Source organism: Triticum aestivum, chromosome 1A (assembly GCF_018294505.1).
Source record: "Triticum aestivum cultivar Chinese Spring chromosome 1A, IWGSC CS RefSeq v2.1, whole genome shotgun sequence".
NCBI classification, from domain to species: domain Eukaryota; kingdom Viridiplantae; phylum Streptophyta; class Magnoliopsida; order Poales; family Poaceae; genus Triticum; species Triticum aestivum.
This window is the reverse complement of record NC_057794.1, coordinates 246242435-246314251: the sequence shown is the minus strand read 5'-3', so window position 1 is coordinate 246314251 and position 71817 is coordinate 246242435. Positions and strand designations below refer to the sequence as shown.

The 71817-nt window shown below is 44.4% G+C and overlaps 2 protein-coding genes and 2 long non-coding RNA genes across 38 annotated transcripts in view; 2 read left to right on the top strand and 2 right to left on the bottom strand.

The window, feature by feature from the left end:
* The window catches only part of LOC123044488 (tubulin beta-1 chain), an 11844-nt gene extending 10980 nt beyond the window's left edge, over positions 1-864 (top strand). For all 18 annotated transcript variants that reach the window (XM_044467252.1, XM_044467249.1, XM_044467319.1 and 15 more), the window contains one exon: positions 272-864. Coding sequence is in view for 5 of the 18 variants with exons in the window: in XM_044467231.1 (XP_044323166.1) it covers positions 272-562 (291 nt within the window). In the remaining 13 variants the exon portion in view is untranslated. The remainder of the gene's footprint in view (positions 1-271) is intronic.
* Positions 865-32313: 31449 nt separating this feature from the next.
* Positions 32314-39304, top strand: LOC123044443 (uncharacterized). 14 transcript variants are annotated; one of them, XR_006420107.1, is made up of 8 exons: positions 32314-32530; positions 32601-32701; positions 33833-33908; positions 34021-34140; positions 34236-34315; positions 34791-34898; positions 34994-35582; positions 37690-39303. It is a non-coding gene; the product is annotated as an uncharacterized lncRNA (long non-coding RNA). The 14 variants fall into 14 exon arrangements; XR_006420106.1 differs by having other exon boundaries at positions 32601-33908; positions 37690-39304; XR_006420104.1 differs by having other exon boundaries at positions 32314-32701.
* An 870-nt stretch (positions 39305-40174) lies between these two features.
* Positions 40175-41972, bottom strand: LOC123044411 (transcriptional regulator ATRX homolog). Of its 3 annotated transcripts, XM_044467152.1 has the most exons (6): positions 41892-41972; positions 41678-41813; positions 41452-41608; positions 41083-41377; positions 40712-40975; positions 40175-40637 (listed from the first exon to the last, which is right to left on the bottom strand). In XM_044467152.1, exons 4-6 carry the CDS (start codon positions 41323-41325, stop codon positions 40299-40301), a joined length of 846 nt encoding a protein of 281 aa, XP_044323087.1. In that variant the 5' UTR covers positions 41326-41377; positions 41452-41608; positions 41678-41813; positions 41892-41972; the 3' UTR covers positions 40175-40298. The 3 variants fall into 3 exon arrangements, with proteins under 3 accessions (XP_044323087.1, XP_044323079.1, XP_044323095.1); XM_044467144.1 differs by having other exon boundaries at positions 41083-41608; XM_044467160.1 differs by lacking the exon at positions 41083-41377.
* Positions 41973-44469: 2497 nt separating this feature from the next.
* Positions 44470-46269, bottom strand: LOC123044429 (uncharacterized). 3 transcript variants are annotated; one of them, XR_006420101.1, is made up of 4 exons: positions 45872-46269; positions 45633-45762; positions 45272-45441; positions 44470-45177 (listed from the first exon to the last, which is right to left on the bottom strand). It is a non-coding gene; the product is annotated as an uncharacterized lncRNA (long non-coding RNA). The 3 variants fall into 3 exon arrangements; XR_006420095.1 differs by having other exon boundaries at positions 45633-45839; positions 45909-46268; XR_006420100.1 differs by having other exon boundaries at positions 45909-46268.
* Positions 46270-71817: the final 25548 nt, after the last annotated feature.

Below are 71817 nucleotides of genomic sequence, written 5' to 3'. Positions count from 1 at the left end.
ATTTGAATTGTATACAACAAGATACAAAAGCAGTAGGTCTCCAGCTGGCACAAAAATGCAGACTTGATTTGTTTTAGTTCCTTAATACATCTACTACAACCTACAAGAGACCCTATCTAAGAAAACAAAATCAAGGACCAATGCACTTCTGACATTATTTCTCATTAATATCAAATTAGAATAACATTGATGGAACATATTCTTTTTCTCTCCTTGTTTGAGTTAATGGAGTACAGTATTGCATTTTGCTGAGATGTTCTGCTCAATGCAGGTTTGGAGTCGACCAAGGAAGTCACAGTTTAAGAGCTCGAGGAGGAGGGGCGTGTGGAGGTTCCCGCCGCCAGTGGCTGCACTGCTGGTCTTCGTCGCCTGCTCCTGTCAGATCCAGCATGACCTACCCTATCGATTCTCCGTCGCTTCACTCTGCTTCATGTGCATATGTGCAGAGAAGATGACGACCCTGCCCCTGTTCTTCGCCAGCCACACTCTCCCTTATGCGGTAATAAATCTCAAGAAATGCCCTTTTCGTTTACATGAACATCAAACCTACTTTTTTGTTTGATGTTGGTGCATGTCCAGCCTGATATGTGTGTTTGGCTGCTGCTGTGCGATTGCTGGCTGTGTTGCTACTTGTGGCAATAGTTATTTTGTTTAAGTATGTGGGACGACAATGCTTCTGTCTTTTGGTGGAATCATTTTCCTTTTAATTTAATTACCTAAGAAAAAATTCTATATTTTCTTACTTCCCTTTCTTTGTTGTTTTCATGGCTGACTATTTGAAGTTATCTGTTCACTTAAGCAGTTCTTGCCTGCGGGCAAGTTTTTGTATGTTCATCTAATAATGGAAAAGATTCAAACCTTCAATTTTGTAGGAACGATTTTATTGCTCGAGTAAGATATGTATTTACCAAAGAACATGAGAAGGGCAAGTTTTTATACATTGGAACTTTCATTACCCCCAGTATTTTAGTCATTTTCCTTGCATCTTGCTCCCAGGAATCCTTGAGTGTATAGGTTCTCTCCATTGAAACCGTTTAGGTAGAATATACTTATGGTGGTATAGTTGTTTTACCAGTATTATAATTCAGCTGTGCAAAATTTAATTGCGGCTGTAAGGATTCAGGTTTGTCTCATGGTAAACCTTATCAGTTAGACCTGGTAAAAGTTGAATACTGCATCCATTTATATTATATTCTGCTGAATAATATATCAAATTATTCGTCTCTTTTACGGCGGTTTGCTAACTTATTTTGCATAGCATTTCTAATAGCATCAAATGTGTTCTTCGATGAATCCTAAACAGATATAGACGTACATCTTTGATTAGGCCGCCTAATTAGTTTACTTTATCTAATAGATTGAAAGTTTTTTGGTTTCTATTTATGGTGAAACAAATGGGTTCCTCACAATTTAGTTGATGGTAAAGAGTTAGTGAAGCCGACATTCCAAATTACTTTACTAGATTAATCGTATTGCACTTACCTTTCATAGAATATGAATATTTACTTTGTTTTTCATATCACATCTTTAAGATATTTAGTTGAATCTGCTTCTATTGGCACCCAAAAGTTTATCAAACTATTTTACTTTTCCTTTATGCAGCATTGATTTACAAAAAATACTCAACCTTATTTCTGACGTTTACAAAATTATATTAAAAAATATTGCATAGTGGCACTGGAGCAGGTTATATTTCATTTTTTGCCCGGTGCAACGCACGGGCATTTGTACTAGTATAAATATATAAAACATCCTCGCATAATTAATTTACGCAAAGAGATGTGGCCTGGCGTCGAAGCCAATGTCGATGCGGGGCGTCGGCATGACAAAGCCTGAATTCGCAGGGCGGTCCAAGTCCCCAATGCGGCGTTCGCCGAACTGTAGACGGGAAACTCACCGAAGCAACCATCGTTAATGCGGCCATCATTTGACAGACCTCTATGTACAGATGATGGAACAAACTGGAGTAATAATTCCTCGGGAAAATAAACCTAAGCAAGCAAAAATTATTAAGATTAATAGCACTTAATTTATTTGTTGTAGCAATCCGAAGAGAGACATGTGGATGTTCACGAATTTGCTTCTGTTAGGCGGACGCAGGCTAAGCTAGCAATAGTAGTAGCACGTGAGAAGTGCACGAGAGAGATGATTCACAAAAAGCATATACTGTCTTAATTATATAATGAGGAAAAGAGACAACGATTGGATCTGCCCTGTATGATGTCAGCGACCGACGAGATAGCCAATTTTATGGTCCTTGTGCGACAGTGTGAGGTATTGAATTAAAAAAGGGGAAGAAACGAATCTCCTTGTGGTGTGCTGCCATCCATCGAGCCGAGCTTTGATCGGTGCATTGCTTCGCCCTATCTCTTCAGCTAGATTGCGCGTGGGCCAAATTGAATCCGGATTCGATGTATCGCCAAGAAGCGGACGCGAACTTAAGCCATACTGTGATTTGTATACATACAACAGTACAAACTGATGTGTGCTTGTCGGCCGAATTTTGATCGGTCCTGCGCACTGCTCCTCGGTTGGATCACCGCCGGTCAGACTGATTTTTGTTCCTCCAGGCTGCCGCCGGATGCGCGTGCTCCTTTGGGAATTTCCACGACGCGTAGGGTACTGTGTATTCCCAAGTTGGATGTGCTCATAATAACCACATCAGAGGCCGGATCCAATGTACTACGAGGCGGCGGTACGACCACCATCGTTGAAATTTTCTGGATCATGAATCCTGACCAAACTACAAACAATATAGCACGACATGAAAGCAATGACCTGCGAAAAAGATGATATAGAGTGCATAGTACAGATCTAATTGAAAAAAATATCACCTAATTATCCCATCGATCCGTGATGATCGTCCAGCGGGCTCTCAATGAAAGCACCAATGCCGGTTCTATATCTGGCATATCTCGTAGTAGGTATCCTAAGCTAGGTGTCTTGGAGCGATGGTAACATGGACACGAGATTTTACCTAGGTTCGGACCCTCTTGATGGAGGTAAAACCCTACGTCCTGCTTTTGATTGTATTTATATGGGTGTAGTACAGAGTACATGTATCTACCATGAGATTGTTCTAATGAATATTAGATGTTGTCTATTGACTAGCCTGACCTTGGTTTATATAACACACCAGAGGCCTAGGGTTTAGGAGAGTCCTCGTCTTGTGAGCCAAGTCTTGTGGGATCTCTCTTGTATGCGGCATGGACTGCCCGAAGTGTCCCATGAGTGAACCGCCATGGGGGTCCTTGGCCCGATCCAGCTGGTCGGAAGATGACGTGGTGAGTACCCCCTAATCCAGGACACCATCAGCCGGGCTGGAGATGGCCAGGACTGCCCACATGCATGCATGGTTCAACTTCATTCAATCAGTATAATTTGATTATAAAGTATATTGTCTTGCTTTCTATTCTGCACAATTCCTTCCATTCAACGCCAAACAATGTTCCATATTTTTATTTTCCATGCACAATATCTGAGGTTATTTTGTGAATGGACCGCCCACATCTAAAATAAAATATGGGATAAGAAAATTCGATCAGACGACATAAGAACTGTAAAAACATGATATCTATCAGTTTTGTACAGATCGATGATCTATCTCAGTGGTTCATCATGTTTCTTATAGAATTTCATATTCAACCAAAGGAGGTGCATGACAACTGCATTTGATTTTGATCCAATTATCAAAACAGGTTGTACTTTCTACAATACTAAGTGACATGTGATGACTTGCGAAAGTGTAAGCCGTTTAGGCAGCAGATAAATTATACACCAATATCCCCGACAGGGAAGAAAATTAGAGGCAACCGAACAACCATTAGGTAGGCATATATTGGTTCAAAGAAGTAGCAAAACATCCACACTAATAACGAAGCAGATAAGGAATTATAACGAAGGATATTCATAGCCGTAGCAATTACATCTTAGTAATTTGCTCCACTAACTTAGTACTTCCACTAGAATCATGGACCCCTTTATTAAGAGACATATAGTAAAAAAGCCTATGAATGAAGAGAAACACAACTGATGCAGAGTAGTGAAATGAAAAGATTAAAAATGTGTGATGGGCTCCAATTATAGCTTGTTTAAAGAGAAAATTTAGGGGTATCCACCGCTGCCGAATCCGATGGCAAACCCACCATTGTTGCTCCCGCCACCGCCACCACCCGCTCCGTCACCAGTTCCGACGGCATAGCCTTGACCATAGGAGCCAGTGCTACTAGTTTGTCCGCCCCCAGAGCCAGAGCCAGAACCAACTCCCATGCTTGGACCTTGAGCAACACCTCCAGTTTGGCCACCACCATTGCCGCTACCCCCTCCACTAGCATTGCCTCCAGAAGTGTCATCGCTGGCAGCCTGTCCACCTCCAACGCCATCACCACCTCCATTTCCACCATCACCGCCACCACCACCGTTACCACCACTGCCAGCATCAGAGTAGCCGACACCACCAGTAGAAGGAGTCGGTGCGGTTGCTATGCCATTGGCACCATATCCTTTGCCAACACCACTTCTGGCTCCAGACCCGCTTGACCCATCTGAACCACCACCTACACCACCGCCCCACCCTGACCAACAGCTTTGGCATACCCATTGCCACTAGGGGCTGATGGCGAGCCACTCGCACCAGCACCGATGCCATAGCCACCTCCAGAACCGGATGAAGCTCCGCCTTGAGAACCACCACCAACACAATTTCCCGCTCCTCCACCAGTTCCCTTGGCAGTGTTATACTTGTTTGTGCCATTTCCACTACTCTCACGTATCCCAAGTCACCGCCTGCTCCAGATCCTTCACCCCATCCACTCCCGGTCCCACCCGACGAGCTGCCACCACCTCCTCCTCCCACGCCCCCCCCTGCAGCACTAGAGCTAGTTAGCATCCTTGAAGCATTGGTGAACCCAAGGCTCACGAGGACAACAAAGCCAAGGGCTACAAGCTTAGTGCTAGTAGCCATTGTGAGTCAGCTGTGGAGTGTGAGATGAGTTGGGTCTGGAAAGCAGAGAGGGTTGTGCGGATATATATAGTGGTGGAAGCCGCTCATGGTTGATGGGTGTTGGATCTTACACACAAAAGGCGCACTTTGGGCTGTGAATTGACTGAGTGATTCGATGACACAAGTTCTTAATCACGGTAGCATGCGGTACTGTTGACTGCACTGCATGCATGCATCGATCAAGCAGCTTGTAGACGGCATTAACTTCTCATGCAAATCCATTCATATCTTTATTTGATCCGTAATTAATTGATGAGAACTGGTAAAAAAATTAGCTACCGAGACTAGTCACAGTGGAGAGTAACTTAGAGTAGTAACATGCATATGTTACGACTCTATGTTACTACCTCCACAGTGGGTAGTAACATATATATTGTGTTAAGCATCACTTCATTTATTAGGCTATAGACTCGTCTTTTCTTGATATATGTGATGTTACAGTAACTAGCTATGTTACTACATGCCTCTCTTTTTTCATTAATTACATGCCACATCATCTATTTTACCTAGATAAGTGTGATGTTATCAGTCTGATGCTTGATTTCCCTCAAAGAGATTCCATCTCCTGACAGACTAGTTATTTAATTCTTCTCTCTCCGCCACATGAAAACGTGACTTCTGCTCGATATTACGACCTCGTGATAAATGATTGATCACACAGTAGCGCCTATATATAGATCGTTCTAGGCGATGTACTTAGATCACAACATTATTTTGCACTTATATTAATGCCACTTAACCAGTATCGACCATGCATGCACACCGCGGATGTATTAAAAAAGACAAGATACATACCGTCGGTATATCGTACGTAAGGCATATCTTACTGCTAATCTCTATATCTCTATATACTACTTAAAAAATGTAAGGTTTCCATTTCATCTTTCTTCACACCGCCTCTTCGTTCAACCTTTCATGTATATGATATTCAATCACCTTAATTTACTTACCTTCTAAAATAATTTTACTTTAATTTACTTACCAGACTTCTAATCAAAATATAGGGTAATTCACGGTCAGGATTTGATGAACATTTATTTATAAAATCGCATTATTATTAACAAGTAAATCACAAGCTAACCTACTAGAATACTTATATCTCGTTGCAACGCACTGACATTATTATTCTAGTTACCAACAAAATCTTGTATGTTTTGCTTAAATAGTGACTAACTTAACGATTTCGATAAATAAACGCACCCTCACCGAAATGCATTACATAAACACTATGTACTTCCTCTGTAAACTAATATAAAAGCGTTTAGATTACTACTTTAATGTTCTAAATGCTCTTATATTAATTTACGGAGGGAGTATGTATTAACACTAGTACATGAGTCCCTACATATTAGTTCCTAGAAGTACATGAGCTCCTACGTAAGGTGGACATGTGCTCTGACCGTGTGGCGTCGCTCTTCGTCGTCGGTGCATGCAGTTTAATTAAGTTCCTCAAAAAAACTCCAGCTAGCTCCTAGCTATAGCTAGTAGGCGAGAAGAGTTAATCTTCTGGTAAACCACGGAGAGTGTTGACTTAGCTTAATTGCATACAACGGCCACCCAAGGTTTAACGCGTCGTCGAGGTCAACAAATTTGATCACTTAGGAAACAAGGATAATACTAGTCAGTTGTTGGCTATCACATATGATTACACTTGGCTGAGGTAGATGAAACGTGTCCCAAAAGATGTTGGCTATGCTACTAGGGTTAAGATGTTGGCTATGCTACTAGGGTTCTACTAGGGTTTTGGGAATCCTCCTGGTTCAGAGCTCTAAAGATTTGTTAAATGTTGAACATGCCAATCTCATGGACATTGTTAAGATTAAGTCTGGTATTATTAATGAAACCCAGTTCTTGCAGGATTTCAAAATATGACCAATTAGAATTGGACGCGGAGGCGTAAGAGCCATGAAAGAAATAGATATTTGATGAAGTTCCCAAATGAAGCTAAGCTAGTGGAGCTGTCCAAATTTTATGATTTCAACCTCCAAGGAACTGGTGTTTTTATCAATGTGAAGAGCTGAACATTTGATATTCAAGCTATTGGCAAGTTGCATCAGTCTGGGTGAAGTTTGGCAGGGTACCTGAATGTTTTAGGCACTTTTTTGCAATGTGTGAGACTGCTGCTTCCATTAGACTCGTGTTAAAAAATGATATGGGTATTATCACTTCAGAAATGGTCAGAGCTGAGGTGGGAGTTAGAGATATCGACAAGATTCCTCGCTACACTGAGATCACTGCAAAAGATTTGATGATATACCGGGTTACTATAAACTGGAATCAGTTATTGAGCATGGCCGGTACACCGAGTACAAAAGAAAGAACATGGAAGAAGTTGGACAAGGAGATATGGGGAAAAACAAAAGAACTCCATTGGGAATGTGACCGGGAGAGAGACAATTTCTTTGAGTAGTTTGAGCTTAACCCAATTTGAAGATAACTGGAAAATAAGACTAAGGAAAGCCTGATACAACAAAACCAAATAATGGTGGGGCTACATGATAAAGGAAAAAAATGAAAATTGTGCTAGATAATGTGTTGCCTAAGATTCAAGAGATAGAGGAGGACAAAGCTAGGGTTGCTGCTTTCAGAGTTGTTGAACATGAGAATATTTTGGATCTTGGAGCTAATAAGAAGAAGTTGAAAATGATGGTTAGCAAAGAACAAAAAATTCTAGATGATTGAATTCAGAAGATGGACCAGAGAGATCCCATGGATAAAGAACTTGCTGGTATGGTGGATGAGGATCTATACTTGGACCTGAGTCAGGAGGGAGGAAAAAACCATGATCCTTATGTAGAGTATGGGGATTACAGTAGAAGTTAGGATACTAGAGATTCTGTAGGAAACAGAATGGACATGATCCGTGGAAGTCAGAGTGATGGATCCAATACAAAAGAGAGAAGTGTCCCTCAAAGAAGATACAATAGACTTACAGATAGGGAGGATGTAAGGATTGAAGATCTGGCTAAGGAGAGAGCTATTGATCCTGAACTCTCTTCTTACATATGTCTGATCTTGCAGGAATTGATCTAGGTTGCTCTATTGATATGGTAGAGCCCAACCTACACATTATTGAAAAAATGGAACAATCTAGAGAGGATATTTTACAAAATATTAATAATAGAAAATGTTGGAGAGCCTAATATCTTAGGTCCTATGGAGACTGGTGGTACTGAATTATCTGAACTTTGCTCTGGTAATGATAATTCTGAGGTTGATGTAGAAGAGGGCTACTATGACCACTTGAAAAACATTTTTTTCAATGGTAGAAAACCTTAAAGATGCTCAACAATTATCAGTTGTGCGAAGCATTATGTTCCTATTAGGGGTTTGAAAAGGCCCAAAAAGAAAATAAAATAAGTTTTTTCACCTGTTTTGTATTCATCATGATAGGAACGCTCTGGAATGTGAGAGGGATTAGACAAGACATTTAAAAAGATATGTATTTGTGATAGAAAAATGGATTTTGTTGGGATACATGAGACAATTAAATCTGATTTTTCTAACTCTGAATTGCATAACATTTGTGTGTGTGTGTGTGTGGTGGTTGGGGGGGGCTTTGTCTGGAATTGGGCCCCATGGGGAAACATGGGGGAATAATAGTTGGAGCTAATAATGATGTTTTGGATGTGATTCAAGTAGATATTTGTGTCTATTTTGTTAGAATTTTGGTTTTTGATGAAATATCTAAATTCCATTAGAATCTGATTACTATGTATGGAGATGTTGAGTTAGATGGGAAGGCTGCTTTCATGGCAGAACTTTACATACTTTACCAAGATAACCCACTCCCCTGTGTGGTGGGTGGTGATTTTAATATGATTAGAAATAGTTCTAAGAAAAACAAACCTAGTAACCCTAATCACTGGAGCTTTGCTTTTAATGCAATTATTGAGCATTCGACTAAGAGAATTACCCCTTAATGATAGGAACTTTACTTGGACCAACAATCAGGTTGGCCCTACTTATGAGAAACTGGATAGGGTCCTTATTTGTCCCGAGTCGGAAGAGCACTATCCACTCTCCTTTCTCTAGGCCTTGGAAAGATAGGTGATAGATCATACTTCTTTGATCCTTGATACTGGCTCTCATAATGCTTATTAGACCATCTTTAGGTTTGAAAACTCCTGGATATTGAGAGTGGGTTTCAAATCCAAAACTTGGGTTGACCAATATGAAGGCTCTAATATAGAGAAATGGCAATAAAGACTAAGAGTATTAATGAAGAAAAATAGAGGATGGATGAGGAATGTTGATGCTACCTATAGAAAACTCAAAACTGACTCACTACTACAGCGAGGTGGTATACAAACAGTTTTTAATCCCTTTCTGCGACGGTATTTGGAACCGTCGCCTAGTGAGTGTGGGTGATAAGGAGGTCCTTCCCACATGTCCCAGAAACCGTCGGGGATATGCCCTCCTGGCACACACGCTCGACCAAATGAGGTCATGTGCTACCGGTGAGCGACCAAATACGGTTATACGTATAGTAGTGCTCAAAAATACAATTATACAGGCGAAATTATTTTCGGTCGTAAGTACACCCCACACAGTCAGTCCCCGCAAAATGTTTCTGTTTCATATATACATCCCACACAGTCACTCCAAGGAAAATATTTCTGTTCGCAGGTAAATCACGTACAATTTTCCCTGTTAAATCGTATGTGATAGCATTCCCATTGCACACGGTATTAACAATTTTATCGTTTGCGTTATTGAATGCATTACACACGATGCATAGAAGAAATTGTGTGGCAAAGGCTGTCCATCACACACAGTTTTTATGTGGTAAACATTTGCACCAGGTGGTCTAACGTAACCTCTTTTCAAGAGGATGTCATGTGTGATTGTTCATTAATCTAACATGATTTATTCCTAGCAACTGTGTGCGTTGCTTGAGGTCATCGCCCACGGTGTTTTCTCAATAACTGTTCGCAATAGAAAAACCCAATTTGCAGGCTAATTATCCTATTATTAATAATCCATTTATTAATCTGATTGACTTTTCATATTAAGCACACAATATATTTCATTTTCATAATTGAAATACATCAGATGTAACATCCCAAATTTTCTATTTGGAATGTTATACATTAGATCATCACTGCATATCATATTTTATTGCGTTTGGCCTGATCCAGAAATTCTACGCCACTCAAGGACCCACGGAGAGAGTTGGGGATTTTGTTATTTTCATATTTGAGTCTTCTCAAATTTTAAAAATAGGATCATTTGATTTTATTTATTTTATCTTCAATTATTTCTATTATAAAAATATGAGAGAGGGAATAAAATGACTTTCCCAAAACAAATAAATATTGAGGATTTAATAAAAAATTCAAATAAGATTTTATTTCAGAGTTATTGGCTAGTTTTATTTGAATTTAGGAAAAATTGCACGTTTTTCAAAACTGCATTTTAGGGCAAAGAAAATGTTCATCTTGTTCTAATTTGTTTATTTAGGCCGTGAAAATTTATTTTGGCATTTTTAGAATTTTATTTTATTTTGTAGAATTTTTTTAGTTTCAGCGAAATTGTTTAAAAAAATCTGTTCGCGCGCCCGACTGGGCCAAAGGCCCAGCCGAGCCGGGCCAAGCCCGTGCCGTCGCCGTCTCCCGCACCGGCTCGGGACCGGAGTCCCGAGCGAAGCCGCCGCCGCCACCCGAGTCCAGGAGGAGCACGCCTCCCGAGACGGCCCCTTCCCCAAGCCACCTCGCCCCCTCTCTTAAATAGCCGTCGTCGCAACCCCGCCACCTTGCCCCGCCCCGCCCCGCCTCCCGTCGCCGCCGCACGCTACCGTTTGCCGTGCCGCTCGCCGCCGCCTGCCACGCCCGCCGCCGCCGATGCCGCCCCACCCCGCCGGAGCCCTGAGCAGCTGGAGTCCGACAAGGTAGCCGTGCCGTTCGCCGTCGGTTTTTCGAAGAAAATCAATGCGTTTTTTTGAAAACCCTAAGTTTTTTATTAGATCGGTATTATCGGTTCTTTTACCTAGTGAGCGTTCGCTCGTTCGTTCGTTTTAATGGATGAGTTCACCGTTTAGTTTCAGATAACGAACGTTCGTTCGTTGATCTGTTCGTCAGTTTTTCTTTTTCTCGGATTTTCCGCGATTATTTCTGATCGTGATTTCTGATCCGATTTTCGTTTTAGTTTAACTTTTCGCTCGTTTATCGGAATCAGGCGATTCAAGCGCCTAGAGTTTTGTCTCGAAACCCTCTTTCCGTTTAACCAACTCAAACAAGTTTTTGCTTCTGTAAAATTTGACTTAGATCCAGATTAGTAAACGAATCTTGTTTCTTTCGCCATTTGACTTTCCTTGCTTCGTTTGATTTGATTCTTTTTGCAAACCGGAGTTCTTAAGTTGAACTTTCTGGTTAGAGCTCTTATTCGAGTTTTACCTATGATTTATATGAGTGCTGATTGTGTGCTTGTTTGTTTGCGATAGAGTACCCGGAGTGCGTCGCTTGCTACTTCGAATCTCTAGGTTTCACGGATCATCAGCAAGGCAAGTAACACTTTGATCATATCCCTTTCATACCCAGTTTTTATGCATTAGTTTCAACCCTCAAGCATTGCATGGTTAGGACTTGATAACATGTGGGTATTGGGAAGTAGTTGATGAGGTAGGAACCTATTGCCCTGTTACTATCAAACCCTTGGGAGTTACTTCTACGTTTGCTTATATTGCCATGCTATGCTAGTAGACGTGGATTGGGTGAGTGTATCCATGACAGATGTGAGATTGTTAATTAATGGTTTATTTAAGGTGGCAACTTTAATACACATCTGGGTGGATTGAGGCACCTCGGTATTCCAGCGATTGCCTGTTTTTCTTTATGGACCGCCACCCAGGCTCAAAGGGATCATGAGATTATTCATACTAGAAACTTCCATGTGCAGCCACAAGCTACTATGGGCTCTAGCATAGTTGATTAAGTCGTGCGAACTCTTACAATGGTAGACTAGCAGATGTAGGAGAAAGTAGGTGTAACGGTCTACCCGATCGTAAGGTGCTAGCGCTTCTGAAAGACTTTGTCTCGGTCATCCATTTCTGAAACACCATGTAGTGCGAGAATCCCAACGGAGGAGATCAAGTCTTGTGGGGAAAAGTGCACAAACCTCTACAGAGTATATAAAATAATCATGATTAGCCGTGTCCCTGATTATGGACGTCTTGAGTATCTAGTACTTGGATTATCATGTGAATCTCATCATGTGACTTCATTTAATTTTGTTGGGTTTTAATGATGATGTTTAATTGGGATTGAGAGGGTGTCAACGCTCTCAATGTTTAACAACTACCATGATAGTTAAATAAAATTTATTCCTTTGCAGTAGGGAAAAACTGGCTTTACACAAAACTGTAACCATAGAGCTATCCACCAGCCAAATATGCATGTAGTGATAGCATTATTCTGTTCTTGCTCTACTGTGTTACATTGCTAGGATATTCCATGTGCTGACCCGTTTTCGGGCTGCAACGTTCATGTTCCAGACTTTTCAGACGACGAGTAAGGTGCCTTTAGGTCGTGGTTCTATACTCAGTGATGTTGTTGGAGTTGATGGACTCACTTATCTTCCAAGCCTTCCGTTGTTATCGTTAATAGATGGCCTTAAGCCATATTTTTTTTGTAATAAGTTCTCTTTTGAGACACTCGTTGTAATAAGTGTGTGATTGCTACTCTATTATAAATCCTTCAAGTACTGTGCGTATCAGCATTACTGATCCAGGGATGACACTGAAGCACAGAGATCAGACTGTTTGAGGTCTGGTCGCTACAAGATGGTATCAGAGCACACGCTGACTGTAGGACACGATCACTAAGCTAAAGCCCTAGATCACTACTCACTCTTCTCATTTCTGACTCCTCATCTTTTCTACTCTTTTAGGATGGCGGGTGCAAGGAACAAGTTCACGCAACCAGATGAAGATACACCCTTTGGATGCCACCTGAAGGAGGTCACTAAGTACCTGAACATCGGAGTACTAAGCTTCACCGGGACCTACAACGCCACTTTACCCGAGGAGGAGCGCTGGATGATTTAAGTTCAAGTTCCGGGAAGGACGTTCGCGCCAGTCACCGAGGCCATAGAGTTTTCCTTTGATGCACCAACCTGGAGTCTAGGAAAGAGCATGGCGGCCCACATCACCATGGGACATATTGGAGAAGTTTACCGCAATGATCTCAAGGATACTATCTACCAGATTTGTGGGCGCCGAGATGAGCACTGGGAAATGATCAACACCAAGAAGGATAGATCAATCGCATCTTTTATCCAGGAGTTAAACCAGCACATTCGACATCAGGAGAACTAGATGTGCGCAGACATGATAGATCTGAAGAAGATGACAAGAATCACGGAACTGGAGGAAGAACTCAAGGCTACACGTGAAGATTATGAGGAGGAAATCATCGTACTAGTGGAGAAGAATGACGACCTGATTAAGAAGATCGGAATATTCATGGGAGACCCCACACCAGTAGAAGAAGACGAAGAACCCAAGCAGATTCGCCCGGAAGACTACATCATCATTGACGACACCAACTCTCACCTGAGCGATGATGACTATGAAGACGAAGCTGGAGCAGATATCATGGAGTCTGCAACCGAGGAATATTTCTAGTAGACCACCACATCAGTAGTAGTATTCCACCATGTAAATAGAATAGTCCAAGGACTTTTGCGATAGTTAGACCGATTGTATGCCCTTGTTTGATTGATTGAGTTAAATGTTTGTGTTTGTCTCATGTGCATATGGGTAGTGCTTTCTCATTAGATCTCATTCTATTCTAATCTCTCCCCTCTAAACCCATCAGATGCCTCCGAGACGTGACAATGGATTTGCCTTCCCATCGGAGCTCACTCAGTTGATCCAGCAGCAGAATACATTGATGCAGTTGCTAGTCCAGAATCAAAATCATGGGAACAACAACAACAACCTACCACCACCACATGTTGATCACTTAACCCATTTCCTTAGACTGAATCCGCCGGTGTTCTCCAGTAGCACCGAGCCTATAGTAGTAGATGATTGGCTCTGCAAGATTGGAAGGGAGTTAACCACTACAGGATGTACTGACACTGAGAAGGTGAGTTTTGCCGCACATCAGTTGGATGGACCAGCAACATCATGGTGGGAGAATTACACTGTCACCTACCCTATAGCCACGGTGACATGGGACCAATTTCAGCAGGCTTTCCGTACAGCCCATGTTTCAGCAGGAGCTATGGCCATGAAGAAGTGTCAGTTTCGCAACTTGTGCCAAGGAGGACGGACAGTTGGCCAATACGTGTATGACTTTAGTAAGTTAGCATGTTATGCCCCGGATGACGTTGCTATGGATGCAGCTAAGCAGGAGAAGTTTCTGGAAGGACTAAATGATGAGTTGAGCATGCAGTTGATGGTAGCAACTTTCAACAACTACCAGGAACTGGTAGATCGTGCTCTTATGATTGAAGGGAAGCAGCAGCAGATTGAGAACCGCAAGAGGAAGTATGGACAAGGGAAGTACAACTCAGGAGCTCAGCAGAAGCCACGTTTTACCCCGAAAACGGGAGGACATTTTCAGCATACCCATGGAGGAGGGAGTTCGCATAATCATAATGGCCCCAAGAACGGTAATGGGAATGGGGGAAGCAATGGTCAGAACCGTACCAACCCATCAACCCCAGCTAAGAGAGACCTGAGCCAAGTCACTTGTTATAAGTGTCAGAAGATCGGACATTATGCCAATGAATGTCCTTAAACCCAGAATGGAAATGGCAATGGAAGCTCTGGGAAGAAGCCAAACCCTTTCAACAGGGGACAGGTGAACCACGTTAACGTGGAGGAGGTTGAAGCTCAGCCAGATGCAGTAATAGATAAGTTCTTGGTTAAGTCATTTACTGCAATCGTTCTTTTTGACACTGGTGGATCGCATTCATACATATCAAGAGGATTCGTGGATAAGTATAAACTGCCCACCAAGGTTCTTAGAACACCTATGTTAGTAAGCTCACCAGGAGCGGAGTATATGGCCAGTAAAGGATGTTTTCAAGTGCCATTGAGTATAGGTAGGAATGTGTTTCCCTCGGATTTAATCATTTTGGAATCGTAAGGTTTGGATGTAATTCTAGGTATGGGAGGAAACATCGATTGCGCCAATAAGTCAATTTTGCTTACCACCCCAGAAGGAAGAAGGATCCAATATGTGTCACGGCATGAGCCGAAGAGGACACAAGTAAATTCCCTACCAGGAGTTGTACATGAGGAAGTACCAGTGGTAAAGGATTTTCCGTATGTATTTCCAGAAGAATTGCCCGGCATGCCACCGGATAGAGACATTGAGTTTTTTATTGAGCTTTTGCCAGGCACATGACCAATATCTAAGAGACTGTATAGAATGCCTACAAAGGATTTGGAGGAGATTAAGAAGCAGAATAAGGAGTTACTAGATAAGGGATATATTCGCCCAAGTTCGTCACCTTGGGGATCACCAGTACTTCTAGTGGAAAAGAAGGATGGACTGTTAAGGATGGTTGTTGATTATCGAGGATTAAATGAAGTGACGATCAAGAATAAGTACCCACTATCGATGATCAATGATTTGTTTCACCAATTGCAAGGAGCTAAGGTATCTTCCAAGATCGATTTGCGATCAGGATACCACCAGTTGAAGATTCGAGAGCATGACATACCTAAGATAGCTTTTACCACAAGGTATGGGTTGTATGAGTATATTGTTATGTCATTTGGTCTGACTAACGCACCTGCTTATTTTATGAACATGATGAACAAAGTGTTTATGGAGTTTTTGGATAAGTTCGTCGTAGTATTCATTGATGATATTCTGGTTTACTCGAAGAATGAAGAGGAACATAAAGAACATTTGCGTTTGGTACTTGGTAAGCTCAGAGAACATCAGTTATACGCCAAGTTCAGCAAATGTGAGTTTTGGTTGAAGGAAGTTGGATTCCTCGGACATGTTATATCCGGAGAAGGAATAGCAGTAGATCCCACCAAAGTTGTCACTGTGACAAATTGGGAAGCTCCAACAACAGTTGGAGAGATCCGAAGTTTTCTTGGACTTGCAGGATACTACCGGAGATTCATTGAAAATTTCTCAAAGATTGCAAAACCTATGACGGAGTTGTTGAAGAAGGATACCAAGTTCAATTGGACTGAGGAATGTGAGGCCAGTTTCCAGGAGTTGAAGAAACGTTTGGTTACCTCGCCAGTGTTGATTCTGCCAGATCAGCGCAAGTATTATGAGGTATATTGCAACGCTTCATGTCAAGGACTTGGAGCAGTGCTTATGCAGGAGGGAAGAGTTTTTTCGTATGCTTCACGACAGCTTAAGCCCCATGAGTTGAATTATGCTACACATGATATGGAGTTAGCAGCCGTAGTGCACGCATTGAAGACTTGGAGACATTTTCTCATTGGAAACCATTGTGAGGTGTACATGGATCACAAGAGTTTGAAGTACATCTTCACGCAGAAGGAGTTGAATCTCAGGCAAAGAAAATGGTTGGAGCTCATCAAGGATTATGACATGAGATTGCATTATCACCCTGGAAAGGCTAACGTAGTAGCCGATGCATTGAGCAGCAAGAGCCATGTCAACACACTAATGGCCGGAGAGTTACAAAAGAAGTTAGCCGAGGATCTTCGTGAGCTATGTTTGGAGATAGTTCCGAGAGGCTATGTAGCAGCATTGGAGATTCAGTCTACTCTGGTGGATAAGATCAGAGAAGCTTAGAAGACCGACAAGGAGATTGCCTCTATTAAAGAGAAAATGAGCAGGGGGAAAGCTAAAGGATTTCATGAGGATGAACACGATACCTTATGGTTTGAGGACCGCGTTTATGTGCCCAATGACCCGGAGATCAGGAAGTTAATTTTGCAAGAGGCCCATGATTCGCCGTACTCGATTCACCCAGGAAATACCAAGATGTATTTGGATTTGAAAGACACTTTTTGGTGGACCGGAATGAAGAAGGATATTGCAGAGTATGTAGCAGTTTGTGATGTATGTCAGAAAGTAAAGGCAGAGCATCAGAAGCCAGCAGGATTGCTACAGCCATTGCCGATACCCGAATGGAAGTGGGATAAGCTAGGCATGGATTTTATCACGGGATTACCCAGGATCCGCTCAGGCTATGACTCGATATGGGTTGTAGTCGATCACTTGACGAAGGTAGCTCATTTCATCCCAGTAAAGACCACTTACACCAGTGCTAAGTTGGCAAAGATATACATGACCAGGATCGTATGTCTGCATGGAGTTCCGAGGAGCATTGTATCAGATAGAGGAACCCAGTTTACCTCAAAGTTCTGGAATCAGTTACATGAAACTTTGGTTACCAGGCTAGAGTTCAGTATAGCTTTTCATCCGCAGACCAATGGACAGACCGAGAGAGTCAATCATATTTTGGAGGATATGCTGAGAGCTTGTGCGCTAGATTATGGATCTAGATGGGATGACAACTTGCCATATGCGGAGTTCTCTTACAACAATAGTTATCAATCCAGTCTAAAGATGGCCCCCTTTTGAAGCCTTGTACGGAAGAAGGTGCAGAACACCATTGTCGTGGGACGAAGTTGGAGACCGCCAGTTGTTTGGACCAGATTTGATTAAGGAGTCTGAACAAAAGGTGAAATTGATTCACGATAGGCTCAAGGTAGCCCAGTCCAGGCAGAAGAGCTATGCAGATTCTAAATGCAAGGAGATAGTTTACGAAGCCGGAGATAGAGTTTATCTTTGTGTATCTCCACTTCGAGGAGTTAAGCGCTTTGGAGTTAAGGGAAAGTTAGCGCCACGCTTTGTGGGACCATACAGAGTTTTGGAACACATGGGAGAAGTTGCCTATAAGTTAGAATTACCTGAAGGATTTTCAGGAGTTCACGACGTGTTCCATGTTTCCCAGTTGAAAAAGTACCATGCAGAGATGGCTGATATACCGCTGAGAGATACAGTGCCGCTGGAAGCGATTCAGTTGGATAGTGATTTAACCTACGAGGAGAAACCAGTCAAGATTCTTGAATATGCCAGCCGAGTCACCTGCAGCAAGGTTATCAGGTTTTGTAAAGTTCAGTGGAGCCACCACACCGAGAATGAAGCCACCTGGGAGCGAGAGGAAGATCTGCTGAAGGATCACCCTCACCTATTTTCTAGCCAACCCGAATCTCGAGGGCGAGATTCATCTTAAGGGGGGTAGGTTTGTAACATCCCAAATTTTCAATTTGGAATGTTATACATTAGATCATCACTGCATATCATATTTTATTGCGTTTGGCCTGATCTAGAAATTCTACGCCACTCAAGGACCCACGGAGAGAGTTGGGGATTTCGTTATTTTCATATTTGAGTCTTCTCAAATTTTGAAAATAGGATCATTTGATTTTGCTTATTTTATCTTCAATTATTTTATTATAAAAATATGGGAGAGAGAATAAAATGACTTTCCCAAAACAAAGAAATATTGAGGATTTAATAAAAAAATCAAATAAGATTTTATTTCGGAGTTTTTGGCTAGTTTTATTCGAATTCAGGAAAAAATGCATGTTTTTCAAAACTGCATTTTAGGGCCAAGAAAATGTTCATCTCATTCTAAATATTTTATTTAGGCGGTGAAAATTTATTTTGGCATTTTTAGAAGTTTATTTCATTTTCTAGAATTTTTTTAGTTTTGGCAAAATTATTTTAAAAAAAAATCGGTTCGCGCGCCCCGTCGCCGTCTCCCGCAGCGGCTCGGGACCGGAGTCCCGAGCGAAGCCACCGCCGCCCGAGTCCGGGAGGAGCACGCCTCCCGTGACGGCCCCTTCCCGAAGCCACCTTGCCCCCCTCTCTTAAATAGCCGCTGCCGCCACCTCGCCCCGCCCCGCCTCCCGCAGCCGCCGCACGCTGCCGCCTGCCGCACCCACCGCCGACGCCGCCCCACTCCATCGGAGCCCCGAGCCGCCGGAGTTCGACGAGGTAGCCGCATCGTTCACCACCGGTTTTCTGAAGAAAACCGATCCGGTTTTTTTGAAAACCCTAAGTTTTTTTATTAGATCAGTTTTATCGGTTCTTTTACCTTGCGAGCGGTCGCTCGTTCGTTTGTTTTAACGGACGAGTTCACCGTTTAGTTTCAGATAACGAACATTCGTTCATTAATCTGTTCGTCAGTTTTTCTTTTTCTCGGATTTTCCGCGATTATTTCTGATCGTGATTTCTGATCCGATTTTCATTTTAGTTTAACTTTTCGCTCGTTTATCAGAATCAGGCGATTCAAGCGCCTAGAGTTTCGTATCGGAACCCTCTTTCCGTTTAGCCAACTCAAACAAGTTTTTGGTTCTACAAAATTTGACTTAGATCCAGATTAGTAAATGAAGCTTGTTTCTTTCGCCGTTTGACTTTCGTTGCTTCGTTTGATTTGATTCTTTTTGCAAATCGGAGTTCTTAAGTTGAACTTTCTGGTTAGAGCTCTTATTCGAGTTTTACCTGTGCTTTAGATGAGTGCTTATTGTGTGCTTGTTTGTTTGCGATAGAGTACCCGGAGTGCGCCGCTTGCTACTTCGAATCTCTAGGTTTCACGGATCGTCGGCAAGGCAAGTAACACTTTGATCATATCCCTTTCATACCCAGTTTTTATGCATTAGTTTCAACCCTCAAACATTGCATGGTTAGGACTTGATAACATGTGGGTATTGGGAAGTAGTTGATGAGGTAGGAACCTATTGCCCTGTTATTATCAAACCCTTGGGAGTTACTTCTACGTTTGCTTATATTGCCATGCTATGCTAGTAGACGTGGATTAGGTGAGTGTATCCATGACAGATGTGAGATTGTTAATTAATGGTTTATTTAAGGTGGCAACTTTAATACACATCTGGGTGGATTGAGGCACCTCGGTATTCCAGCGATTGCCTGTTTTTCTTTATGGACCGCCACCCAGGCTCAAAGGGATCATGAGATTATTCATACTAGAAACTTCCGTGTGCAGCCACAAGCTACTATGGGCTCTAGCATAGTTGATTAAGTCGTGCAAACTCTTACAATGGTAGACTAGCAGATGTAGGGGAAAGTAGGTGTAACGGTCTACCCGATCGTAAGGTGCTAGCGCTTCTGAAAGACTATGTCTCGGTCATCCGTTTCTCAAACACCATGCAGTGTGAGAATCCCAACGGAGGAGATCGAGTCTTGTGGGGAAAAGTGCACAAACCTCTGCAGAGTGTATAAACTAATCATGATTAGCCGTGTCCCCGGTTATGGACGTCTTGAGTATCTAGTACTTGGATTATCATGTGAATCTCATCATGTGACTTCAATTAATTGTGTTGGGTTTTAATGATGATGTTTAATTGGGATTGAGAGGGTGTCAACGCTCTCAATGTTTAACAACTACCATGATAGTTAAAATTTTTTTATTCCTTTGCAGTAGTGAAAAACTGGCTTTACACAAAACTGTAACCATAGAGCTATCCACCAGCCAAATATGCATGTAGTGATAGCATTATTCTGTTCTTACTCTACCGTGTTACATTGCCAGGATATTCCATGTGCTGACCCGTTTTCGGGCTGCAACGTTCATGTTCCAGACTTTTCAGACGACGAGTAAGGTGCCTTTAGGTCGTGGTTCTATACTCAATGATGCCGTTGGAGTTGATGGACTCACTTATCTTCCAAGCCTTCCGCTGTTATCGTTAATAGATGGCCTTAAGCCATATTTATTTTGTAATAAGTTCTCTTTTGAGACACTCATTGTAATAAGTGTGTGATTGCTACTCTGTTATAAATCCTTTAAGTACTGTGCGTGTTAGCATTACTGATCCAGGGATGACACTGAAGCACAGAGATCAGACTGTTTGAGGTCTGGTCGCTACATCAGAGTACAACATCATATAGCTTCAGCACTCAACTACCAATTACACAACTGCACCAACACCAAGTTTCACATGCAACATCTATAACCTTTCAAAATTAGCATCATAGACGGTACATAGACAGATGTATCTCATCTGGAAAACTGCTAAAGCAGAAGGCGAATATTGAGCCTTCATTGATGTTGAAGGTCTTTAAAACTTTAGGCCAGTGCCTGTGGATGATTGACCGTCCATCCTTCGTCCTCTTCAGGAATACTTCAATACTGAACCGTGGGTGTTGTATGAATGCCTTCCTCGCCTCCTGACCATACAGGTGGTTTGGGAGGTAATCATCAGTGAACTGCTTTGGAAAGGCCTGAAAACAAGCATGTGCATAAATATCTTCTCTATATTGGAAATGGGCAAAGAAATAAAAAAGGCAAGGTATAATAGTTAGTACCAGCCTGTAGTGAGCTGATGTCTTCTTCATTGTGAAGACAAAGATCTTGTTGTTTTTTGTCGCTAATTTCTTTCTCCTAACAATCTTTTTGAGTTTCTTGACTTGAATGATATTCATGGACAACTCATTTCCCCATATGCAAAAAGGGTCGAATAGTGGGTCAAAACCTCTGACATCAGGACCTACATGTGCAAGAACAAAATGTTAAAACCCTAAATATTAGAATGGTTCCTACAATTGCACAATAATGTGCTATTAGACAAAGGACCATGCATGTGCAAACCTCGATTGTAAACCTTAGTGCTTCCCATTGTTTCCCTGCAACACATATAAGGTAGTTAGTCATCAGGTTAAGTGAGGGTTCACATGCTACCAGTAAAATATGTTGATGAAAAATAAGCACATTGCAGATTCATCAGATTAATACAAGCCACATGGAAAACCCATTTATCCAAACCAAGCATGACCAAGAACTAGGAAATATAGCACTTGTATATGTTTCTCATGTATTATGTGCAGCCAAATTCGATTTATTCCTCACATGCACAACAATACAAATTCTACCCACGACAATTGGACATCGCATTGCAGAACTGAACCAAGCAGTTAACTAAACACCACAACAAATGAACCAAACATTAACTGAGCACCACATTGCACAATATAACATACTCCTAATAGAAGATCAGACAGTTAACCAAACCAGGCATGCTTAATAACTTGGAAATATAGCAATTGTATTTGTTTCTCATGTATTTAGTACAGCCAATTTCAATTTATTCCCCACATGGTATACAATAACAGAATGCACCCACAACAACTGAATATCGCATTGCAGAATTGAACCAAAAAGTTAACTAAACACCACAACAAATCAACCAAACGTTAACTGAGCACCACATTGCACAATATAACATACTCCTAATAGAAGATCAGACAGTTAACCAAACCGAGCATGCTTAAGAACTTGGAAATATAGCAAATGTATTTGTATCTCATGTATTTAGTACAACCAAATTCGATTTATTTCTCACATGGTAAACAATAACATAATGCACCCACAACAATTGAACATCGCATTGCAAAATTGAACCAAACAGTTAACTAAACACCACAATAATTGAACCAAACATTAACTGAGCACGACATTATGCAATGTATAACATCCTAGAAGATCAGACAGTTAACCAAACCAAGCATGCTTGACAGCTTCGAAATATAGTAATTGTATTTGTTTCTCATGTATTTTGTAAAGAAAAATTCAATTTATTTCTCACATGGAAGACTATAAAAAATTGCACCCTGAAGAATTGAACATCGCATTTGCAGCATTGAACCAAATAGTTAACTGAACACGACAACTAATTAACCAAACAGTTAAAAGGGTGGGCTCGATAAAATGCCATGAACTGTCATTTAAAGCAGCCAACCGCGTCATGTCGTCGGTGCGTGAGGTGTTGACGGTGGCCTCGACGGCGAGGCACACCTCCAAGATCTGGGGGTCGGCACGAATGGCAGCCATCGCGACCTCATCCGCGGGTGCGACTGCGATTTGCTTCTCCGCTGCCAAATGCTCCTTGTGATCCTGGCTATACCGTGTGCACCATGGCTTAGGCTGGCGCTTATTTGGTGGAAGGGTTGGTCATCTGGGTGGAAGGTGTCGCACCTGCGGTCGGGGCATGTGCGATGTGGAAGGATGAGGAGGATGGGGGTCGGGTGAGGATTACCTACCTGGATAGACAAGGCCGAGCAGAGTGAAGGAGGGTCGCCGGCGAGGAGGCAGCACTGCAAGTAAGGAGTGAAGGTTTCAATTTGGAAAGGAAGGCGGAAACAGGGGAAATGTGGCTTTTGGTAAGGGGGAGAGGCAGGGAGGTAGATATTTCCGTGGAAGCCAAAAATTTGGAATCGCTTCAGCGAAAAAACTGGCTCGCATAGTGTCATCACACACGGTCCCCTATTCAAAACTATGTACGATATGTGAACATCACAAACGATTCAGATAGCTTAACCCGTGTGTGATAATTTTGAACGTCAAAATTTTTGGTTCTTATTTCCCTGGTTACAGTGGTCATCCACGTCATTGCATAATTTGGGTACACAAAGGAGACTACAGCACACCCACACTTCTTAATCGAGCAAGTTCATCAATTAAATAGAGCTAGCTGACCTAAACATTACTCTAACAAATTAAAGACCAGTGCTCTTAATTAAACAAAACAAAGAGTACTACTACGGCCGGTGCTCGTCGATCTCAGTCGCCGCCTAAATCTCCAGCTCACGCCCGATGGTCTCCTGGGGAAGGGGCTCCATGTCATCGATAGCACAATACCTGAGAAGCATCTCGCCATCCGCATCAGCCATCTCTTTGGAGTTCTTGGAGCACCGGGTGGGTCCACTCCAAGAACACTCGCTCCCGTTGTGGAGGCTTGGGGAAGCAGACACCGCCTTGCGCCTGAGCTCGGAGGCCCTGACCGACGAGAATCTGGTCGCGGCCCTCCATTCCTTGGTTGGGGGAGACGTGGCGAAGCCGGTGGGCGCCCCCGTCCCCCTGTTCCTTCGCGACGACTAGGATCAGGTGGTGAATGCCATGCCCACCTTCAACGGTGAGGGGCTGGTGCCCGCGGTAGCTCCCGAGGATCTTGCGGCGCTAGAGATGGTGGACGTGTCCTCCGGCAGCTCCAGCGAGAGTGAGGAGGAAGAAGAGGCGGAGGAGGAAGAGTCCGTCTTCGAGGCGACTGGCGAGGAGTCGGGGGAGTCCTTCCCTCAGCTCAGGTCTCGGGCCCTCCGTTCCATGCCGGATGACGACGATGCCAGCGCCGGGCGAGGAGGGGAGGACTCTCCCTTGGTCACAAGGAAGGGCAGGTCGGGGCTGGTTCCCCCAGGGTCTGCTCCGATCCCTAGGTGGTCTGAAGCCAACCCGAGCCCTCCCGACGTGGCTTCTGCTTCCGGGCCTCCCGAGGCTGACCCAAGCTGCAGGCTCTCGGGCTTCAAGTTCGGCCGGAAGTTGCTTGGGTCCGCGAGCGACGACCAGTAAGTGCTTGATTCCCGCTTTGCTTGGTTTCCGCCGCCGAGGCTTGACATCCATATTCTCTTGTCAGGTCGGTGCCTGCGGCGAAGAGGTTGAGAGGGGCTTCTGCGGCTCCGCTTGGGGCGAGTCCATCTGCCGGGGCGGTGCCTTCGTCCGCTGGGGAGGAAGATGGCGCAGCTCGCGCCTCCCTGGTCCGATCATCCTCGTGAGGCCGACTGGGACGCCTTGGCGAGGAGTCAGCCCCAGTGGCCCCGCTGACCCTGGAGTCGACTGCGCTCGATGCTGCAGCCGGGGCGACCAAGGCCCAGGGGGTTCCTTCCTGCCAAGCCATCACGCTGCCGTCTTCTTCGCCTGCTCCGCCGATTCCCGCTTCTTCTGCTTCCTCTGCCGCCGTCCTGGACCAGGTCGCTAGCGAACTGAGCCAGCTTCGGGAGGATCTTCTGAGCACGGACTCTCGCCTAGTGGCCGGACGCCTGGAGCTAGCTTCTGGCTAGGCCCGTTCTGCTGTCTCTGTCCGAGCAGCGCTGAGCCAGGCCGTGGCGACCTCCGATGGGGAGAAGCAGGCCGCCAACCAAGCCAAGGCCGCCCGCAATGCTGCCCTGGGCGACGCTGCGGCTGCCAAGGCTCGCTGCAAGGAGCTGGAGGTCGAGCTGCAAGGCCTGCGCGACGAGCTTGCCAAGGAGGTCCACGGCCGCCAGGAGAAAGAGAAGGAGATGAAGGCTCGGGAGGCTACCGTCAAGGACCGGGAAGCCAAGCTCGATGACCGCCATGGCGAACTAGAGACGTTGGAGCGGTCGCTGCAGGCGGAGAGGGCCGAGTTGGGCGCCAAGGCGAAGGTCCTGGCGGAGGATCGGGTGGCCTTTGCGAAGATGGAGAAGAGGGCTCGTGCCGCGCTGAAGGCGCTTTACGAGAGCGGCTTGGAGGAGCCGCTGGTCGGCGCAGAGGATGGCCCTGCCAAGCTGCTTCCCTTCCCGGTCCGCGCGCTTGAAGATGTCGTAGACGTCCTTGGTCCCACGGCCGAGGCCAAGGCGCGCGCCCTGTCTTCGGCGGCGCTGACGCGTGTCCTCAGCCATGTCTACCTGCGCGACCCCAACGTCGACCTCGACAGCCTGCTGGAGCCCATGAGTGGCGACCTTGTCGCCGCTGCCGCTGAGGCCGTGAAAGGCCGAGCCGAAGCTTTGCTAGGAAGGTTCCGCGCCTTTAGCATCTTGCCCGGGCGCGGATCCGCCAGCTCTACGGCCCTAGGAGGCGATGCCACTGGAGAGTGATCCCTTCGCGGCTTCTGTCCTGCTTTTATTCCTGCAACATGCACCATGCCTTGCGGAGGCGTTTAGACTTGTGTTTGACGTCGTGAAACGATCTATGGCTTGTAATATTTGCTTTGAATTTCCTGGAATTTACATTTTTCTCCCCTACTTGCTCGCGCTCTACGTCGGCAGGGCCCGACCCCGTGCGTACCTCACCCAGCGTTAGCCCCGACCGGAAACCAGGATGGGACTAAGGAGCAAGGGGCTACGTGGCAAGTTAGGCTCCTGAGTCGCGATGCTCAGGAGTCCCCCTTGACGCACAAGCAACAAGTAGGAAATGGGGGGACGAGGAGTGGATTGATCGTTCTGCATCGGCAGGGCCCGACCCCGCATGTACCTCACCCAGCGTTAGCCCCGACCGGAAACCAGGACGAGACTAAGGAGTGAGGGGCTACGGGGCAAGTTAGGCTCCTGAGTCACGATGCTCAGGAGTCCCCCTTGACGTTCAAACGGGTTTCCATACCTCGGCTCCGCTCAGGGAGGGGCGTGTAATGACCAGGTCCGAGGGACCTGGCTGGGTGGCATGCGCTCGGGCGAGGCCCGGGCGTAGCCCCCGTGTCCAGCCCCCTCGCGCGGCGCTCCCGAGGGGAGGCGTTGTGATGGTGCCGGACACTAAGCTCTAGGCTCCCTGAGGTTGGTACGGCCGGAGGCCGCCCTCAGTTGTCTATCACCAGCGCGGAGCATAGCGCTTCCGTATGTGTACGGGCATAGCCGCTCCTCGGCAGTGTCGTCAGCCAGCGCGGAGCATGGTGCTTCCACTGGTACGTGGGAGGGGGCTCCCCTCCGGGAGGAGCCCCCGGGGCGTGTACAACCCCGCCCTGACACATGGCCGGCACGGTAGGGCTAGGAGAGGTGTATCTGGGCACTCGTGAGCCAGCGCGGGACTCACGAGGCCCTACCTCGAGGCAGGTTGCGCCTAGCTCTAGGCCTTTATCAATGGTGTGTTCCCGTAGGGTAGTTAGAATGCAAATTCTCTACGTCCTCAGGTCCCGACCCTCGAGCGAGCTCAGCCGCCGCTGGTATGACAGGTCGCGATGCCGTGGGTCAAGGCCAGGGGGTGAAGGCTGGAGAGCCAGTAGGAGTCCATGAGTCGTGATGCTCAGGTACCCCCCTTTTAACGTGCAAGCGCTTTGCATGAAAGCGGAGAAGTCACCTGGTGCCGTTGAAGATGGAGTGATGCTGAAGAAGCAGGGTGATGCACGATGAAGACGCCTACCCTCACGAGCCCCCATGCCCAGGAACCTCTGGAGGCTCTGGGGGCACAGGTGGGTCTCCGAGAGCCATCTCCATCTCCGCTAGGGCGGCCCGATGCCTGACCTCCTGAGCCTCCAGAATGCTCCTCAGCAAGCGCTGATGAGCGGCGACCGCGTTCGGCAGGCCGAAAGGCATGCGAACATAGCTGTGAGGTGGACCCTCGCAACGCCCCACGCGCGAAGGCCAGAGGCGCTCCTGAAACGCGGCTTGGTTGAGCCCTGGCACGTCGACGCAGACGTGCAGCCCATCATCCTCGCCTGGATGTGGGGCCATGGCGGGCAAGCGGCGGCTGCCGCGCATGACTCTCGACTCCTGTAGCTCCTGAGTGTTGCTTGCGATGAACTTCTGAGGGTTTGGTCTTCCTTGCCTTGTACCTTCCTGAGGGAAATGTGCCTGGAAGCACCCCTCCAAGTGGTGCCCGAGCGCCTCCCTCGCGACCTTGGCAAAGTCGGTGGCTCTCCAAGAAAGAGCCCCTGAGCCCTGCCTGAGGAGGGCGTCGGGCGCGCCTTCCTATGCGAGAGAGGGTGGTGCTCCCTGATTAGGCGCAAATCCTGACCCAACACCTCCGGAGGCGCCTGCCTCCTGATGGCTTGGGCCAGGTGAATCCTTATTCTTCTTGGGGGTCGCCTCGGGAAGTCTTCCGTTTCTGCGGTCTGGGTCTTCGATTGCTGCGGCTTGGAACGCGCGCTCAAATGAACACACTGCATCCCTTTCTTCACAGGGTACGGTGATGACTCCACCGCTTCCTGGCATCTTGAGGACATTGTATCCATGGTGAGTCACTGCCATGAACTTGGCCAGGGTTGGGTACCCGAGGATGGCATTGTATGGCAGACGGATGTGGGCGACGTCGAAGTCGATGAGCTCGGTGCGGTAGTTGTTGCGCTGCCCGAAGGTGACTGGAAGGCGAACCTGCCCTATCGGAACAGTGGAACCATCAGTGACTCCTGAGAAGGGCTTGGTTGGCTGAAGCTGATCGTACAACACTTGGAGATTGTCCAACGTCTCGACGGACAGGATGTTGAGTCCTGCTCCGCCGTCAATGAGGGTCCTGGTGACCTGCACGTTGCTGATGACTGGGGAGCAAAACATCGGGAGGACTCCAGCCGTTGCCACACACTTGAGCTGATCCGCTGAGCTGAACGTGATAGCGCACGCGGACCACCTGAGAGGGCGCGTGGCCTCAAGCTTGGAGAGGACTGCATTCACCTTGCGAGCAAACTTCTTGAAGATACGCTGTGAGGCTGGGGCCTGCGCGCCACCCAAGATGCAAGCGATTGCGCGCGGCTCCTGGAAGCCCCCAACCCCCTCGTCCTGATGCTGGTCTTCGTTCCTCCTTGGCGGTGGCGGCAGAGGAGGAAGGCCTGCGTTGCCGCGCGGGCGATCCTCACGAGGCTGATCTCTCTAGCCTCCCTCGCGAGGCTGGTCCTGCCAGTGATCCTCGCGAGGTCGGTCACGCCACCCTTGGCGGGGGCCACGGTCTTCCCATCGTCCTCCACCTCTTCCTCATCGGCCATAGCCCCTGTCATTGCGCTCGGGGTGTCGGCCGACACGTCCATCTCTCACGGCCCTGAGCTCTTAACATTCGTTGGTGTTGTGGGTGTGGAGGTCGTGGTACACGCAGTACCGGCTGCCCTTGGATGACTCGGGCTGATCCCTGCCTCGCTTGGTGTCTGGCTCCGCTACAAGCACGGCAGCCCCCTTGCGCTTCACGTCCTTGGCCTTGGGCTTCTTCTCTTCTGGGTCGGCAGCCGGGAGTTCGAGGAGTGAAAGGCGCCCTTCCTCAGCCCTGGCGCACTTGGTCGCCAAGTTGAAAAACTGCAGGGATGTGCACAGGTCTTCATGGATTGCTAGCTCCTCCTTCATCTTGACATCGCGTACGCCATCGGAGAAGGCCGAAATGATGGCTTCTTCAGTCACCTTGGGGATCTTGAGGCGAGCGTTGTTGAAGCGCTGGATGTATTTCTGCAGGGTTTTCCCTTGCTGCTGCTTGATGCGGCGCAGATCGCTCATGGCCGGGGGCCGGTCGCGAGTGCCCTGGAAGTTGGCGATGAAGCGAGTGCGCATCTCGTCCCAGGAGGAGATTGTGCCAGGAGCCAGGTTCAGGAGCCAGGTGCGGGCCCCGTCCTTGAGCGCCATGGGAAACCAGTTTGCCATGACCCTTTCGTCTCCGTTGGCGGCTTTGATGCATAGCTCGTAGAGCTGCAGGAACTCTGCCGGGTCCGCCATGCCATCATAGCGAGGGGGCAGGTCAGGCTTGAACTTTCCTGGCCATGCGACGCCGCGTAGCTCGGGGGTGAGGGCACGGCAGCCTACTGTGGCCACCAGTGCCTTTTGCTGGTACTGGGCTTGCTCCTGGGGATTACCGCGCGCCGCCGCTTGGAGCAGAGTGGGGTCTTGGCGTGGAGGTGCAGGGACGCGATCTTGGTGCGCCGGCGCTGGGAGCGCGCAAGCACCTTCTTAGGGACGAGGGATCTCTTGGCAGCTCCTTCCTTGCTGTGCAGGCGCCGGACGTGGAGGGTCTCGCCCTGGGGCTGCGCGCCTTGGAGCCAGGGCGCCTCCTTGGGGAGGAGGTGGTGGAGGCACCTCCTGATCCTCGCCTCCTGCGCAGAATGGAGGGCGAGGCAGTGAGAGGGACGACAAAGGGGATCCCCCTGCGGTGCTAACGAGCTCGGTGATGCGGGCGAGCCAGTCTTCGTAGAGGTCGTCGACGGGGCGGTAGTGCAAGAGTTCTATTGCCAGGAGCAGCGCGGCGTGCGCGTCCGTGGGGGCGCGACGGGCGTGGGACGACGAAGCGGCTAGAGTCAGCGACGGTGTGGCGGTGCGGCCTTCCCGCCGTACCGAAGGATGCTGGGACGAGGCCTGCTGCTTGTTCCCCGCCGGGCCGGTGGCGGCGTTGGTGGCAGGCGACGGGGAACGACGAGGGCGTCCGCCGATGGGCGCCGTCTGGGCGACGCGGGTGGCGAGAGCAGCCCGGCGCTCAGCGCGATCCCGACGAGCGTCAGCCATGGACACGACAGAAGATCACACGCGAACAGCAGAAGAAAGATTCCGGCGCACCCCTACCTGGCGCGCCAAATGTCGGATTTCGGGTTCCGGCAGACCCTTGAGGTTCGAACACTGGGGTGCGCGCGGAGATCTCTCCCCTACCGATCTACGTCCAATCTTCTCGCGTGATCTAAGCTGGAAACAACGAACAACACAAAGGACACGAGGTTTATACTGGTTCGGGCCACCGTTGTGGTGTAATACCCTACTCCAGTGTGTGGTATGGTGGATTGCCTCAGGGGCTGATGACGAATAGTACAAGGGAAAAACAGCCTCGCGAGAGGTGTTCTTGAGCTGGTGCGATGAACTGCTAGGGTGAGTTCAGTTGGCTCTCTCTCTCTACTAGGGTTCTACCAGATCTCTGGCCGTTTTATATATGTCTCTACTCTGTGGTGGCTAGCTCTATTTATAGAGGTCCTGGGCCTCTCCCCAAATAATGAGCGGGAAGGGCGCTAACACTTGGCCATTTTGAAGGGGAACATATAGTACAAGTTATCTTGACAAAAGGTGGTCTTCGGTTGCCAAAAGCACTGCCCACCTCGGCGCGCCTGACAAGCCAAGCGCGCCCTGGTGTCTTGTGCCTACCAGGGCTATCTTTCTGGTTGTTTCTTATTTTCCTAATTTTTTGTAATATTCCAAAACCGACAAAAAAATATTTTTGTAGATTTTTTGGAGTCTGTTTACTTAGTGTATCACGTACCTTCTCTTTTTCACGATTTTGGAGTGTTCCAGATGGTTTCTTTTATATGTTCCTCCGGTGTCATAGTTTGGATAATATTTCTTTTAACATTAATGGGCGTATCTGAGATATGTTTTATTCTTTGCCCATTGACCACCTTCGGGTTAGTACCTTCGGCATTATTTATTTTGATAGCTTCAGAACAATAAACCTCTTTGATAATATATGGTCCTTCCCATTTGATGAGAAGTTTTCCTGCAAAGAACCTAAAATGAGAGTTGTACAAAAAAACATATTCTCCAACTTTAAATTCCCGCTTTTGGATTATTTTCTCATGTCATCTTTTAACTTTTTCTTTAAATAACTTGGCATTTTCATAGGCTTGGGTTCTCCATTCATCTAGTGAGTTAATATCAAATAACCTCTTTTCACCCACAAGTTTGAAATCATAGTTGAGTTTTTTAATTGCCGAGTATGCTTTATGTTCTAACTCAAGAGGCAAATGACAAGCTTTCCCATAAACCATTTTATAAGGAGACATGCCCATAGAATTTTTATAAGCTGTTCAGTAGGCCCAAAGTGCATCATCCAAATTTTTAGACTTATTCTTTTGGGGCCTATTAAAAGTTTTTTGTAATATTAGTTTTATTTCTCTATTGCTAAGTTCAACTTGGCCACTAAATTGACGATGATAAGGTGATGCAATTCTATGGTTGAGATCATATTTAGCAAGCATTTTGCGGAAAGCACCAAAAATAAAGTGTGAACCACCATCAGTCATTAAATATCTAGGGACTCCAAACCTCGGAAAAATAACCTCTTTAAGCATTTTAATGGAAGTGTTATGATCAGCACTACTAGCTGGAATAATTTCTACCCACTTAGTAACACTAGTCGCCTACCCGTGCGTTTGCACGAGCTAGCATATTTATTGTGGGGTAAAACATAAACTTTCATGGAAGGCAATGCATGGTTATTTATGGTCTCAATGACGTACTCTTGGATATAAAGATTGCTAAACTTTTTCTTTTGAGAAGCTACAATTTATTTTATAAATTTGTTCCTTGAGATTGAATTTGAAATTAGGATATTTGCTAACCTTAGTACTTTGCTCGATAGCGATCAATTCTAGGTCTTCTTTAAAAACTTGTTTGGTGAATTGTATGCTACACAGTTAGATTTTGCTATGATTTCTGTTTTTTTGCTATGATTTTTTGTGGCCTTAATGGATATACTGTTGGATATAAATATGGGTGCTAAGTATGTTATTTTGGGAAACCATAAATTTTTTAATTTTTTTTTCTTGAGATTAAAATTAAAAATATTATCATATACCCCTAAACTTTCTACTTTGCACGATCAATTCTATAACTCCTTCGAAAACTCCTTGGGTAAATTGTATACTCAACAATTAGATTTCGCTATCATCTGTATTTTCTTTTTATGAGTTTTATTTTGTGTAATATGCTTTTTTTTGGAATTACTTGACGCATAACTAGATGTTTTTAAAAATAAATAATTTATTTATAGGGAGTTGTGATGTCCATTTAGAATAGAATAGGCAGGAAGATAAAAATAATTATCCCGATTTTCGTTATTCTTTTTTGTTAGTTACTATTAAAATTGGTCCCGTATAGTCAACTGAAATAGAAATTATATTTTCTGTAGTGAGTTACACTGTGGCTAATGTCCATTTAGATGTGCGCATTTTTATTAGTTACAGATTTTTGGTAGCATGAGCGGCGGGTTTCGGCGCCCGCGGTCGGCGCTGCCGTCGTGTCTAGTGCGCGCCCCTCTGACCGGCGCCATGAGAGCGGCCTCGCCGGTGGATCTCATGGACAATGCGTGCATCATTAACCTTCTATAGTCCTCCGCGGCGAATCGCATCACGTCGCCGGCCATCTAGCCGTTCCCCTTTGCGGTGTGGTACGTCGTCTCGGCCGAAGCTGCAATCTCCTCCGGCGCCCGCGTTGCTGAGCAGAGTTTCCTTATGCAGCAGCAGCGCCGGCAACTCCTATCCATCTACCAAAGAAAGTGGCATTATCTTATCCATTCAGTATGCATCTTTTCCTCTTTACTGTGCGTTTGCACGAACAGGTGCATATCTCCCTTTGCCTTACCATCTCCTCCTTGTATTAAATAAATTTGAGCACCGTATGTTTGCATCTTGCTGTAAAGTGTACTTGAGAGACGATGGTAGAGGAGTCATCAAGGAAAATGCTGGCAGATGCAGCTACGAAATTACTTGTTCCAGTATTTTCTATTATTTGTGAAATTGGATATGACTGGTAGGCTATGTAAGAAAGAAATTTTATATTAATTGAGAAAATGATCTTGGTTCTTCAATGGCTCTGTAACTTTAGAGCCACGTCCCTAATGCATACATATATAACTGGTATTGATCTTGTCAAATCAGTTGTTAGCCCTTGCTCGCATATTTTTGTTTACCTGTAAATGCAGAGAGAAGTACCTTGCTGACAAATATAATACTTCAGAGATAACCATTTAAAACAATTTTAAAAACCAATTTAAAACAGATAAGGCTGCTATGTCTTTCCAGAAAAAAAGGCTGCTATGTCTGCAACACATTATATTTGGTCATTTAAGAATGTTTGTATTTGTTCTTAACTTATACTTCTAGTTATTAAAAAAAATATCTATAATATATCCTTGTAAACAATGTTTTTTGCAACCTTGTCGGATGGACGCTCTTCATCCGATATAAGTATCCGCAATCCATTTCTGCTGGTAACCCTTGACATTGCAACATAGAGTTGGCCATGTGTGAACACTTGCCTTTCTAAGTAGAGTCCAACCTTTTTGAGAGATTGCCCCTGACTTTTGTTTATTGTCATAGCAAAGCACACCGATATTGGGTATTGTCTCCTTTTCAGAATGAATGGCCATTTTGAATCACTTGGTGACATAATAATTCGTGGGATGTAAACTTTGTCACCAATGTTAGTACCTGTTATGACCTGGCCTTCGATGAAACGCTTTCCTAGCTGTGTTATTGTTAGTCTTGTCCCATTGCAAAGTCCTGCACTTTGATTGATGTTCCTCATAAGCATTACTGGTAATCCTATTTTCAGCCTCAGTTCATGATCTGGTATTCCAGAAAATGTTACTATTTAGAAATTCAGTTGGGTACAACATATCTTCGTCTTCCACCATAGACATTGCCTTGCATGTTGTATCTGAAACTGAGATAGGTTACCTCTTCTCCAGGAATTTGACTCATGATGTAGGTGTTAATCTAGTCAACAGTCTCGTTCCTTGGGCACAGGATCGCTCTTTCCTCTAGGTATGTTCTATCAGTGTACTTGTTGTGTAATTCAGGGTATGTGTTATTAACTATAGATGCTTTTGGGTCATATCCTTTATTTAAAATAAGGTCTTCTGGGATGCTAATGCAGTCTTCATCATCTATTGTTGCCGTTGTGCCATCGCCGATGTTTAGTATCCAGTTTGCAAATTCAGCTGTCTTTGCTTTCTCTTTTGGACTACCTTCGGATGAATTCAGACGCATATTTTCTGTGAGTCGGTACTCCTCAAAGTTCTTCCACAAGTAGGATCTCTTTATAGATGCCGAAATGATATGTTCCCTTTTCCCCTTTGGCATAACTGGTAGGATTTGTCTGAAGTCACCTCCCAAGACTACTGTCATTCCTCCAAACGGTCTATGCTCGGCATCCTCATTTGTGAATCGAAGTATGTCTCTCAAACTCTTGTCTAGTGCCTCAAAACAGTTCTTGTGTGTCATAGGTGCTTCATCCCATATTATCAGTGAAGTTTTCTTTATTAGTTCCGCGAGAAATGTTCCTTGCTTGATGTTGCATGTCGACTCGCTTGTGATTTTGAGCGGAATGTGAAATCTTGAATGAGCTGTTCTTCCGCCCTGTAAAAGAAGTGCTGCTATACCACTTGAAGCTACTGCTAGAACTATTTTTCCTTCGGATCTTAATTTTGTCGTGACTGCTTTCCACAGAAATGTCTTTCCAGTTACACCATATCCGTCAACGAAAATCAGTTTTCCACGGCTGCTGCTAACTGATTATATTATAACATCAAAAGCCATCCTCTTATCTTGATTTAGCTTTTGTAGTAACTCTGTGTGCTCTATTCTTAAAGAATCTTTATCGTAGTTTAGTTCCTCATTTACTAATCTATTATTTATATCTTGAAGAATCGAACTATCTGGTAGTGGCATTCCTGGAAATTCTTTGAGGGACTTACCACCTTTAGCCAATAGGTGTTCGATCTCTGCCAAGAGGAGGCTCTTTATTTGCAATGAGTTGAGTTCTAGGGCCTGAAAATTGAGTATTCTTCTTTGCCGACGTTGGATGTCCTCAGATAGTAACTCCCAGTTTGTTTGCCACAACTTTGCAGGATCAGTCACCTCGCAAAATAAAAGTATTGTGCAGAAAAGTTGGCGCATTTGAGGAGCAGAGGCCCAATGGGATGCTTCCTTGATGCAGTCATCCCACTCCTTGTCGTCATTAAGTAGCCCAAGAGAATAACATGCAGATTTGTATGTTGGATGTACAACCCCATCAACTGTTCGGATTTCTTCATAGGATCTGCATCCTTTCACGGTATTTAGAAGCATTCTCAAGTAGTATTTTTCACCGATTGTTGGTTGTGCATAGTAAATCCTGCCTATGGTTTTTTTACCACCACGTCTCTTCCTCCATTCTTTCTCGTTTGCATGCCAAGTCCATTTGGTTGGAAACTGTGCATACGTCAAACTGCGAGCTTCCTCATGCAATTGGTTGGCTGTCATCCATTCTGTGAACATTGTATTTTCTATGTTAGGCCGAGATATGATTTTATCTAAATCCATCGAGTCTGGGAATACCACAACATGTTCATTTTCTAGGTGAAATTGTAACCTTTCAACCGCAGGCTCTCTATACTGAAGAGGAAACTGAAATATGCGCCATGCGGCTTCACATCCAGATATGTACCGAGCATCAAGGTATCTCTTGATTTCGTTATCCCTGTTTGTTAATTTGCCACCTCTTGTTTCTCTTTGTTGCTCTTCTGTTTCTATTAATACAGTTGTTCGATCTTCTCCTTTGTGGATGTATTTGAATAAATACTTTATAGACCTTGATCTGTTGCACCATTCAACATTTATGTGGGCTTGATACTTGACCAGTATGTTTCTATTGTATGGCACAACAAATCTATTGTCTAGCTTCACTCCGTTTTTGTCCACAGTATTGCCATCATCTCATCTTCTATATACTGGATAGTTATCTTCATCTATTGTAGTTTCAGTGCAAAAACTCTTGGGGAAATGTTTGGCACAACTTTAATCGACCATGCATGGTGATTTTGGGTGTGCTTGACCACAGGGACCATGTATCATGTAATTTTGCACTGCTTCATACCCATCTGGATCACTATTCTTGTTAGGAATTTCGGCTGATATGATTTTGTCGGTCTGGGAAGGACTGGGATCTTTATCATCTGGATGTAGAAACACCAGTATATGTGCATGAGGGAGGCCTCTTTTTTGGAACTCTATTGTGTAGACAACTGCATGCAAGTAAAGAAATTTGAGAAGAAATGATTTAGGACAATCATCTAGGCAATAGTAAATCTGTAGTTGGTTGGTAAACTTACTCGCAATTGTTTGTCTGAAACACTTCTCGTTCTTTATGTCATTCATAAGTTCCTTCAGTTTTAACATGAATACTCTGGCAACAATGTCTGGACGATCTTCAGGTTTCTGGCCTGGAATCAGATCCAGCATATCCTGTATTTCCGGCCATTTCGGATTGCATGTAAAAGTGATGAAGAGATCAGGATAGCCAGCCCAACGACAAATCGCCATGGCATCTTGGTAGTTTTGCTGCTTATTTCTAGGGCTACCATTATATGTTGAGGGTAGTATGATTCTTTGGCCAACTTGTTCAGTTCGTGTATCTCCATTTTCTATTGCATCATGCAGTCCTCTGTATAGTTCTGTCCTCAGCTTTCCTTGGTTTGTCCTGTACCAATTTAGTCTCCATTGTTCAATGCACGTTGCTGCATCAACTAAGAACTGTAGGAACAAACGTCCACTCATTTGCAAGGTTGTTGCTTGGTTAAGACGTTGTTGGATGCGATATGCATAAAACTCCAGCATTGTTACATACTCTCTTACCTTTGTCGCCTATCTTTTTTTGATACTCTATTTCTGGTCTGAACCCATCTTCTCCATATGGAAAAAGCAAGGGGTATTGCATTGACATATAGCTTGGGTGCAACTCTGAAATCCTCTGTAACATTCTGTCTTTGGTCTCAATTATTATATCAAATTCATTATTTTCTCCATCTTGTTCCCCAATAATTAGTGATGCAACTTCTGAGGCAGATGGGAGGCTGTATTGCCGTCCATCTTTCGACCTTTTGTTGATCAATCTTAGTCTTACATCTTTAATATCTCAGTTTTCGAGCCTGTCCCTTGCCATACGAAACGATTTGACCAAAACATTGTGCTCATCTAGCATCTCTAGTAGACCTTTGACAATGTTTTCATCTGGCTTTGTCTTAATCTCCATTGAAGTTGATGCAGTAATCCTGTTACGCACTTCATTTTCTGTGTCATGTATGTACAATTGGGCAAATTTTGGTTTTGTCACGTCATCTTTAGGAAGTAAAGTGCCAATCTGATGGTAGTTTTGGCCATTCAAACGGAAAACATATGGTCCAGGTGTCTGCTTATTAATTTCATAGTCAACCTTTCCTCCCATTGAAGTGAACGCGAACATGGAGTTGTACAACCTGATGTTCTGGCGAAAATTGGATGACTCTCCTCTTTCATTGTAACGTAGTAGCTGTCGGAGATACAACGGAGCTTGCTTCAGTGGTGGTAATTTAATTTTCCCTTCCTTGCAGCAGAGACCAAACTTTGGAACTGTGATGTTACATGTGTTTGTGCTTCTCTCTCCATGCCACATAATGGCATTGCAAAATTCCCAAACGCAATTTGGTTTTCCCAAATTTGAAACTTGAGTGACATCCTTTGCTATATTTGATACTTCACAGCCATTATTGTCCTTTTCTGTCCTTATTCGTTTCCTTTCCCTTTTCAGCTGGAGTATCTCTTTCCTTTTTCGTCTAGCTTCCTTCCTTGCTGCTCTGATAATATCTGATTGACTATCATTAGATTCTACTGTCGCGAGCTGCGAGGTTCCTTGCTGAGGTATTTGTATTGTTTGGTCACCCAATATATTGCTGCATTATATTTTGGTATCATTTGAATAATCCAGGTAAATTAATGTCTATATAATTATTTTTTGGTATTGGGGTAATGAATACCTTCTGTTGTTTTGATTTGGTCCACCGTTACTTCGACGCAAGTTGAGTGCAGCTAGTGAATCCTGAAATGAGGGGAAAAAATTGTAACGCTTTGTTTGAGAGCAACAACATGCAGATAGAATTAAGTATATGGAACTCAGCAGTATTTCCTTTCTGGAGCCGAAGATCTGGCATGTACCCCATGTAATATTTCTCACTGAATATTTAACCTTGACTGTAGAAATTAAAATATATTCCTCATTGGGAACATCACAAAAAAATTAAGTACATGCTAGTGAGGACATCTTATAAGCACCTGATTCCTTTTCTGCTGAAGTATTTCTTTCCTTTTCCGTGCAGCATCCTTCATTGCTGCTCTAATGATGTCTGGTTGATTATCATTAGATTGTAGAGTGGCAAGTTTGGAGGTTGCTTTGTCAGGTCTTTCATTGCTGCATTAGATTTTGGTGCCATTTTAATAATCTAGGTAAATTAATGGGTATAAAATTGTTTTTATATTGTGGTAACCAATACCTATTGTTGTTTTTGTTGAGTCCATTGCGAGTTCGACGCATGCTGACTGCAGGTAGTTAATCCTGAAAAATATGAGGGAAAAATGTAAGCATTTTGTCCAAGAACAACAACATGCAAAGAGTATCAAGTATTTTGATAGTTGACCCGTGCACTTGGATGTGCTAGTATCATATTGATAGTCGAAATCCATTCATATTTAACTTTCTTAGAATTTTATTCCTCATCGGGGTTATCACAAAGTATGTAAGCAGTACATGATAGTGAGGACATCTTGTAAGCACCTTATTTTACTTGTCTGGAAATTCTGAGTTGCTGACGATAAGTTTAATGTACACATGTCAGGTACCGCATTGTTTTGAAGGATGTTGTCTGGATCAATCAGTTTCCTGGAAATATTCCTGTTCTCCTACTGATAGTTTGCCAACAAAGAATTGTAGATCATGTACATGTGTTATTACCTTTTAAGCAGAGGACATACTATATGGTTTGTAATTGGCAAACTAATTTTGATGATTGTTCATCAATTTCTCTGTAGTTGCAATTAACAAAGCATATGTGATGAGATTACAGAGTTGATGCATATAGTAGTGGAAGTTGGTAATGATTACCTGCAAGTACTGGCACACAACCTATCTGCTCCTTACTGCTTGCCGTGTAAGGATTAATTATCGCCTGTATGTGATGTGGGATGAGATCAGAGGTGATGTCTTGCCGCGATGAAGGATGTGATCGGCGGCGGGCGATGTGGCAGAAAAGAGAGATAAGAAGATTCTGCTATGTAGAATTTGTCACGCGTACATTTAGATCTGAGCAGTTAGTCTTAGCGCTGTATGTCTTATATATGCACGTCTTCGTTCCATACACGTATAGTCTATGTATTTCATTCAAATTTCTATCCATGTGTTTAACCATCCAGAACCCGTGCTTATCTACATGTCTTCGTGGAAAAACCAATATTTAACTCCAATCTAAACTTGAGTCATGGTCGGCCACGCATGATAGGGCTAGATGGCAAGACGGAATGCAATGCGGACTGGAGCATGTACGTCAGAGCTAGGGCGACAGGTAGAATGGCTTATGCCCCAGGCTTAGTGTATGAGAAATCTCTATGTACGCTAGGGTGACAGGTAGAATTGGTTATGCCCAAGGCTTAGTGTATGGGAAATCTCTATGTACGCAACATAGGTCAAGCTGAAAATTGACTTCAGGAAATCACTGAATTTGCACTCAGGACCTCTTCTGTAAACGTGTGTACCCAACCAAGCTAGCAAAGCAAACAAATTGATTGATTCTGTAGGGAGGTTAGTCGTACCAAAAAGCTATTTGATCCATATAAAAAAGGTTAGCTGATCAATTCCTCCACCAGCTAGCTTGGGGAGGCTAGCACATATGAAGAGAGCACCCTGATCAATTCCTCCCAGAGTTGGCACTTGGTACAAATCTGGCGAACAGGATGGAGAAATTCTACTGCTGTTTCTAATTAAAAGGGATGCACTTACGGAGAGAAATCAGCTGTTTCTAATTAAAAGGGATGCACTCACGGAGAGAAATCAGTTCCTGATGCTGGCGATCAAATGCTACAACAGAATCAAATATGGACTCAACCATGAACCGCAGAATTGTTCTCTTAGCTGTCATGCTTTCTTCATATAGCAAGCAACTAAGGTAACTAAGATTGAATTGTTTTAGACTATTCAGAATTACACCAAACATTTACTTCTGAATAATAGAGAGAATAATAACTTACTAACACAAAGGTATGCCTTCACGTTTATTAAAAATATCTTAAACAATGACGAAGTTCGTATAAAGTACAAATGTGATGCTCCCATCTATTGTACTACATCCTAAATTAACGGATCTCCACAAATTAGCGACTTGTCTTTCGAGTCCTTAATACACCAGACTTCTGAATGCCTTTGCTTAGTGATTTTTTATCGACACAACTAAGCCTTGTCCTAGGCCTTGAATTATTGTGCTCCTGATAAACACCGGCGCATTTGCCTACAACACGCTTCCTCTTGGGGCTTGATTCCATAGATTTGGATTTGTTTATTTCCTGACTACCTTCAGCTTTTGATTCATCGTCAAGATGTGCAGCACGACCTGTGCTCCGTCTCCTACCCCTTTTAGTCTGGTCAATAGTGAGTTCATCATCCTCTGATTCTTGCTTTATAGTTTTTGAAAGTGATAATTTTTTCACTTGCTCCTGCGAACATTTATACCAGTTAGAGAGGTGTACAACAACTATGAAAGAACATGAAAATGCACCAAGAAACTTACATGGTTATCATTCTGAATTCCTTTCTTCTTAGATCCCTTATCAACAACACCAGTAAGCCTTATGCTGGTCTTTGAATAATTCTCAGTTCCATCTTTTTCAGAATCTTTGTCTTCAGTAATGCTTATTGTACGCTTTCTTTTGGGGCTAGATTCCTTGAATTTGCATGCATCTTTCTCCTGGCTATCCTCTTCTGATTCTTCATCAGAATGTACAACGCGACATGTGTTCCTAGTCCTAGAATTTTTAGTGCCCTTCGTACTGTTCTACAAAAACATGACAAATTGAGTTAGTTTCCATAAACATTCATTGTAAAATATGGCATGCACATATACAAAATGTTATGGAGCATCGTAGTACAAATAGACGATACATGTTCAACATTAACGTGTTGTACCGATGAATCTTCTTCAGGGTCCATAAAAAATATTCTATGAACAGTGTAATCTTGGTAACCGTACTTGAAATTATAGTCATTCAGTCTGAACTGAAAAATCAATCTCTGCCCACATATTTTCTGAAATTTTTCTGCCTGCTCATGGATATCATAGTCATCCCTATCTATCAAGAATCTTGCAGATTGCTTAATCAGTTTTTTTGCGTCTGTCTCAAACATGGTGCAAGTTGTTGTTGTAGTATGATCACATATCTCTAGCTTAAGTTTGTACCTAGTAACAAAATGACACATCTGGTAAGTGGAGGATAAATTACTACCTAAAACATGAGATATTATCAAATTTACCTTGGACATGTCTTCTCAGGTTCTTTCTCACATTTTGGACAGTAGAAGTGATTCCCTTCTTTTTGTATTTTTTGTTACATTTGCCGCATCCTATGTAGTACCACTCATCTGATGTATCAATTGACTTAATGGTTGCTTCTGCAGTATAGAACTTTTCCTGTCCATCGTAGGTTAAATTAGCACATAAAACATATGAAAAAAGAATTTAAAAGTTAATCATAAATACCTGTTTTTCAGATTCATATGCAATTTCAGTTATTTATCTTAGTGTCTTTCTGTTATAGAGCATTTGTTCTTGAATTGTTCCTTGCAAGTGGGCTTCCGACCCTGTTTCCTCTATGATATCATCTTCCAAGCGATACCTATTTTCGCATGAGGTAAGTATCCATGTACATGACTAAATAGGATTTCTTCATATTATTGCAGAAAAATGGTTGCACCTCGTATGGAGCTCAGCTGTTTCAGGCATATCCAAATCGATATATACTTTGGTCGCACCTGTAGATGACAGCGACTACTCTGCAAGAACTTGATATTAAATTTCGAATACAAAAATGACATGCATAACACTACTTACCCTTGATTGATATAAATACAAACCTTTCAGTTTTCTGACAGTTGTTGATGTTACTATGACAACACGTCCCATAGAATCTTCATCAATTTGGTTGACCTTATTACCCCACAGTCTAATATTAACTTTTTGATCCCTGTATATTCCAACAGACATGACTATGAGCAGCCATGATATTTTATTCATACAATTTTATTTAAGTGTACTTACTCAATTCGAAGTACAATATCTCGAATCTTGGAAATCCCATGAGTTGGCTCCGTCTCTTCAATATTACCTATATAACTTGCTACCCCAATGACATCTGCTAAATAAGATGGTGTTAATATGTGGTGAAGATTCAAGTTAATAATTTAAACAAATACAATCATACCGGATAAGTACATCCTCTGGCCATCTCTTGTGGAAAGAACTTCAACACTACAAAACATGAAACTTTGTTCTGCTATTCTGATATTTTTAAGTCCCTTAATCTCTTGAAATTTTGTTGTGTGCAAGAAGTTAATAATCTTGTCGCCTTCAACTGGACGGAAATTCATGGCAGATGTAACCTTGAAATTTGCTATCATGTAGACTAAACCTTCTTGGATCAATGGCCTGAACTTGTTAACCATATGTGATGTAGGGTGGAACCCTATAGCGTCGATCTTTCACGTTTGAAGTGGATCCTACGGGGAATCACGAAGAACACGCGGAAGCACAAAGGGAAACACGGGGGAAAATGAGAGAGAATCACTCAACCAACAAGGAATCGATCACACAAGTGCTAGATCATCGAATACATAGAGCAACATATGATCCACAATCAACAAAGGGAAAGGATACAACGGAATCGTTCTTCTCCAAGAGGAGGCCTTGATGTTCTTCCCTAAAGAGGGGTCTTGAATCCGCTTGGGGATCTTCTCCGGAGAGGTCCTGATCTCCGAGGAGAAGTATCCAAGTGGATGAGCAAAGGCTCTCACACAAATATGAGCTAATCCAATGCTAAGTCTCAAAAGGAGGAGGAGGAGTCCTATTTATAGGCTAGGGGCGAAGGGGTACATGGGCTCAGCCCAACACACGCACACAGGCGCTGGCCGGATGATCTGGGTCCGGAGCCGGATGATCCGGGCTGGTCCGGATGATCCGGGTGGAGGCCCGGATGATCCAGAGACTCGGCTGGTGGAGGCGCAGGGCCGGATGTCCGGCTGGCGGTCCGAACGTCCGGGCAGGGTCCGGATGATCCGGGACGGGGTCCGGATGATCCGGCTTCAGGGGGGAGGCTTTTGTAGTCTTCGGTCGATTTAGCCGGATCGTTCGGGCCGGGGTCCGGATCGTCCGGGCTCTGTCCGGATCGTCCGGGCCGCCGTCCGGATCGTCCGGGCCGCCGTCCGGATCGTCCGGCCACCCTGGTCCTTGGTGCTTTTTCCTCTCCGTCTTCATGCATGTCTTCCGCTTCCGGTTCTCCTTGCTTCCTAGCTTCTTCACGGTGAACTCCTTGGTACCTGAGTATGCATAGCGTTTCCGTTTGAGGTAGTAACCATGTCTCATGTGAATCAAAAGGGAATTGTGAGAGGAGTGATGTCACCTCGATTTCAAGAGCTCTTGCACGTGCTCGAGTCATGGGTCCTTGAGGGGTTGGATGTGTTGCTGTAGAGTCCATGGGGATGATGGGGTTTGGCAGGTGGAAGTGGTGGTGGTTGGGGTGGTGGAGGAGGACTGCAAAACTGCAGTTTCGGCAGAGGAAGCCGGATGATCCGGACCAGGAGCCGAATGATCCGGGTCGAGGTCCGGATGATCCGGGCAGGTCAATCTCGGTCGGGAACTGCTCGGGAAGAACTCGAAAACGGCAAGAAATTCGGCGATTCCGTGGATTTTGGATGGATTTCAAGGGGAAGATGGTGGGGAAAAGCAAGATCCACGAGTTACACACCGAATCCATGGATCAAAATCAACAAAACATCATCAAAACTAACAAATCACAAAAAAATTTGGAGTTATTTTTGGTGGGGATTTTCGGATTTAGGACGAAAACAACAAAATCAAGCTAGAAATCACGGGGTAGGGGCTCCAAAAACGTGATCAACCTGGCTCATGATACCATGATGATGTAGGGTGGAACCCTATAGCGTCGATCTTTCACGTTTGGAGTGGATCCTACGGGGAATCACGAAGAACACGCGGAAGCACAAAGGGAAACACGGGGGAAAACGAGAGAGAATCACTCAACCAACAAGGAATCGATCACACAAGTGCTAGATCATCGAATACATAGAGCAACATATGATCCACAATCAACAAAGGGAAAGGATACAACGGAATCGTTCTTCTCCAAGAGGAGGCCTTGATGTTCTTCCCTAAAGAGGGGTCTTGAATCCGCTTGGGGATCTTCTCCGGAGAGGTCCTGATCTCCGAGGAGAAGTATCCAAGTGGATGAGCAAAGGCTCTCACACAAATATGAGCTAATCCAATGCTAAGTCTCAAAAGGAGGAGGAGGAGTCCTATTTATAGGCTAGGGGCAAAGGGGTACATGGGCTCAGCCCAACACACGCACACAGGCGCTGGCCGGATGATCCGGGTCCGGAGCCGGATGATCCGGGCTGGTCTGGATGATCCGGGTGGAGGCCCGGATGATCCGAAGACTCGGCTGGTGGAGGCGCAGGGCCGGATGTCCGACTGGCGGTCCGGACATCCGAGCAGGGTCTGGATGATCCGGGACGGGGTCCGGATGATCCGGCTTCAGGGGGGAGGCTTCTGTAGTCTTCGGTCGATTTAGCCGGATCGTCCGGGCCGGGGTCCGGATCGTCCGGGCTCTGTCCGGATCGTCCGGGCCGCCGTCCGGATCGTCCGGCCACCCTGGTCCTTGGTGCTTTTTCCTCTCCATCTTCATGCATGTCTTCCGCTTCCGGTTCTCCTTGCTTCCTAGCTTCTTCACGGTGAACTCCTTGGTACCTGAGTATGCATAGCGTTTCCGTTTGAGGTAGTAACCATGTCTCATGTGAATCGAAAGGGAATTGTGAGAGGAGTGATGTCACCTCGGTTTCAAGAGCTCTTGCACGTGCTCGAGTCATGGGTCCTTGAGGGGTTGGATGTGTTGCTGTAGAGTCCATGGGGATGATGGAAGGATGCTCCGCATCAATATGTTTTATTACCTTGGCATGTATCATAGTGCCCTGAAACATTATAATGCAGTGAGAAGATGCATTGGTATTTAAATCATAGTGACCTATTTATGTTGGAAAAAAATCCTTTTACCAATAAACTAACCTGTTCATCAAGCAGTATCATGTCAAGGCTAATTAGTTCATTGTTATTGAGGTTAATGGCGTCCCATAGCCTAATTACTCCGACCTTCGCTTTCCAGGAATCCTTCCCATTGTTAATCGCATCGAGCATATCATATGCCATTGTTTCAATTGAAAACAAAAGAATTTGACCTATAAGCGAACACAATTTTGAAGATTAGAACTTGTTATAGTCTTAGCCAAATCAAAGACTTTATAATCGGAAGGAAAGATTAGTTTGTATTACATAGTAAGTGCAAAGCCTAACAATGTGATTGAACCAACAAAAAAATAATCATCTAAAAATTGGGTGAAAAGCAACTGAATAGAGGCAACCGTCGCACCTAATAGGAGAATCTGAGCAATGACGATGCTGACAACGAATAGAGCCTCCTTGATTTGAGATGGTCTATGTTAGGTTGCATGCTTAATTTATAAGCTAGCCTTATGGGCTTACTTCTGCCCCAAACCGATCTTCATGATGTATCCAAAGAGCATACGTGAGAAGATTAGATTTAAAATTGAATCCTTAGATTTTTTTTGAATCCAATCTAGCAAAAAAAATCAATGTGAGAAGGGGAACCTAATCCACATGAGGAAAATAATTTTAGTGCGATGACCTCGTTGAGCGCAGGAGATCCACGCCCTAACGTCCTTGCTGCAATTTGAGGTGAGGATAGAAGAGTCCTTGATGCAATTTGAGGTGAGGATAAAAGAGTCCTTGCTGCAATTTGAGGTGAGGAGAGAAGAGACCTGAGAGTTTGATAGAAAGAGATAGACGTGATTGAGAGAGGGATCCATGCCTAAATTTCTTGCTCCAATTTGAGAGATATGGATCTGGTCATCATGGGGAGATGCAGAGAGACCTGGGAGTTCGAGAGAGTTCGAGAGAGAGAGAGAGAGAGAGATGAGATTGAGAAAGAGATTACGATTGGTTCAGGTCTCTTTTTTGTGAACGGGGGTGTTTTTTGGTAATGGAAGAGATGGTGGAGAGCGCTATGTGCCTTTTCTTGACTCAGAGCGCTATGGGCCTTTTCTTCTGACACAACCATCGAATGATGTTGGGCTTTGTGAATCAGTCTGTTTAATAAGCGAACTTAATTTTTTCAGCCACAAATTGTATGGGTTAATCTAGACCGTAATAACTCGGTCCCATCATTAGATGTACGGCTCCTATTTTTTAATTAACGTGGGAATTATTAGGGAGTCTCTAATTGGTATAGAAAGGTATAGATAGATAGATAGATAGATGTGAATTATGCAATGCCATCTTGTTGCAAGACATTATATATGTGAATTATGCAATGCTATCTTGTTGCAAAGCATTATATATGTGAATTATGCAATGCCATGTTGTTTAGCCAAGCGTCATATATGTGAATTATATCATGTCGTCCTTTTTTGTATTTCTCATTGCTTTTGTCGACAATGTTTGTATATTCAACTGCTCTTCCTGTGCATCAGCCATTTGAATTTGTGATGGAGAAATCTAGAGTGAAAACAAGGTCTTCAGAGCAGACAATGCTACCTGCTGAAGCAGATGTGACGCCCCAAGACCGATGTGCGAGGTGTCTTCCTGTTATTCGCTGTTGTTGCCATGTCATTTCCTTGCGTGTTGCATCTTGCCATGTCATCATGTGCATTGCATCATCATGTTTTCAAAAGTTGCATTAGTCCGGGTCTCCCAGTTCCGTCCGTTGTCCATTCTGAGCCCAGACACACTTGCACGTGTCCGCGGCATGTCCGAAATAGTATTTTATAAGTGGCCGGAAAATGTTCTCGGATTGGGTTGAAAGTTGGTGTGCGGTCTTATTATAGTGCAGATAGACCGACTGTCAAGTTTCATCGCATTCGGAGTTCGTTTGATAGCCCAACCGTTAAACTATAGTGGCATTATAGCCAGTCTAACGTCGGACGTTTTCGGTCTCCGGAAACAGTTGCCGGGCTGCACTCCTCTCCTCTCATCTCAGCCCAACCTCTTTTTACAACTCACTTGCAGCCCACCTAAACCCTCCTTCGTTCCGGACCGTCAGATCGCGATCGGAGGCTCTGAAACGCTCCGAGAACCCCCTCAAAGCCCCCTAACCCTAGCACCTACCCTATATAAACACCCCTCCTTCCTAATTTGCCAGGCTAACCCTTCCCATACCTCCCTGCCGCCTCCCTCCTCAAATTCCGTGCCACCAGCCACCTTCCCCCTCCAAATCCAACGTCAGCCACCTCACCAGCGCCACTTGGCAGCGTCCCACTGGTGCCAATAAAGCTAGGCCATGTCGCCTCTACAGCGCCCCACTTCGCCCCGGCCCTCAGGGCCCATCTGAGACCGCCCGGGCCCGATCGCGCCGTTTCCCCGCAGCTGCCCCGCCCCCGAGCTCCGGATCGGGAGAGGAGCTCCCGACCCAGAGCCCTCGCAACCTCGCCACCGCCGAGCACCAACAGGACCCCCCCGGCCTCCTCCGCCATCTCCTGTCCAGCCTGCCTCGGCGACCGACCCGCAGGTCCACGCACCATCTCCCCGATGTCTCCTCCTCTCCTCCTTTCTCCCATACTCTGCCTCTACTCTAAGACCTGCGCCGCCGCCATTTTGCAGGATCCACCACCGAGCTCATCGCCGGCCTTCCCGGCCTCGTCCGTCACCGGATCCAAACTCCCCACGGGCGGATCCACTCGTTCCCGTCCTTCCCCGCTTTGCCCCATCGTCGTCGCTGCCGGATCCCCTTCGCCGGCGCGGCCGTCCCATCGCGAGCCGCCACCGTCTTCACAGCGGCCTCGCTCGGCCTCCTATGCGGGGGAGAGGCCCGAGTCGCTGCTTCCCAGGGCCGACCCCGCGCTCATGGGCCGCGCCAAGGCCTAGCCACCGGCCCGCTGCTAGTTTTCCCCTGCAGGCCACCCTCTCCGTCCAACCGGCCCAAGGCCACTGTGAGCAGCGCTCCCAGCCCCTCCAGTTTCGGCCCATTTCATAATTTTTTCTGCTTGGCGAATTTAGCTATTTTCCAGGGGACAACAGTTTTTTACAGAAAGGTCCCTAAACTTCATGCATATAATAACTTAATAACCGTGCATCAGTTTAAAATGATTTATATATGAAACTTGCTTAGAATTTTGTCTAGATTCATAATATCCAACTTTCATCTATGTTTGAAATGTTTAAAATGCTGTTTGGTTAAAATTGCTCCTATGCCATGCTAAAATGATTTATTTCATAACTAAATAACCGTAGCTCCAAACCTAACAAACTTTATATGTAAATGGGTTGGAAAAATGCCTAGTTTAACTTGGTGGCTTTACTTTGCATGTTTAACAACTCTAAAATTATGTTTAGGGCAGAACAGTACCAAACCTAATATATGCATATGAGGAGTTTCCAGACTTGTTGTTTTGTTGTTCCGGCCCCATTTAAACTTGCCTATATTAGATAGTTTCATCATGCTTCACCTCTTGCCATGCTAACAACATTTAATCTTGTTGGGTACATAAACGAGAGAGAACTAAATAAGTCATGTGGTGTTTTCTTCAATATGCAACTCCGTTGCATAATGAGCTCCACTTAATTTGTAGGATTGTTGGTGCACTTTGCCATGCCATGCCTCATTAAACCGGACATGCATCATACTTGTTTGCGCATCGTGCCATGCTTATGTGGTGGTTGTTTACTATGTTGTTTGCTTTCTTTCTGGTGTACTTCTTCTCGGTAATTCGGTAATGTCGTGTTGTGAGGATCCGTTCGACTACGTCCGCTTGTCTTCTTCATGGACTCGTTCTTCTTCCTTGCGGGATCTCAGGCAAGTTGACCATACCCTCGAAATCACTTCTATCTTTGTTTGCTAGATGCTCGCTCTTTTGCTATGCCTATGCTATGATACCTACCACTTGCTTATCATGCCTCCCATATTGTTAAGCCAAGCCTCTAACCCTCCTTGTCCTAGCAAACCGTTGTTTGGCTATGTTACCGCTTTGCTCAGCCCCTCTTATAGAGTTGCTAGTTGCAGGTGAAGATTGGAGTTTGTTCCTTGTTGGAACATGGATATTTTGTTGGGATATCACAATATCTCTTATTTAATTAATGCATCTATATACTTGGTAAAGGGTGGAAGGCTCGGCCTTATGCCTGGTGTTTTGTTCCACTCTTGCCGCCCTAGTTTCCGTCATATCGGTGTTATGTTCCCGGATTTTGCGTTCCTTACACGGTTGGTTATAATGGGAACTCCTTGACAATTTGCTTTGAATAAAACTCCTCCAGCAAGGCCCAACCTTGGTTTTACCATTCGCCACCTAGCCTTTTTCCCTTGGGAGTCGCGCATCCTGAGGGTCATCTTTATTTTAACCCCCCGAGCCAGTGCTTGTCTAAGTGTTGGTCCAAACTAGAGCCCCTTGCAGCGCCACCTCGGGGAAACTCGAGGGCTGGTTTTAGTTGTACGGATTGCTTATCCGGTGTTGCCCTGGGAACGAGATATGTGCAGCTCCTATCAGGATGTCGGCGCATCGGGCGGTCTTGCTGGACTTGTTTTACCATTTGTCGAGGATGTCTTGTAACCGGGATGCCGAGTCTGGTCGGATTGTCTTGGGAGAATGAATATCCTTCGTTGACCGTGAGAGCTTGTGATGGGCTAAGTTGGGACACCCCTGCAGGGATTTGAACTTTCGAAAGGCGTGCCCGCGGTTATGGTCAGATGGGAATTTGTTAAGGTCCGGTTGTAGAAAACCTGAAGTTGATCTTAATTAAAATACATCAACCGCGTGTGTAATCGTGATGGTCTCTTCTCGGCGGAGTCCGGGAAGTGAACACGGTGTTGGAATTATGCTTGAAGTAGGTTGTTCTAGGATCACTTCTTGATCATAGTTTCTCGACCGTGCTTTGCCTTCTCTTATCGCTCTCATTTGCGTATGTTAGCCACCATATATGCTAGTTGCTTGCTACAGCTCCACCTCATACCTTTTACCCTACCTATAAGCTTAAATAGTCTTGATCGCGAGGGTGTGAGATTGCTGAGTCCCCGTGACTCACAGATACTTCCAAAACCAGTTTGCAGGTGCCGATGAAACCATGCAGGTGACGCAACCGAGCTCAAGGAGGAGCTCTATGAAGATCTTGTTCATTGTGTTGTTTCGTTTCTAGTTGATCAGTAGTGGAGCCCAGTTGGGACGATCAGGGATCTGTGTAGCATTTGGGGTAGTCTTCTTTTATTTTGGTTCCGTAGTCGGACCTTGAATGTATTTGGATGAATGTAATGCTTTATTCATGTATTGTGTGAAGTGGCGATTGTAAGCCAACTATGTATCTCTTTCCCTTATGTATTACATGGGTTGTGTGAAGATTACCTCACTTGCGATATTGCTTTCAATGCAGTTATGCCTCTAAGTCATGCTTCGACACGTGGGAGATATAGCCGCATCGAAGGCGTTACAAGTTGGTAATCAGAGCCTTCCCCGACCTTAGGAGCCCCCTGCTTGATCGAATCGCTGGCGTTGTTGAGTCTAGAAAAATGTTTTGAGTCTTTTAGGATTATATATATCGGAGAGTAGGATTCTTTTTACTCCTCAGTCCCTTCGTCGCTCTGGTGAGGCATCCTGACGTAGAGTTTTGACTCTTCTCTCCTCAAATTTCACTAAAAAAATTTAGGATCTCGCGGGTATCTTGGAATCGTTCCGATGGTTTTGTGACAAGAACATTGTTCTTGGTGCCTCCTGACATTTAGGGGTTGTGGCAGTGTCCCGTGGATTTGAGCTCCGAGGTGTTGTCGTCACAATTTTATCGTTGCAATTCTGGAATACCTGAGTTTCGCCGACATTGAAAATCTCTTTTATGCAGTTGTTGGTGAGATAACCTCGACGCCACCCAGTACTGGGGTGGGAGTTCGGGAGTATCGCCATAACTTGTATAACGGATGCTTTTCGAAGGTTGAGGTAAACGATTTCCGAAGGTTTCTTGGTTATGTGTTGAAGGAAGGATACAGCTGGATGTAGGATTTGCTAGTTTTGGGTGAGATATTATGCTTCCCCTATATCCCCAACACCTGATTGCATAACCGGGAGAATTTCGGGAGTTTATAAGTGGGAATTCAAGTAGCTCTTAGGATATCTTTCTAACAGATGTATGATATGAAATTGGGGTTCGACGTCTAGTGATCCGCCTATCCACGGTTGGTTTTACAGTGGTCTCGTTGTGTCTTAAAGAGTCCTTGGCTATGCCGACTCGGGGACGCTTCGTATGTCATGTGCATTGCCTTGTACATGATGGTGCTGTACGATCGAGCTCGTGTAGGCCCCACCACGAAAACTTTGGACGGAATCTATATCATATGTTTGTTCCGGCTTATTCTGCAAGCCAATCCTTTGTTTTGTTTTGAGTTGTGGTATTCGAGTTGCTTCGAAGTCAAGTATGGATTCCATACCTTTTCTAAGAGGTGTTTTCATACTCCTATGTGAATACTAATCCTTCTCGTTTATTGAGATTGTCATGTCAATCCTTTTCAACCGGTGTGTTTTCTCTTCAAGTAGATCCGTTCATTTTCAACATCTGCAAGATCCAATCTCAGTTTTCGTCAACGGTGTTGTTTAATCCATCCCAAATTGCCTTTGTTTTCCCACCCTCCCACCTCTTTTTCTTCAAGGACTCAGATTTCTTAATAAAGTATCATCTTATTGATTGGAAGCCTCTCCATTCCCTTTTCCGTTAATGTTCTTATCCGGTGATTCTCTTGAAGATACTAACGGAGCTTAAGTTCATCATTCTTCGTTCTCTTTCTTCTCCGGTGGATCCAATTCAAGCTTTGGTGTTGATCATATCCTTTTTCCTTGTTTCAAATGTCTTCTCATGCTGGTGCACCTCTTAATCTTCCCCGCTTGCTATTCAATTGTTCCGGAGTGTTCAAGATATCTCAAAGATTCGTGTTTCCACTCTGCATTCGTTCAAGCTCTTTCGAGGTGGTTGTATCATTCAAGCCATTTAATTCAACCGACGCAATCTATATTTTAAATCATCAACGGTGTTTCTCTTGAGTGGGCCCTAACCCACAGGTCTTTTCCTAGGATCTTACCTGACTCTTCTTATTTTCCCAGAGCTATCCTAAATTCTTTTCAAAGTTTGACGTAAGAATGAATTATCATCAGTCTTATGTCCTTCTCCAAGATCTTTCACATTCTTTTCATCATTGGTTCAACCTTTCTATTCGTCATCCCGGAGTATCTCAACTATTCATGGTGGTGTTTCTCTTTGTCATTCTCAACACTTGTAGACCGAAGAAGATTTTCTATTAAATCTTGCTCCATTCTCTTCAAGATTCATGGTGCTAGCTTTATGCCATCCTCTCATAATTGTTTTCGATTGTGAGAATTCTTTTCACCCATCCGGAGCAATTCAGGAGTCTTTTCAGTTTGATTTCACGGAGCCCATCATCTCAAAAGATTTATTCATTCTCAGCTTTCAACTATTGTTCTCCATATCTTACTAGTGCATCATTCAAATATTCTCTAATCGGTTCGTGTTCTATTCGTTTCACCTATATCTAAATTCCCTCAAGCACCTTCATTCATTTCATAATTCTTCCTGGTGTTTTCCTTATCTTTTCTTTGTTCATTTCCAATTCTTACCGTGTTCGTTCAAGATTTCTCTTCCTTCTTTTCATATCAATTTGTTCGTTGTTCCAACCCGACCGGTGATTCGCTGAAGACCTTTTCAAGTTGACGCTATATCTATCTTAATATTTTCTACGAGAACAAGTAGTATGTCAAATCCGTTGCTTGTCATCAATTTAATTGGTGAAGGATAAGCATAATGTAATTCTTATTCTTGTTTCATCGAGTGAATTCAATTCCTTATTCCGGAGGTTCATCATATCACATTCTCGGTTCGACATGCTTTATCTTTTCTTTTCCAGGAGTTCCAAGCTCTCGTAATTATATCTCCACGGAGATACATCTAATCATTGCAAGGCTTCAACCTTATTCTTTACATCCTCCATTTCGTTTGATCATTCTTTTATTACCGGAGTTCTTCATGGAGGTTCTACATGTTGGTTCATCAAGGACTTAATCCTTTCTCGGAGTGTTCATCAAGATTCTTTTCAGAGGAGCTCAAGCATTCTTCTTCTTGTAATTCGGAGTGCAATTCTTCTTCCGTATCATTGGAGGTGGTGTTATGTCATTCCTGATAATGTGAGTTCATGTTTCGTGATTCACATGCTGTTAAGAATGAGGTATTTTAAATCCATCAACCTGTTCGTTGGAGTTATCTTGTGTCATGTTTCACCTAAAGCCTTCCCTAAGGATTGTTGCTAATTATGGTGCTTATAAATGACCCTAGTTCTTCATTTATCCTCCCGGTGAAATAGTTTCTTGTTCCCTTGTTGATATCAATCCAATCAAATCTTTTTCGTGAGTGGCAAGTTGTCACCTCATAATTTTGAGATGTATCCTACAAGTCCATATCAAACTTATCCTTTTCGTTGCTGGTTTTCCAACAACTCCGTTTGACCCTTCTCCTAAGGATACCTTCTCAAGCTCTTTTGTGGCAGAAGTTGGCCTTTTCTTCTCCATTCTTTTATTTCAATTATCTATCTTCTATCCTTTCGTTCCGGAGGCATTGTGTTGTTGCTCTTTTCAACCCTTCTTCTTGTTCTTGTCAGGACCTTGTTCTTTTCATGTTTATCCATTTAACTAGAGTGTCGCGTCCTCTTTTCAAGTATCCTCTCATCTTGTCAAGATCATGTTCAACTCCTTCCTTTTCCAACCGGAGTGTTGTCGTATTTGATCTTTATCGTTCCGTGTGCTCCTTCTTTCAACCAGAGTGTTTGCATGTGCTTCTTGTCCATTGCAACCTTTATTCTTATGTCTTCAACCTACAAGGTTCTAGTATTGATCCTTGTTCCTCTTTTCTAACGGAGTGTTTTCAAATCGTTCATCTTTGTTGTATTCTTTCTTTCAATGGCTTAACCTTTTCAAGGTTCTTTGGTTTCACTCATTTGTCAAAGAAGCAACTTGGTTTTACCATCCTCTTTCTCTTCCGTTTTCCCTCCGGTGCCATTCTAGATCTCGGGACGAGATCCTCTCGTAGTGGTGGAGTGTTGTGACGCCCCGAGACCGATGTGCCAGGTGTCTTCCTGTTATTTGCTGTTGTTGCCATGTCATTTCCTTGCGTGTTGCATCTTGCCATGTCATCATGTGCATTGCATCATCATGTTTTCAAAACTTGCATTAGTCCGGGTCTCCCAGTTCCGTCCGTTGTCTGTTCTGAGCCCAGACACACTTGCACGCGTCCGCGGCATGTCTGAAATAGTATTTTATAAGTGGCCGGAAAATGTTCTCGGATTGGGTTGAAAGTTGGCGTGCGGTCTTATTATAGTGTATATAGACCGTCTGTCAAGTTTCACCGCATTCGGAGTTCATTTGATAGCCCAACCGTTAAACTATAGCGGCATTATAGTCGGTCTAACGTCGGACGTTTTCGGTCTCCGGAAACAGTTGCCGGGCTGCACTCCTCTCCTCTCATCTCAGCCCAACCTCTTTTTACAACTCACTTGCAGCCCACCTAAACCCCCCCTCCGTTCCGGACCGTCAGATTGCGATCAGAGGCTTCGAAACGCTCCGAGAACCCCCTCAAAGCCCCCTAACCCTAGCACCTACCCTATATAAACACCCCTCCTTCCTAATTTGGTAGCCTAACCCTTCCCATACCTCCCCGCCGCCTCCCTCCTCAAATTCCGTGCCACCAGCCACCTTCCCCCTCCAAATCCAGCGTCAGCCACCTCACCAGCGCCACTTGGCAGCGTCCCACTGGCGCCAATCAAGCGAGGCCACGTCGCCTCTACAGCGCCCCACTTCGCCCTGGCCCTCAGGGCCCATCTGCGACCGCCCGGGCCCGATCGCGCAGTTTCCCCGCAGCTGCCCCGCCCCGAGCTCCGGATCGGGAGAGGAGCTCCCGACCTAGATCCCTCGCAACCTCGCCACCGCCGAGCACCAACAGGACCCCGCCGGCCTCCTCCGCCCTCTCCTTTCCAGCCTGCCTCGACGACCGACCCGCAAGTCCACGCACCATCTCCCCGATGTCTCCTCCTCTCCTCCTTTCTCCCGTACTCTGCCTCTACTCTAAGACCTGCGCCGCCGCCATTTGCAGGATCCACCATCGAGCTCGTCGCCGGCCTTCCCGGCCTCGTCCGTCACCGGATCCGAACTCCCACGGGCGGATCCACTCATTCCTGTTCTTCCCCGCTTTGCCCCGTCATCGTCGCTGCCGGATCCCCTTCGCCGGTGCGGCCGTTCCGTCGCGAGCCGCCACTGTCTTCACAGCGGCCTCGCTCGGCCTCCTGTGCGGGGAGAGGCCCGAGTCGCTGCTTCCCTGGGCCGGCCCTGCGCTCATGGGCCACGCCAAGGCCCAGCCACCGGCCCGCTGCTAGTTTTCCCCTCCAGGCCACCCTCTCTGTCCAACCGGCCCAAGGCCACTGTGAGTAGTGCTCCCAGCCCCTCCAGTTTCAGCCCGTTTCATATTTTTTCTGCCTGGCGAATTTAGCTATTCTCCAGAGGACGGCAGTTTTTTACAGAAAGGTCCCTAAACTTCATGCATATAATAACTTAATAACCGTGCATCGGTTTAAAATGATTTATATATGAAACTTGCTTAGAATTTTGTCTAGATTCATAATATCCAACTTTCATCTATGTTTGAAATGTTTAAAATGCTGTTTGGTTAAAATTGCTCCTATGCCATGCTAAAATGATTTATTTCATAACTAAATAACCGTAGCTCCAAACCTAACAAACTTTATATGTAAATGGGGTGGAAAATGCCTAGTTTAACATGGTGGCTTTACTTTGCATGTTTAACAACTCTAAAATTATGTTTAGGGCAGAACAGTACCAAACCTAATATATGCATATGAGGAGTTTCCGGACTTGTTGTTTTGTTGTTCCGGCCTCATTTAAACTTGCCTATATTAGATAGTTTCATCATGCTTCACCTCTTGCCATGCTAACAACATTTAATCTTGTTGGGTACATAAACGAGAGAGAACTAAATAAGTCATGTGGTGTTTTCTTCAATATGCAACTCCGTTGCATAATGAGCTCCACTTAATTTGTAGGATTGTTGGTGCACTTTGCCATGCCATGCCTCATTAAACCGGACATGCATCATACTTGTTTGCGCATCATGCCATGCTTATGTGGTGGTTGTTTACTATGTTGTTTGCTTTCTTTCTGGTGTACTTCTTCTTGGTAATCCGGTAATGTCGTGTTGTGAGATCCGTTCGACTACGTCCGCTTGTCTTCTTCATGGACTCGTTCTTCTTCCTTGCGGGATCTCAGGCAAGATGACCATACCCTCGAAATCACTTCTATCTTTGCTTGCTAGATGCTCGCTCTTTTGCTATGCCTATGCTACGATACCTACCACTTGCTTATCATGCCTCCCATATTGTTAAGCCAAGCCTCTAACCCTCCTTGTCCTAGCAAACCGTTGTTTGGCTATGTTACCGCTTTGCTCAGCCCCTCTTATAATGTTGCTAGTTGCATGTGAAGATTGGAGTTTGTTCCTTGTCGGAACATGGATATTTTGTTGGGATATCACAATATCTCTTATTTAATTAATGCATCTATATACTTGGTAAAGGGTGGAAGGCTCGACCTTATGCCTGGTGTTTTGTTCCACTCTTGCCGCCCTTGTTTCCGTCATATCGGTGTTATGTTCCCGGATTTTGCGTTCCTTTCACGGTTGGGTTATAATGGGAACCCCTTGATAGTTCGCTTTGAATAAAACTTCTCCAGCAAGCCCAACCTTGGTTTTACCATTTGCCACCTAGCCTTTTTCCCTTGGGAGTCGCGCATCCCGAGGGTCCTCTTTATTTTAACCCCCCGGGCCAGTGCTTGTCTAAGTGTTGGTCCAAACTAGAGACCCTTGCAGCGCCACCTCGGGGAAACTCGAGGGCTGGTTTTAGTTGTACGGATTGCTTATCCGGTGTTGCCCTGAGAACGAGATATGTGCAGCTCCTATCGGGATGTCGGCGCATCGGGCGGTCTTGCTGGACTTGTTTTACCATTGTCGAGGATGTCTTGTAACCGGGATGCCGAGTCTGATCGGATTGTCTTGGGAGAAGGAATATCCCTTCGTTGACCGTGAGAGCTTGTGATGGGCTAAGTTGGGACACTCCTGCAGTGATTTGAACTTTCGAAAGCCGTGCCCGCGGTTATGGGCAGATGGGAATTTGTTAATGTCCGGTTGTAGAAAACCCGCAGTTGATCTTAATTAAAATACATCAACCGCGTGTGTAACCGTGATGGTGTCTTCTCGGCGGAGTCCGGGAAGTGAACACGGTGTTGGAGTTATGCTTGAAGTAGGTTGTTCTAGGATCACTTCTTGATCATAGTTTCTCGACCGTGCTTTGCCTTCTCTTCTCGCTCTCATTTGCATATGTTAGCCACCATATATGCTAGTCGCTTGCTGCAGCTCCACCTCATACCTTTTACCCTACCTATAAGCTTAAATAGTGCAGGGTGTGAGATTGCTGAGTCCCCGTGACTCACAGATACTTCCAAAACCAGTTTGCAGGTGCCGATGAAACCGTGCAGGTGACGCAATCGAGCTCAAGGAGGAGCTCTATGAAGATCTTGTTCATTGTGTTGTTTCGTTTCCAGTTGATCAGTAGTGGAGCCCAGTTGGGACGATCGGGGTTCTGTGTAGCATTTGGGGTAGTCTTCTTTTATTTTGGTTCCGTAGTCGGACCTTGAGTGTATTTGGATGAATGTAATGCTTTATTCATGTATTGTGTGAAGTGGCGATTGTAAGCCAACTATGTATCTCTTTCCCTTATGTATTACATGGGTTGTGTGAAGATTACCTCACTTGCGATATTGCTTTCAATGCGGTTATGCCTCTAAGTCGTGCTTCGACACGTGGGAGATATAGCCGCATCGAGGGCGTTACAGCAAATATCTTGCTGGTTACATATAGCTCTTCAGAGGAGGATTCAGAGGCAGATGACTAGTCCTATTATCCCCCTGAGGTGTATGCTCAAACTTGGCAGGGTTATATTACTCATATCATGCATATGTTGTATTGCAATGCTTAGTTTTTACATCATATACACTATATTGAATGCCATCTCCTTAGTTGACACATCATATATGCAATTGCCCTCTGCTCACTTCCTTAGTATATAAATCATATATTTGAATTATATCATGCCATGATGTTTATATAGACAGCATGTATCTGAATTATGGCATGCCAACCCATTTTCTAAAGACATAATATAGTTATATCACCTCATCCTGTTCACATAGTCATCATATTTTGAATTATGTCATTCTATCCGTGAATTATATCATGCCATCATGTTTCCATCGACGACATGTTTGTGATTTATGGCATGCCAACCACTTTAATAGACACATCATATAGTTATATCATGTCATCCTGTTTACATACTCATCATATTTTGAAGTATGTCATTCTATCTTGTTTAGTTAGCCATCATACATGTGAAATTGTGTCATGCTATCCTGTTTAATTAGCCATCATATAGGTGAAATTATGTCCTGCTATTCTGTTTGGTTAGACAACATAAATGTGAATTATTTCATGCACTGTTTTCTTCCCTACTATCCATTGCACCGGTCTATCTTATAATGTCTGTACATTCAATTACTTTTCTTGTTTATCAGCCATTTCAATTGGAGGGGGTGATGGCAGTATCCATGGGAGTAAAAACACGGTCTTCAGAAAAGATCGTGCTACCTGTCGATGGAGATAGAACCACGGTTGTACTTGCCCAAGAACCAGCCCCACCACACATAACCCAGACTCACGCGAATTGTACCCCTACCCAATTGGACAAAGAACCAGCTACACCCCTTCTAACCCCAACCCCAGTAGATAGTAACCCAATTCCCGTTGACATAGCACCGTCTCCACCACAAAGCACCCAAACACGAGCAGTTAGTAAGGCAATTGCAGTGCCCAAAGCATGAGGACCACCACTCCAAACCCCAAGTCAACGCTTAAAGCAGAAGAAGAATTGTTCTCAGGTCAGGTTCCGTAGCTATGGTTCATACTACTTTGCTCTTGCATCACTGTATTTACTCATACCAACTAATTTCAAATTTGAAGGATGCAATTGAAACTCCAATGGCGCAATAGGTATGTTTTAAACCTGTTTCTTTGACGTGTTTGCTGTTGTAACTTGCTCTATGTTGATTTCAGTTTCAATTGAATAAATAGTTATGTTCTGATGCCATGCACATTAGAAGTGTTGTTATTGCTGTGTAGTTTCCCATACTTATATTCTGTCTATGCTGCTTTGTCTTAAATAGATATGCTTCGAACTGTATCTATCTTGATTTGGCAACATAAACTAGAATGATAGAGACCATACAGCAACCATACTACATAGATATATGTTTGTTTCATGTTGTTATCATGTCCACCTTACTACTGAACTGGTTTACCAAAATGAGTTTCATATACTACATTGTAAACCTGTGATGTGTTTGTTTGTTTCTCCTTTAGATCGCGGGTAAAATATTGGAGAAGAGTACCCCGTTATGCAATGGTAAAGGAAGTAATGCAGATAAGGTTCAAGATAGTGAGACATCCCTGTTGGTCTCCAAGAAAGCTGATAAAAACTATATTGAAGATACTGAGACAACCCCAAAGTCCTGTCTTGATGTAGTGTTCGAGTTACTGGCTGCTACTACTTGCACCAGCTCTTCGAACTCGCTGCCTGAATAAGTTCGGCTTCTTGAGTCTCAACTTCAAGTTAAAATACATCGATCAGATGTTATGCGACAGGAAGCCGAAGGACTGAGGAAGCCCTTGCAGAATTCAGATGCATGCTTTCTGGTGCAACAACAAGTGCTGGAGGATTTAAGCGCCAAACAAGAGAAAGTTAATAAGCTTGCTAAGCATCTTGCCAGCATTATGGGTACCCAGGATATTGTTTCTTGAGCTCTTCTGAAGTGGTTTCAGTTCTGGACTTGTTTTGTTGCGGCGTTTATATGCTGCTTTGTTCCCTATATTTGCACTGGTGGCGAACTTTGATGCCCAGTGGATGTAATATGTGTAATAGCCGTGATAGCCTAGCGTAAGTTGCTTGCTTATTTATTTCCTTATTGTCTTGTTTATTTGTTTTCTTGTAGTCAGTGCAGTTCTTTTTCCGCGGTTTGCTAGTGGCCGCAATAACCTATTTTTTAAAACTAGGCCACAATAACCATGGGCTACATATTTACTATAGTTAACATGGGCCTCCTACGGGCCATAAAAAATGCGCCTTCTAAGGGCCGTAGAAACAACGGGCTTTCTGCAGCTTAGAAACAATGGGCCTTATACGGGCCGTAGACACAATGAGCCTTCTACGGGCCGTATGATTGGTTGGCCAAACAAGGGCCAATAACAGACCACATTATGGTCGTAAATGGGCTAGAGTTGAAATCGTCCGTTCATGGGCCGACCATAACGGGCTGTCGTTAATCGGCCGTATTTGATGACGCTATGAAAATGGCCCAATGTATTAACGGGCCACAAACGGGCCGACTGTAACCACGGGTTGAATTTGGCCCACAAGCAGAAAATGAGAGTAACAGGCCGTAAGTAAACAAATGCTGGAAATGAGCCCAAGAATAAATGGGCCCTGAGAAGGCCGAAAGATAACATGGGCTGGAAACGGCCCAACGGAATAATGGGCCGTTAATGGGTATAAAGTGATACGTTGTTCATTACGGGCCAGTTTCACCACGTGCCATTAATGGGTATAAAGTGAGACACTGTTCATTATGTGCCAGTTTTACCATAGGCCATTAATGGGCCGAGAGTTACTAAGGGCCTCATATGGGCCGAAAGACGTCATGGGCCATACATGGGCTGAAAGTTAAAACGAGCTGGAATTATATTGGATGACCCAGATGACGATACTGGGCCTAATTCGGATAGGCCTTAAATGGGCCCTGGGATAGTGGGCTGTAAATGGGCTATATGCGAACGGGCCGTTAACAGGCTTGTTGTGGGCCGGCCCGCCACCTTTTGACCAAGTCAAACGGGCCGGCCTTTTCACAGGAATGGGCCTCTGTTGCGCCGTGCCACGTGTCGACGTATCATAGGCGCCTTGGGCCCAATGAGTGGATGGCATCTGTCCCAACGGCGAGCCAACATGTGTTTCCTCCAGCCAATGATGATTTTGCACGTGGAAAATCCCCATTGGTCGGGGCTGTTAACGGGTTATCGGATCCAAAACCGGACACGATAGCTTAATGATGTTCCGTTACGGTGGATACCACATGTCGGTCACCCTTGACGAAAGCACTTCTGTGACGCGCGATTTATCGTCATGGAAGTGGACACTTCCGTGATGATAATTTTGTTAATGTCATGGAACACTTCTACGACAGCACATGTATGACTATCTTGATTCTGTCATAAAATTGTCATGGATGTACATGCATGACAGAAAACGTGACCTACTGTGACAAACACGTATCATCACGGAAGTGTATTCTTTTTGTAGTGTTTCCTCTTGTTTTTTACTCTAATTTGCATGATTTGAATGAAACAAACCCCGAACTGATGTTGTTTTCAGCAAAACTACCATGGTGTTGTTTTTGTGCAAAAATAAAAGTTCTCGGAATGGAGCGAAACTTTGCGAGGAATTTTTATATCAATAAAGAGATTTTTTGGAGCCAAGATCCACCGGAGGGGGGCACCTGGGTGGGCACAACCCACCAGGGCGCCCCCCTCCTGGCGCGCCCACGTCGGTTGTCCCCACCTGGTGGCCCCGCAGACCTCAACCCTGATACTATAAAATCACATATTCGGAGAGAAAAATCAGGGAAAATAATTATCGCGTTCCACGAGACAGAGCCGTCGTCACCTCCTATTCTTCATCGGGAGGCCAGATCCGGAGTCCGTTTGGGGCTCCGGAGAGGGGGATCTTCGATCTTCATCATCACCAACCCTTCTCCATCACCAATTCCATGATGCTCCCGACCGGGAGTGAGTAATTCCTTCGTAGGCTCGCTGGTCAGTGAGGAGTTGGATGAGATTCATCATGTAGTCTAGTTAGTTTTGTTAGGGATTGATCCCTAGTATCCACTATGTTCTGAGATTGATGTTGCTATGACTTTTCCATGCTTAATGCTTGTCACTTTGGGCCTGGGTGCCATGATTTCAGATCTGAACCGTTTATGTTATCACCATTATATCCATGTTCTAGATCCGATCTTGCAAGTTATACTCACTATAGCCCCAGAGTGACAATAGTCGGGACCACTCCCGATGATGACCGTAGTTTGAGGAGTTCATGTATTCATCGTGTGTTAATGCTTTGTTTTGGTTCTCTATTAAAAGGAGGCCTTAATATCCCTTAGTTTCCAATTGGACCCCGCTATCACGGGAGGGTAGGACAAAAGATGTCATGCAAGTTCTTTCCATAAGCACATATGACTATTTACAAAATACATGACTACATTATATTTATGAACTGGAGCTAGTGCCGTATCGCCCTAGGTTATGACTGTCACATGATGAATATCATCCAACAAATTACCGATCCAATGCCTACGAATTTCTCTTATATTGTTCTTGCTAAGTTACTACTGCTATAGTTACTGTTGCACTTGCTACAAAAATACTGCTATCACTATTACCGTTACTATTGTACTGTCACTACTATCAAAACTATCATATTACTTTGCTACTGATCACGCTGTTGCAGATAATTAATCTCCAGGTGTGGTTGAATTGACAACTCAGATGATAATACTTTCAAATATTCTTTGTCTCCCCCTATAAATTTGGGTTGAATACTCTACCCTCGAAAACTGTTGCGATCCCCTATACTTGTGGGTTATCAGCCATTGTATTTGAAGTGAAAGCATGATATGGTCACTGGACTTCAGAGTAAGCTCATCACAGTCACCATATACATTTTCTGCTGCTAACCAACCTGTGATTGGATGGTTAGGAGGACAGTAGTTTCCCCGGCCCACTAGGGTTAAAGTCCTGGTGCTCGCATTTATCCTGGATTAATTTTAGTATTTTCTGGCATTGTGCGTTCAATGGGAGAAGACGTTCCCCTCGACTATGAGGCACCTATGGTGACTTCGGAAAATCTCAAGATCATATGCTCGCTCACTTTCTCGAAGGTGCTCATAGGGGTAGGGTGTGCGTGTGTGCGCTTATAGCGGTGAGTGTTTGCGCGTATATATGAGCGCTTGTGTGTGTACTGTGTTAAAAAATACATATCGTGATTATACGGTCACTGGATCACCTGTACAACTCCATAATTTGTTGATGACACAATAAATTGACCAGTCAAACGTTCCATGTGGCGCAACTAGTGTTGCACCATCAGCGTGCGTAACCGTGGGGCCCACCTGTCAGCACATATATGAAAGAAACAAATGGTAGTTTGAGTTTGTACTATGTTAATAAAATACATTTTATGGTGATCATACGGTCACTGACTCACCATACAGCTACGTAATTTGTTGATAACACGATCAATTGACCAGTCAAACGGTCCACATTCACCAGCGCACATTACCGTAGTGTTGGGGAACAAGTATTTCAAAAAAAATTCCTATGATCACACAAGATCTATCTAGGAGATGCATAGAAACGAGAGGGGAGAGTGTGTCTACATACCCTCGTAGACCGAAAGCGGAAGCGTTAAGTAACACGGTTGATGTAGTCGAACGTCTTCGCGATCCAACCGATCCAAGTACCGAACGTACGACACCTCTGTGATTTGCACACGTTCAGCTCGGTGATTTCCCTCGAACTCTTGATCCAGTTGAGGCCGAGGGAGAGTTCCTTCAGCACGATGGCGTGGTGACGGTGATGATGAAGTTGCCGGCGCAGGGCTTCGCCTAAGCACTACGACAATATAACCGAGGTGTAAAACTGTGGAGGGGGGCACCGCGCACGGCTAAAGATCAACTTGTGTGTCTTTGGGGTGCCCCTACCTCCATATATAAAGGGGGGAGAGGGAGAGGCAGCCAACCCTAGGAGGGCATGCCAAGGTGTGGAGTCCTACTGGGACTCCCTAGTCCTAGTAGGATTCCACCTCCCACACGGAGTAAGAAAGGGGGAAGAGAGAAGGAGAAGGAAAGGGGGCCGGACCCCTTCTCCTAGTCCTAATCGGCCTCATGCCCAAGGGGGGGGGGGCGCACCAGCACCTTGTGGGCTGGTGTGTTTCCCTCTTATGGCCCATAAGGCCCATAACTTCTCCCAGGGGGTTCCGGTAACCTCCCGGTGCTCCGGAAAAATGCCCGAACCACTCGGAATCATTCCGATGTCCAAATGCAACCTTCCAATATATGAATCTTTACCTCTCGACCATTTCGAGACTCCTGTCATGTTGGTGATCTCATCCGGGACTCCGAACAAACTTCGGTACATCAAATCACATAACACATAATACAAATCGTCATTGAACGTTAAGCGTGCGGACCCTACGGGTTCGAGAACTATGTAGACATGACCGAGACACATCTCTGGTCAATAAACAATAGCGGAACCTAGATGCTCATATTGGCTCCTACATATTCTACAAAGATCTTTATCGGTCAAACCGCAAAACAACATACGTTGTTCCCTTTGTCATCGATATGTTACTTGCCTGAGATTCGATCATCGGTATCACCATACCTAGTTCAATCTCGTTACCGGCAAGTCTCTTTACTCGTTCCATAACGCATCATGCTGCAACTAACTCATTAGTCACATTGCTTGCAAGGCTTATAGCGATGTGCATTACCGAGAGGGCCCCAGAGATACCTCTCCGACAATTGGAGTGACAAATCCTAATCTCGATCTATGCCAACTCAACAAACACCATCGGAGACACCTGTAGAGAATCTTTATAATCACCCAGTTATGTTGTGACATTTGATAGCACACTAAGTGTTCCTTCGGTATTCGGGAGTTGCATAATCTCATAGTCATAGGAACATGTATAAGTCATGAAGAAAGAAATAGCAATAAACTAAACGATCATAGTGCTAAGCTAACGGATTGGTCTTGTCCATCACATCATTCTCTAATGATGTGATCCCGTTCATCAAATGACAACACATGTCTATGGCTAGGAAACTTAACCATCTTTGATTAACGAGCTAGTCAAGTAGAGGCATACTAGGGACACTTTGTTTGTCTATGTATTCACACATGTACTAAGTTTCCGTTTAATACAATTCCCGCATGAATAATTAACATTGATCATGATATAAGGAAATATAAATAACAACTTTATTATTGCCTCTAGGGCATATTTCCTTCAGTCTCCCACTTGCACTAGGGTCAATAATCTAGTTCACATCGTCATGTGATTTCACACCAATAGTTCACATCTTTATGTGATTAGTTCATATCCTCATGTGACTAACACCCAAAGGGTTTACTATAGTCAATAATCTAGTTCACATCGCTATGTGATTAACACCCAAAGAGTGATCATTTTTGCTTGTGAGATAAGTTTAGTCTATGGGTCTGCAACATTCAGATCCGTATGTATCTTGCAAATTTCTATGTCTACAATACTCTGCACGGAGCTACTCTAGATAATTGTTCCCACTTTCAATATGTATCTAGATCGACACTTAGAGTCATCTAGATCGGTGTCAAAATCTTGCATCGACGTAACTCTTTACGACGAACTCTTTTATCACGTCCATAACCGAGAAATATTTCCTTAGTCCTCTAAGGATAATTTTGACCGCTGTCCAGTGATCTACTCCTAGATCACTATTGTACTCCCTTGCCAATATCATGTTAAGGTATACAATAGGTCTGGTACATAGCTTAGCATACTTTATAGAACCTATGACTGAGGCATAGGGAATGACTTTTCATTCTCTTTTTATTTTCTGTCGTGGTCGGGTTTTGAGTCTTTCCTCAACTTCACACCTTACAACACAGGCAAGAACTCCTTCTTTGATTGTTCCATTTTGAACTACTTCAAAAACTTGTCAAGGTATGTACTTATTGAAAAAAATTATCAAGCGTCTTGATCTATCTCTATAGATCTTGATGCTCAATATGTAAGCAGCTTCACCGAGGTCTTTCATTGAAAAATCCTTATTCAAGTATCCTTTTATGCTATCTAGAAATTTAGTATCATTTCTGATCAGCAATATGTCATCCACATATAATATCTGAAATGCTATAGAGCTCTCACGCACTTTCTTGTAAATACAAGCTTCTCCAAAAGTCTGTATAAAACTATATGCTTTGATCAACTCATCAAAGCGTATATTCCAAATCCGAGATGCTTGCACTAGTCCATATATGGATCGCTGGAGCTTGCACACTTTGTTAGCACCTTTAGGATTGACAAAACCTTCTGGTTGCATCATATACAACTCTTCTTTAAGATATCCATTAAGGAATGTAGTTTTGACATCCATTTGCCAAATTTCATAATCATAAAGTGCGGCAATTGCTAACATGATTCGAACGGACTTAAGCATCGGTATGGGTGAGAAGGTCTCATCGTAGTCAACTCCTTGAACTTGTCAAAAACCTTTCGCAACAAGTCGAGCTATGTAGACAGTAACATTACTGTCAGCGTCAGTCTTCTTCTTGAAGATCCATTTATTCTCTATGGCTTGCCGATCATCGGGCAAGTAAACCAAAGTCCACACTTTGTTCTCATACATGGATCCCATCTCAGATTTCATGGCCTCAAGCCATTTCACAGAATCTAGGATCATCATTGCTTCCTCATAGTTCGTAGGTTCGTCATGGTCAAGTAACATGACCTCCAGAACAGGATTACCGTACCACTCTGGTGCAGATCTTGCTCTGGTTGACCTACAAGGTTCGGTAGTAACTTTATTAGAAGTTTGATGATCAACATCAATAACTTCCTCACTAATTGGTGTAGGAATCACTGGAACTGATTTCTGTGATGAACTACTTTCCAATAAGGGAGAAGGTACAATTACCTCATCAAGTTCTACTTTCCTCCCACTCACTTCTTTCGAGAAAAACTCCTTCTCTAGAAAGGATCCATTCTTAGCAACGAATATCTTGCCTTCGGATCTATGATAGAAGGTGTACCCAACAGTTTCCTTTGGGTATCCTATGAAGACACATTTCTCTGATTTGGGTTTGAGCTTATCAGGTTGAAGCTTTTTCACATAAGCATCGCAGCCCCAAACTTTAAGAAACGACAACTTGGGTTTCTTGCCAAACCACAGTTCATATGGTGTCGTCTCAACGGATTTCGATGGTGCCCTATTTAACGTGAATGCATCCGTCTCTAAAGCATAAACCCAAAACAATAGCGGTAAATCAGTAAGAGACATCATAGATTGCACCATATCTAATAAAGTGCGGTTACGACGTTCAGACACACCATTACGTTGTGGTGTTCCAGGTGGCATGAGTTGCGAAACTATTCCGCATTGTTTCAAATGAAGACCAAACTCATAACTCAAATATTCACCTCCACGATCAGATCATAGAAACTTAATTTTCTTGTTACGATGATTTTCCATTTCACACTACTAGGAAAAGGGCTATAGCTAATATGGACATTAATGGCGCACCTCATATGTGGTGCACCACTGTTATATAGCAGTGGCACACCATGTGTAGGTACGCCATTAGTGTCCATATCACTAATGGCGCACCAAACCCATGGTGCGCCACTACTAATATTTTTTTTCCAAAACTAGTAATGGCACACCAGGGCATAGTCCGCCATTGCTAGTTCAAACTAGTAATGGCGCACCACAACCACGGTGCGCCACTACTAAAAACTATTTTTTTTGCAAAACTAGTAATGGCGCACCACGTAACAGGTGCGCCATTAGTAACCAGGGTTACTAATGGCGCATTGTTAGGTGGTGCGCCACTACTAACATTTTTTTTACTTTTTTTTCAAAACTAGTAATGGCGCACCAGGGTATAGTGCGCCATTACTAGTTCAAACTAGTAATGGCGCACCACGTAACAGGTGCTTTATTAGTAACCAGGGTTACTAATGGCGCATTATTAGGTGGTGCACCATTGGTAACCTGAGAGCAGCCAGATATTTTGGACAGCCACCTACCACACTCACTTTCCCCACTTCATTCTCTCCACCTCCTCCTCCAAGCTTGTCTCGGCTGCCTCCTCCTCCTCACCTCATTTGCACGATAGATTCACCCAAATTAAGTGGTTAAATTTCCTTTTTTTGATAGGTAAGTAAGGGGAAAGCTTTCTTTATGTTGTAGATCTACTTTTTTCTCCCTCCAACAACGTGCACATGCACTTTTTATGGCCTAGATCTACGTATGTTTGTGGTGTTGCATATGTTTGTGGTGTTGCATATGTTTGTGTTTGCAGGTACCAGTATTTCAAATGCGATAGTTGCCAATATTTTGTCGGAATATTGATTCATTTCCGTTTCAGCGAGAATTTGGCACTATGCATTCTTTTTGGTCCTATTTTTAGGCAAAGTCATGCCAATTTTTTTGGTTCTAAAATATTGTTTTGCTCTACCCCGCAGGCGACCATGGTTCGCACGATGACCGAAGGCATCGTGAATAGGTTTTTGAGCTCCGCGAGGGCCGAGATGCTTCAAAAGAACGGGACGGAGATACATGTCCGTGTCGAAGATGCAAGCTGAAGAGCCTTATGGACCCGAATTCTGTACAGGTGCGGGACCACCTGCTCTTGCGTGGTTTCATGGATGGCTATCGGTGGCAAGGTGATGAAGATGACTATGAAGTCGTCCATGGGGGGCGGACAAGAAATGAGGAAGGGCGGTGATACGTCCATTTTGCATCATGCTTTTATATCGATATTTATTGCATTATGGGCTGTTATTTCACATTACGTCACAATACTTATGGCTATTTTCTCTTATTTTACAAGGTTTACATAAGGAGGGAGAATGCCGGAAGCTGAAATTATGGGCTGGAAAAGGAGCAAATATTAGAGACCTATTCTGCACAACTCCAAAAGTCCCGAAACTCCACAGAATACCTTATAATATATAATGAAAAATCCTCGCCAAAGATGAAGACCAAGGGGCCCACACCCTTTCCACGAGGGTGGGGGGCGCGCCCCCTACCTCGTGGGCCCCTAGTGGCTCTCTGATGACCATCTTCTCCTATATGAAGTCTTTCGCCGAGAAAAAAATAAGAAGCAACCTTTCGGGATGAAACTCCGCCGCCACGAGGCGGAACCTTGGCGAATCCAATCTAGAGCTCCGGCAGAGCTATTCTGCCGGGGAAACTTCCCTCCCGGAGGGGGAAATCAGCGCCATCGTCATCACCAATGCTCCTCTCATCGGGAGAGGGCAATCTCCATCAACATCTTCATCAGCACCATCTCATCTCAAAACCCTAGTTCATCTCTTGTATCCAATTCTTGTCTCCAAGTCCGGGATTGGTGCTAGTAGGTTGCTAGTAGTGTTAATTACTCCTTGTAGTTGATGCTAGTTGGTTTAATTGGTGGAAGATCATATGTCCAGATCCTATATACATATTAATACCCCTCTGATTATGAACATGTTTATGCTTTGTGAGTAGTTACGTTTGTTCCTGAGGACAAGGGAGAAGTCTTGCTATTAGTAGTCATGTGAATTTGGTATTCGTTCGATATTTTGATGAGATGTATGTTGTCTAGCCTCTAGTGGTGTTATGTGAACGTCGACTACATAACATTTCACCATTATTTGGGCCTAGAGGAAGGCATTGGGAAGTAATAAGTAGAAGATGGGTTGCTAGAGTGACAGAAGCTTAAACCCTAGTTTATGCGTTGCTTCGTAAGGGGCTGATTTGGATCCATATGTTTCATGCTATGGTTAGGTTTACCTTAATACTTTTGTTGTAGTTGCGGATGCTTGCAATAGAGGTTAATCATAAGTGGGATGCTTGTTCAAGTAAGAACAGCACCCAAGCACCGGTCCACCCGCATGTCAAATTATCAAAGTACCGAACACGAATCATATGAACATGATGAAAACTAGCTTGACGACATTCCCATGTGTCCTTGGGAGCGCTTTTCCTTATATAAGAGTTTGTCCAGGCTTGTCCTTTGCTACAAAAAGGATTGGGCCACCTCGCTGCACTTTATTTACTTTTGTTACTTGTTGCTCGTTACAAATTATCTTATCACAAAACTATCTGTTACCACTTATTTTAGTACTTGCAGAGAATACCTTGCTGAAAACCGCTTATCATTTCCTTCTGCTCCTCGTTGGGTTCGACACTCTTACTTATCGAAAGGACTATGATAGATCCCCTATACTTGTGGGTCATCAAGACTCTTTTCTGGCGCCGTTGCCGGGGAGTGAAGCGCCTTTGGTAGGTAGAATTTGGTAAGGAAAAATTTATATAGTGTGCTGAAATTTACTGTCACTTGTTACTATGGAAGGTAATCCTCTGAGGGGCTTGTTCGGGGTATCTTCACCCCGACCAGTAGAGCAAAGAGTTTCTCCTCAACCTACTGAACCTACTAAAAATGAAAATGAAAATGAAAATGCTTGCTTTGAAGTTCCTTCGGGTATGATAGAAAAACTGCTAGCTAATCCTTTTCTAGGAGATGGAACAAAACATCCTGATGAACATATGATATATGTGGATCAAGTTTGTGGATTATTTAAGCTTGCAGGTGTACCCGGAGACGTTGTTAAGAAGAAGGTCTTCCCCTTATCTTTGAGGGGAGATGCATCGACATGGTATAGGCTATGTGATGATATGAGGTCTTGGAATTACAAATGATTGAAATTGGAATTTCATCAGAAGTTTTATCCTATACATCTTGTTCATCGTGATCGCAATTATATATATAATTTTTGGCCTTGCGAAGGAGAAAGCATGAGCTCTCAAGAGCATCGTGGTCTTCCCCTCAAGCTTGGGGGAGGCTTAAATCAATGTTATATTCATGCCCCAATCATGAGCTCTCAAGAGAAATGATTATTCAAAATTTTTATGCTCGGCTTTCTGAAAATAATCGCACCATGCTTGATACTTCTTGTGCTGGCTCTTTTATGGTGAAGACTATTGAATTGAAATGGGTTTTATTGGAAAGAATTAAATGCAACTCCGAAGATTGGGACCTTGACAATGGTAAGGAGTCAGGTATGACACCTAAGTTTGATTGTGTTAAATCTTTTATGGATACCGATATTTTCCATAAGTTTAGCACTAAATATGGACTTGATTCTGAGATAGTAGCTTCTTTCTATGAATCTTTTGCTACTTATGTTGATCTCCCTAAGGAGAAGTGGTTTAAATATCATCCTCCCATAGAAGTAAAAGTAGCTACACCTATTAAAGTTGAAGAAAAGAGTGTCACTTATAATGATCCTATTGTTCCTACTTGTTATGTTGAGAAACCACCTTTCCCTGTTAGGATAAAGGATCATGCTAAAGCTTCAACTGTGGTTCGTAAAAGCAATATTAAAACATATACACCTCCTGAGCAAGTTAAAGTAGAACATAATATTGCTATTGTTAAAGATCTCTTGTCTGATAATATAGATGGGCATGTTATTTACTTCTGTGATGAAACTGCTAGAATTGCTAAACCCCATGATACAGATAAACCTA

Coding starts and splice junctions, on each gene's coding strand:
- LOC123044411 (XM_044467144.1), bottom strand. CDS start 41,460: ATGTCCAAGGTAAATTTGATAATATCTCATGTTTTAGGTAGTAATTTA. Junction 40,976..41,082: donor AACACGTTAATGTTGAACAT/GTATCGTCTATT, acceptor ATGTTTTTGTAG/AACAGTACGAAGGGCACTAA. Junction 40,638..40,711: donor GAATTCAGAATGATAACCAT/GTAAGTTTCTTG, acceptor AAATGTTCGCAG/GAGCAAGTGAAAAAATTATC.